At 49.7% G+C, this 72,089-nt stretch overlaps 1 protein-coding gene across 2 annotated transcripts; it reads left to right on the forward strand.

The window, feature by feature from the left end:
- The first annotated feature begins 20,858 nt into the window (after positions 1-20,858).
- On the forward strand, positions 20,859-58,845 carry LOC137570303 (E3 ubiquitin-protein ligase TRIM11-like). 2 transcript variants are annotated; one of them, XM_068278936.1, is made up of 2 exons: positions 20,859-21,135; positions 56,557-58,845. In XM_068278936.1, the coding sequence occupies exon 2, from the start codon at positions 56,563-56,565 to the stop codon at positions 58,114-58,116; it is 1,554 nt and encodes a 517-aa protein (XP_068135037.1). In that variant the 5' UTR covers positions 20,859-21,135; positions 56,557-56,562; the 3' UTR covers positions 58,117-58,845. The 2 variants fall into 2 exon arrangements, with proteins under 2 accessions (XP_068135037.1, XP_068135036.1); XM_068278935.1 differs by having other exon boundaries at positions 56,561-58,845.
- The last annotated feature ends 13,244 nt before the right edge of the window (positions 58,846-72,089 follow it).

Consider the following 72,089-nt stretch of genomic DNA (forward strand, 5'->3'; position numbering starts at 1 on the left):
TTTTCAAAAAGACCTTATAGTTTTTGAGAAAATCGATTTTGAATATTCTTCTTCTGACCGTGGGAAAATTAAACGCCCGCCGACTTTAGCGGTTAATAGCAAAGCCCCTTTAAATGCCAGAAACACCAAAATGTGTAGGGCATGTTAAGAAAAATAGTGGGAACATGAAGAAAAAACATTTGTTCAAAAAGACTTTATAGTTTTTGAGAAAATCGATTTCAAAATCTTCAAAGGAAATGTAACTATTTAAATCGCGTACTGACATTCCCGTGGAAACTTTTTCCGCCGACTTTAGCAGTTAATAGCAAAGTCCCCTTAAGTCCTAGCAACACCAAATTTGCAGGATATGTTAAAAAGATACTGGGAAACAATATTTAAAAAAAAATATGATTTTTTTTTTTTTTTTTAATTAAAATTTTTGGGTTATGTTCAGAGTGTGGGAAAAGTTTTGAAAAAAATGACATGAGGTCCCCCCTCCCGAGCCTCTGTAACCCCTTGTCTCCCATGCAGGCTGGGATAGCCAGAATGCGGAGCCCCGGCCGACTGGGGCTTCGCACCCTGAGCTATACCAGCCCGCATGGTCCATGGTATGGGGGGGCTTCGGGGGGGAGGGGCGGCCAAGCCTTCCCCTCCCCCCGGAGCCCTTGTCCAATCCATGGACAAGGGGCTCTTCCCCACCTCCGGTGCCCCAGGAGGAGGTGGGGGCGACGACTCCCTGGGGGGGGGGGTTCATGGTGGCATCTGGGAGTCCCCTTTAAGAAGGGGAACCCAGATGCCTGCCCCCCTCCCAGGAGAAATGCGTATAGGGCTACTTTGTACCCCTTACCCATTTCCACAAAGGGTTAAATGAAATAAAAACACAACCACGAGAAAAGTCCTTTAATGTTCTAAATTAACCAGAAATACTTACCTGTACCTTTAAGAAAAAAATCCCACGTCAATCAGGTCCCACGACAGTATCCTCCATCTTGCGACCTTCAGTTACATGTTGATTGAAGATCTCCGCCGCCCCGACGCCACACACGCCGCCTCCGCCGCACTCACTGCTCTTAGCTATACTTAGTATAGCTAAGAGCAAAAAGCATCTTTAAATTTTAGCTCCAATGGTCCCCATTGGTTCCTTAACAGACCAATGGGGATCAGGAGGATCCCCATTGGTCGATAAGGAACCAATGGGGAGCCTTGGAGCCAAAATTTAAAGATGCTTTTTGTTCTCAGCTATACTTAGTATAGCTGAGAGTTGCGTCTATGCATCTATATAGACGCATTAGCGCTAGCTGCCGCTGCCCTCCCCGCCTCCCCCCACCTGTCACCCTCACCCATGCTGGCACCCATGGGTGCATTGGGTGCCAGCATGGGTGAGGGTGACAGGTGGGGGGAGGCAGGGAGGGCAGCGGCAGCTAGCGCTAATGCGTCTGTATAGACGCATAGACGCAACTCTCAGCTATACTTAGTATAGCTGAGAGCAGTGCGGCGGAGGCGGCGTGTGTGGCGTCGGGGCGGCGGAGATCTTCAATCAACATGTATCAGAAGATCGCAAGATAGAGGATACTGTCGTGGGACCTGATTGGCGTGGGATTTTTTTCTTAAAGGTACAGGTAAGTATTTCTGGTTAATTTAGAACATTAAAGGACTTTTCTCGTGGTTGTGTTTTTATTTCATTTAACCCTTTATGGAAATGGGTAAGGGGTACTCCTGCACCTCTATACTCATTTCTCCTGGGAGGGGGGTGGGCATCTGGGGGTACCCTTCTTAAAGGGGACTCCCAGATGCCACCATGAACCCCCCCCCCCCCAGGGAGTCGTCGCCCCCGCCTCCACCTGGGGCAAGGGAGGCGGGGAAGAGCCCCTTGTCCATGGATTGGACAAGGGGCTCCGGGGGGGAGGGGGAGGCTTGGCCGCCCCTCCCCCCCGGAGCCCCCCCATACCATGGACCATGCGGGCTGGTATAGCTCAGGGTGCGAAGCCCCAGTCGGCCGGGGCTCCGCATTCTGGCTATCCCAGCCTGCATGGGAGACAAGGGGTTACAGAGGCTCGGGAGGGGGGACCCCACGTCATTTTTTTTTTAAAATTTGCTATCAATTTGTTTTTTTTAATCTTCTGAGTGTGGGAAATAAATTAAAAAAAAAAAACGACGTGGGGTCCCCCCCTCCCGAGCCTCTGTAACCCCTTGTCTCCCATGCAGGCTGGGATAGCCAGAATGCGGAGCCCCGGCCGACTGGGGTTTCGCACCCTGAGCTATACCAGCCCGCATGGTCCATGGTATGGGGGGGCTTCGGGGGGGAGGGGCGGCCAAGCCTTCCCCTCCCCCCGGAGCCCTTGTCCAATCCATGGACAAGGGGCTCTTCCCCACCTCCGGTGCCCCAGGAGGAGGTGGGGGCGACGACTCCCTGGGGGGGGGTTCATGGTGGCATCTGGGAGTCCCCTTTAAGAAGGGGAACCCAGATGCCTGCCCCCCTCCCAGGAGAAATGAGTATAGGGCTACTTTGTACCCCTTACCCATTTCCACAAAGGGTTAAATGAAATAAAAACACAACCACGAGAAAAGTCCTTTAATGTTCTAAATTAACCAGAAATACTTACCTGTACCTTTAAGAAAAAAATCCCACGTCAATTAGGTCCCACGACAGTATCCTCTATCTTGCGACCTTCAGTTACATGTTGATTGAAGATCTCCGCCGCCCCGACGCCACACACGCCGCCTCCGCCGCACTCACTGCTCTCAGCTATACTAAGTATAGCTGAGAGTTGCGTCTATGCATCTATATAGACGCATTAGCGCTAGCTGCCGCTGCCCTCCCTGCCTCCCCCCACCTGTCACCCTCACCCATGCTGGCACCCATGGGTGCATTGGGTGCCAGCATGGGTGAGGGTGACAGGTGGGGGGAGGCAGGGAGGGCAGCGGCAGCTAGCGCTAATGCGTCTGTATAGACGCATAGACGCAACTCTCAGCTATACTTAGTATAGCTGAGAGCAGTGCGGCGGAGGCGGCGTGCGTGGCGTCGGAGATCTTCAATCAACATGTATCAGAAGATCGCAAGATAGAGGATACTGTCGTGGGACCTGATTGGCGTGGGATTTTTTTCTTAAAGGTACAGGTAAGTATTTCTGGTTAATTTAGAACATTAAAGGACTTTTCTCGTGGTTGTGTTTTTATTTCATTTAACCCTTTATGGAAATGGGTAAGGGGTACTCCTGCACCTCTATACTCATTTCTCCTGGGAGGGGGGTGGGCATCTGGGGGTACCCTTCTTAAAGGGGACTCCCAGATGCCACCATGAACCCCCCCCCCCCAGGGAGTCGTCGCCCCCGCCTCCACCTGGGGCAAGGGAGGCGGGGAAGAGCCCCTTGTCCATGGATTGGACAAGGGGCTCCGGGGGGGAGAGGGAGGCTTGGCCGCCTCTCCCCCCCGGAGCCCCCCCCATACCATGGACCATGCGGGCTGGTATAGCTCGCAAAAAAAAAAAGGGGCTCTTCCCCACCTCCGGTGCCCCAGGAGGAGGTGGGGGCGACGACTCCCTGGGGGGGGTTCATGGTGGCATCTGGGAGTCCCCTTTAAGAAGGGGAACCCAGATGCCTGCCCCCCTCCCAGGAGAAATGAGTATAGGGCTACTTTGTACCCCTTACCCATTTCCACAAAGGGTTAAATGAAATAAAAACACAACCACGAGAAAAGTATTTTAATAATCTTAATTAACCACAAATACTTACCTGTACCTTTAAAAAAATGTTCCCACGCCAATATATCCTCGGAAATGATCCAACGAATAACAATATCCTCCTATCTTGCGATCTTCAATTAACTTGATTGAAGATCTCCCACGCCAATTAAAATACTATACCTTACAATGCGTCCTGCGTAGGGACGCATAGCACGGCTCCCGCTGTCCTCCCCGCCTCCTCACCTGGTACCCCCAGATGCCCACCCCCCTCCCAGGAGAAATGAGTATAGAGGTGCAGGAGTACCCCTTACCCATTTCCATAAAGGGTTAAATGAAATAAAAACACAACCACGAGAAAAGTCCTTTAATGTTCTAAATTAACCACAAATACTTACCTGTACCTTTAAGAAAAAATCCCACGCCAATCAGGTCCCACGACAGTATCCTCTATCTTGCGATCTTCTGATACATGTTGATTGAAGATCTCCGCCGCCCCGACGCCACACACGCCGCCTCCGCCGCACTGCTCTCAGCTATACTAAGTATAGCTGAGAGTTGCGTCTATGCGTCTATATAGACGCATTAGCGCTAGCTGCCGCTGCCCTCCCTGCCTCCCCCCACCTGTCACCCTCACCCATGCTGGCACCCAATGCACCCATGGGTGCCAGCATGGGTGAGGGTGACAGGTGGGGGGAGGCGGGGAGGGCAGCGGCAGCTAGCGCTAATGCGTCTATATAGATGCATAGACGCAACTCACAGCTATACTAAGTATAGCTGAGAACAAAAAGCATCTTTAAATTTTGGCTCCAAGGCTCCCCATTGGTTCCCTATCGACCAATGGGGATCCTCCTGATCCTCCTGATCCCCATTGGTCTGTTAAGGAACCAATGGGGACCATTGGAGCTAAAATTTAAAGATGCTTTTTGCTCTTAGCTATACTAAGTATAGCTAAGAGCAGTGAGTGCGGCGGAGGCGGCGTGTGTGGCGTCGGGGCGGCGGAGATCTTCAATCAACATGTAACTGAAGGTCGCAAGATGGAGGATACTGTCGTGGGACCTGATTGACGTGGGATTTTTTTCTTAAAGGTACAGGTAAGTATTTCTGGTTAATTTAGAACATTAAAGGACTTTTCTCGTTGTTGTGTTTTTATTTCATTTAACCCTTTGTGGAAATGGGTAAGGGGTACAAAGTAGCCCTATACTAATTTCTCCTGGGAGGGGGGCAGGCATCTGGGTTCCCCTTCTTAAAGGGGACTCCCAGATGCCACCATGAACCCCCCCCCCAGGGAGTCGTCGCCCCCACCTCCTCCTGGGGCACCGGAGGTGGGGAAGAGCCCCTTGTCCATGGATTGGACAAGGGCTCCGGGGGGGAGGGGAAGGCTTAGCCGCCCCTCCCCCCCGAAGCCCCCCCATACCATGGACCATGCGGGCTGGTATAGCTCAGGGTGCGAAGCCCCAGTCGGCCGGGGCTCCGCATTCTGGCTATCCCAGCCTGCATGGGAGACAAGGGGTTACAGAGGCTCGGGAGGGGGACCCCACGTCATTTTTTTCAAAACTTTTCCCACACTCTGAACATAACCCAAAAATTTTAATTTAAAAAAAAATAAATAACATTTTTCAATTTTTTTTTTTAATATTGTTTCCCAGTATCTTTTTAACATATCCTGCAAATTTGGTGTTGCTAGGACTTAAGGGGACTTTGCTATTAACTGCTAAAGTCGGCGGAAAAAGTTTCCACGGGAATGTCAGTATGCGATTTAAATAGTTACATTTCCTTTGAAGATTTTGAAATCGATTTTCTCAAAAACTATAAGGTCTTTTTGAACAATTTTTTTTCTTCGTGTTCCCACTATTTTTCTTAACATGCCCTACACATTTTGGTGTTTCTGGCATTTAAAGGGGCTTTGCTATTAACCGCTAAAGTCGGCGGGCGTTTAATTTTCCCACGGTCAGAAGAAGAATATTCAAAATCGATTTTCTCAAAAACTATAAGGTCTTTTTGAAAAAAAAAAATTTCCTCTTGTTCGCAATTTTCTTCTTAACATTCCCTGCAAATTTGGTGTTTTTAGCTTTTAAGGGGGCTTTGCTATTAAACATTAAAGCCGGCGGGCAGATATTTTCAAAACGGCAGCAAAGCAGGGGTTAAAACGAAAATTATCGTTTGGGAGCAATACAAATATAAACGATAAATATCGTTTTTAAAGCCGGCACCGTTTTTTAGCTGCCAAAAACGGAAAATAACTAGCGATAGTGGTTCTCTATGGGGCGCCGTTTTTTAACTACGATAACTGGCGCCATTTTTAACGGACCCCGCGGCTCGTAGCCCTGCCCCACCAGGAAGCGCTGCACGGAGGGATTTGAGACGTAAGGGACCCCCTTAGAGCGGCGTTATAGCAGCGGTTTAGCAGGGTCAAACATGCCCCTGCTATTATTAAGAGAATCAGCGAGTTTTATTCTCGCTTCAGATTTTCTTTAAGTAATGATGCTCCCCCTGACCCCCGCACCCACAGTAGCACACATTACAAACCTGCAATTTTAAAAAAGTAAAAAAAACATTCACTGCACTTTACTATACACCTTAAAGTATACCAGAAACGAAGCATAGTTAGTGAACGTTTTAAACACACCTGGGGCATCCTCTAGCCCCATGCGCACTTATTGCTCCCACGTCGCCGTCCTCAGTCTTCTGCTCCAGTACCGGGTCCCGTAACTTCAGCCAGTCGCGGACAGTGTGAGCATGTGCAGTGCGCTCTCTCCAGCGGAGAATAGTACTACGCAGGCACAGCACTACTCTCAGCTGGAGAGAGGGCACTGCCCATGCGTAAAACTGTCTGCGACTGGCTGAAATGATGTGACCTGGTACCGAAGAGGGAGAAGACTGAGGACAGCGGCATGGGAGCAATAAGTGCAGATGGGGCTGGAGGAACATACGGGACCCGGTACTGAAGCTGGAGAAGGCGGAGGACATCAGTGTGGGAGTAATCCGTGTGGATGGGGTTGGAGGAACATACGGGACCCGGTACTGAAGCTGGAGAAGGCGGAGGACATCAGTGTGGGAGTAATCCGTGTGGATGGGGTTGGAGGAAGTTTTAGGACCCATTACTGGAGCAGGAGAAGACTGAGGACGGCGGCATGGTAGTGATCCAGACGGATGGGGCTTGAGGAAGTTATGGGACCCGGTATCGGAGCAAAAGGCTGAGGACGGCGCTGTGGGAACGTTCCCTGCGGATGGGGCTGGAGGAAGTTTTGGGACCCATTACTGGAGGAGGAGAAGACTGAGGACAGCGGCGTGGGAGCGATAAGTGCAGATGGAGCTGGAGGAAGTGACGGAACCTGGTACTGAAGCTGGAGAAGACTGAGGACAGCGGCGTGGGAGCGATAAGTGCAGATGGAGCTGGAGGAAGTGACGGAACCTGGTACTGAAGCTGGAGAAGACTGAGGACAGCGGCGTGGGTGCGATAAGTGCAGATGGAGCTGGAGGAAGTGACGGAACCTGGTACTGAAGCTGGAGAAGACTGAGGACAGCGGCGTGGGTGCGATAAGTGCAGATGGAGCTGGAGGAAGTGATGGAACCTGGTACTGAAGCTGGAGAAGACTGAGGACAGTGGCGTGGGTGCGATAAGTGCAGATGGAGCTGGAGGAAGTGACGGAACCTGGTACTGAAGCTGGAGAAGACTGAGGACAGTGGCGTGGGTGCGATAAGTGCAGATGGAGCTGGAGGAAGTGACGGAACCTGGTACTGAAGCTGGAGAAGACTGAGGACAGCGGCGTGGGTGCGATAAGTGCAGATGGAGCTGGAGGAAGTGACGGAACCTGGTACTGAAGCTGGAGAAGACTGAGGACAGCGGCGTGGGTGCGATAAGTGCAGATGGAGCTGGAGGAAGTGACGGAACCTGGTACTGAAGCTGGAGAAGACTGAGGACAGCGGCGTGGGAGCGATAAGTGCAGATGGAGCTGGAGGAAGTGACGGAACCTGGTACTGAAGCTGGAGAAGACTGAGGACAGCGGCGTGGGTGCGATAAGTGCAGATGGAGCTGGAGGAAGTGACGTAACCTGGTACTGAAGCTGGAGAAGACTGAGGACAGCGGCGTAGGTGCGATAAGTGCAGATGGAGCTGGAGGAAGTGACGTAACCTGGTACTGAAGCTGGAGAAGACTGAGGACAGCGGCGTGGGAGCGATAAGTGCAGATGGAGCTGGAGGAAGTGACGGAACCTGGTACTGAAGCTGGAGAAGACTGAGGACAGCGGCGTGGGTGCGATAAGTGCAGATGGAGCTGGAGGAAGTGACGGAACCTGGTACTGAAGATGGAGAAGACTGAGGACAGCGGCGTGGGAGCGATAAGTGCAGATGGAGCTGGAGGAAGTGACGGAACCTGGTACTGAAGCTGGAGAAGACTGAGGACAGCGGCGTGGGTGCGATAAGTGCAGATGGAGCTGGAGGAAGTGACAGAACCTGGTACTGAAGCTGGAGAAGCCTGAGGACAGCGGCGTGGGAGCGATAAGTGCAGATGGAGCTGGAGGAAGTGACAAAACCTGGTACTGAAGCTGGAGAAGACTGAGGACAGCGGCGTGGGTGCGATAAGTGCAGATGGAGCTGTAGGAAGTGACGGAACCTGGTACTGAAGCTGGAGAAGACTGAGGACAGCGGCGTGGGTGCGATAAGTGCAGATGGAGCTGGAGGAAGTGACGGAACCTGGTACTGAAGATGGAGAAGACTAAGGACAGCGGTGTGGGTGCGATAAGTGCAGATGGAGCTGGAGGAAGTGACGGAACCTGGTACTGAAGCTGGAGAAGACTGAGGACAGCGGCGTGGGTGCGATAAGTGCAGATGGAGCTGGAGGAAGTGACGGAACCTGGTACTGAAGCTGGAGAAGACTGAGGACAGCGGCGTGGGTGCGATAAGTGCAGATGGAGCTGGAGGAAGTGACGGAACCTGGTACTGAAGCTGGAGAAGACTGAGGACAGCGGCGTGGGTGCGATAAGTGCAGATGGAGCTGGAGGAAGTGACGGAACCTGGTACTGAAGCTGGAGAAGACTGAGGACAGCGGCGTGGGTGCGATAAGTGCAGATGCAGCTGGAGGAAGTGACGGAACCTGGTACTGAAGCTGGAGAAGACTGAGGACAGCGGCGTGGGAGCGATAAGTGCAGATGGAGCTGGATAAAGTGACGGGACCTGGTACTGAAGCTGGAGAAAACTGAGGACAGCGGCGTGGGAGTAATCCATGCGAATGGGGCTGGAGGAAGTTACGGGACCCGGTATCGGAGCAAAAGGCTGAGGGCGGCGTGGGAGCAATAAGTGCAGATGGGGCTGGAGGAAGGTATGGGATGGCAATGTGGGAATGATCCCTGCGGATGGGGCAGGAGGAAGCCCCAAACCCTCCACTATGTTTCATCTCTGGTTTCGTTTATATTTAAAAATATAATGAAAATGGGGGAGCGGGCATGTATTAGGTGCAGTTGTGGGCTGAGCCACAGCGGAGGATTTCTTTAAAAAGGAGGGGGACAGAGGAGAAAGAGGGGGGGAGGGGGTGGTGTGCATGAGGACTTATGACACATCACGCAGACACATCAGACAGACACATGCATCACACAGACATCACAGGCAGACATCACACACACACAGACATCAGGACACATCACACACACACAGACATCACAGGCAGACATCACACACACACAGACATCAGGACACATCACACACACACATACATCACAGGCAGACATCACACACACACAGACATCAGGACACATCACACACACACACAGACATCACAGGCAGACATCACACACACACACAGACATCAGGACACATCACACACACACAGACATCACAGGCAGACATCACACACACACAGACATCAGGACACATCACACACACACAGACATCACAGGCAGACATCACACACACACAGACATCAGGACACATCACACACAGACATCACAGGCAGACATCACACACACACAGACATCAGGACACATCACACACACACAGACATCACAGGCAGACATCACACACACACAGACATCACAGGCACATGCATCACACAGACACAGACATCAGGACACATCACACACACACACACAGACATCACAGGCAGACATCACACACACACAGACATCAGGACACATCACACACACACAGACATCACAGGCAGACATCACACACACACAGACATCAGGACACATCACACACACACAGACATCACAGGCAGACATCACACACACACAGACATCAGGACACATCACACACACACAGACATCACAGGCAGACATCACACACACACAGACATCACAGGCAGACATCACACACACACAGACATCAGGACACATCACACACACACAGACATCACAGGCAGACATCACACACACACAGACATCACAGGCAGACATCACACACACACAGACATCACAGGCAGACATCACACACACACAGACATCAGGACACATCACACACACACAGACATCACAGGCAGACATCACACACACACAGACATCAGGACACATCACACACACACAGACATCACAGGCAGACATCACACACACACAGACATCACAGGCAGACATCACACACACACAGACATCAGGACACATCACACACACACAGACATCACAGGCAGACATCACACACACACAGACATCAGGACACATCACGCACATACAGACATCACAGGCAGACATCACACACACACAGACATCAGGACACATCACACACACACAGACATCACAGGCAGACATCACACACACACAGACATCACAGGCAGACATCACACACACACAGACATCACAGGCAGACATCACACACACACAGACATCAGGACACATCACACACACACAGACATCACAGGCAGACATCACACACACACAGACATCAGGACACATCACACACACACAGACATCACAGGCAGACATCACACACACACAGACATCACAGGCAGACATCACACACACACAGACATCAGGACACATCACACACACACAGACATCACAGGCAGACATCACACACACACAGACATCAGGACACATCACACAGACACAGACATCACAGGCAGACATCACACACACACAGACATCAGGACACATCACACACACACAGACATCACAGGCAGACATCACACACACACAGACATCAGGACACATCACACACAGACATCACAGGCAGACATCACACACACACAGACATCAGGACACATCACACACACACAGACATCACAGGCAGACATCACACACACAGACATCACAGGCACATGCATCACACAGACACAGACATCAGGACACATCACACACACACACACAGACATCACAGGCAGACATCACACACACACAGACATCAGGACACATCACACACACACAGACATCACAGGCAGACATCACACACACACAGACATCAGGACACATCACACACACACAGACATCACAGGCAGACATCACACACACACAGACATCAGGACACATCACACACACACAGACATCACAGGCAGACATCACACACACACAGACATCACAGGCAGACATCACACACACACAGACATCAGGACACATCACACACACACAGACATCACAGGCAGACATCACACACACACAGACATCACAGGCAGACATCACACACACACAGACATCACAGGCAGACATCACACACACACAGACATCAGGACACATCACACACACACAGACATCACAGGCAGACATCACACACACACAGACATCAGGACACATCACACACAGACAGACATCACAGGCAGACATCACACATACACAGACATCACAGGCAGACATCACACACACACAGACATCAGGACACATCACACACACACAGACATCACAGGCAGACATCACACACACACAGACATCAGGACACATCACACACACACAGACATCACAGGCAGACATCACACACACACAGACATCAGGACACATCACACACACACAGACATCACAGGCAGACATCACACACACACAGACATCACAGGCAGACATCACACACACACAGACATCACAGGCAGACATCACACACACACAGACATCAGGACACATCACACACACACAGACATCACAGGCAGACATCACACACACACAGACATCAGGACACATCACACACACACAGACATCACAGGCAGACATCACACACACACAGACATCACAGGCAGACATCACACACACACAGACATCAGGACACATCACACACACACAGACATCACAGGCAGACATCACACACACACAGACATCAGGACACATCACACACACACAGACATCACAGGCAGATATCACACACACTCAGACATCAGGACACATCACACAGACACAGACATCACAGGCAGACATCACACACACACAGACATCAGGACACATCACACACACACACAGACATCACAGGCAGACATCACACACACACAGACATCAGGACACATCACACACACACAGACATCACAGGCAGACATCACACACACACAGACATCAGGACACATCACACACACACAGACATCACAGGCAGACATCACACACACACAGACATCAGGACACATCACACACACACAGACATCACAGGCAGACATCACACACAGACATCAGGACACATCACACACACACAGACATCACAGGCAGACATCACACACACACAGACATCAGGACACATCACACACACACAGACATCAGGACACATCACACACACACAGACATCACAGGCAGACATCACACACACACAGACATCAGGACACATCACACACACACAGACATCACAGGCAGACATCACACACACACAGACATCAGGACACATCACACACACAGAGACATCACAGGCAGACATCACACACACACAGACATCAGGACACATCACACACACACAGACATCACAGGCAGACATCACACACACACAGACATCAGGACACATCACACACACACAGACATCAGGACACATCACACACACACAGACATCACAGGCAGACATCACACACACACAGACATCAGGACACATCACACACACACAGACATCACAGGCAGACATCACACACACACAGACATCAGGACACATCACACAGACACACACACTGCATTCATACAAGCAGAGCACCTCTCGTACAGCAGCACTGCGTTCTGCAGCCTGTCGCTGCTACAGCTTCCCCAGGTGTATCATCTATCTATCAGTCTCTCTCTCTCCTTCTTCGGGGCAGAGCTCATTTTGGGGGGAGGGGTGCTGGCCATTCCTCTGAACACTGAACTGTATCAGTGTGTTAAGCTCAGCTCAGTGCTGCAGTCGGGGGAGGCAGGGGGCTGTGTACATCCAGCAGAAGGGAGAACAGGCTGTAAACTTTACTCGTAGTTTATGCATTATGATTACATGAACCTATTGTCTCCCCCTCTGCTCTTGTGGTTCAGTCCACAAAAAAAAACAAAAAAAAAAAAAACGGGCAGATACATTGCCGGAAAAACAATTTTTCCGGCAGCGGCTTTGTAATTAAAATTCCGGCTGGGCCGGGGAGATAACGGCCAGGTGGCAACACTAGTGCCAGCAGACATAGTACAACTTTATATATGTCCAAATGAAGTGGGGTACTTGTACTTTATTCAAATCGGCAGTACTAGTAGATAGTAGCAGTAGTAGAACTTCAACTAACGGAGTGACAGCAGAGTAGCACACACTGCCACACTAACTGTCTGTCTATCTGTCACAGTGTTACAGCACTGCAATTAAAGTAACCTAACTCAATACAAATTAACTATATATAACTGGTAGTGGTAGACTAGTTATAGTCAGTGGCGTACCTAGGGCATTTGACACCCGGTGCTGGGTATTATAAGACACCCCCCCCCCCCCAAAAAAAAAGTAAAGGGGCAAAAAATGGGTGGCGCTATAGTCGCGGCAAAAAAATGGGTGTGGCCATGACCGGATGAGGGCGGAGCTAACTGTAATTTGACGTGAACCCGGGTGAAAATACACGTAATGTGTGCAGATTTGCCCAGAGAATACGTTCAATCATGTCTGCAGATTTGCCCAGAGAATACGTTCAATCATGTCGGCAGATTTGCCCAGAAAATACATGCAATCATGTCGGCAGATTTGCCCAGAAAATACATGCAATCATGTCGGCAGATTTGCCCAGAAAATACATGCAATCATGTCGGCAGATTTGCCCAGAGAATACGTTCAATCATATCGGCAGATTTGCCCAGAGAATACGTTCAATCATGTCGGCAGATTTGCCCAGAGAATACGTTCAATCATGTCGGCAGATTTGCCCAGAGAATACGTTCAATCATGTCGGCAGATTTGCCCAGAGAATACGTTCAATCGTGTCAGCACATTTGCCCAGAGAATACATTCAATCATGTCGGCAGATTTGCCCAGAGAATACGTTCAATCATGTCGGCAGATTTGCCCAGAAAATACATGCAATCATGTCGGCAGATTTGCCCAGAAAATACATGCAATCATGTCGGCAGATTTGCCCAGAGAATACGTTCAATCATGTCGGCAGATTTGCCCAGAAAATACATGCAATCATGTCGGCAGATTTGCCCAGAGAATACGTTCAATCATATCGGCAGATTTGCCCAGAGAATACGTTCAATCATGTCGGCAGATTTGCCCAGAGAATACGTTCAATCATGTCGGCAGATTTGCCCAGAGAATACGTTCAATCATGTCGGCAGATTTGCCCAGAGAATACGTTCAATCGTGTCGGCACATTTGCCCAGAGAATACATTCAATCATGTCGGCAGATTTGCCCAGAGAATACGTTCAATCATGTCGGCAGATTTGCCCAGAAAATACATGCAATCATGTCGGCAGATTTGCCCAGAAAATACATGCAATCATGTCGGCAGATTTGCCCAGAGAATACGTTCAATCATGTCGGCAGATTTGCCCAGAAAATACATGCAATCGTGTGGCAGACCTGTCCAGAAAACACTTCAATCGTGTAGCAGACCTGGCCAGAACATAAATGCTACCCCTGGCTGCTAATATAAATTAAAAAGAAAAAAAAAACATTTACTCACCTGCAGCAGAGCTCCTGTTCCGGCCTCCGTCCAGTGCGCAGCTCCCACGATCCTCTGCAGCCAGCAACTCCCAAAGTCTCCAGAGCAGGGCTTCGGACATTTCACTATAGCCCTGCTCTGCCGCTGCGGTGAACTGATACAGCGTCTATTAGATGCCGAAAGTCAGTTCACGCTGGGGGGTGCTTGGAGAATTTTAAGGGGTGCTTCAGCACCCAAAGCACCCCCCCCATGCCGCCACTGCCCCCAGTATAGGTAGCTACCAGTTGCCCTCAGTATAGGTAGCTAGTTGCCCCCAGTGAAGGTAGTATAGTTGCCCCAATATAGCTAGTATAGTTGCCCCCAGGATAGGCAGCATAGCTGCTGCCACCAATGTAGGTAGTGTTGCTGCCCCCCAGTGTAGTTTGTATAGTGGCCCCCGTACAGCTGCCCTCCAGTATAGCTAGTATAGTGGCCCCCATAGTTGCCCCAGTATAGCTAGTATAGTGGCCCACAGTTTAGATAGTATAGTTGCCTCCATTGTAGCTGGTATGGTGCCCCCCCCCCCAGTATAGGTAATATAGTGGCCCCCATAGATGCCCCCAGTGTAGCTAGTATAGTGCCCCCCCCCCCCGCTTAGCTGCCTCCAGTATAGTGGCCCCCAGCTAGTATAGTGGCCCCCAGTTTAGGTAGTATAGTGCTCTTTCCCCCCCCCCCCCCCGTGTAGCTAGAAGGAGGGGTGACAGCAGGGATAGCGGCGGGGAGGGGGAAATATCCCCCCTCCCTCACCTGGGTCCCCTCCTTCTGCCTCTCTTCTCCCCCCAATGATTGGAGGCGCAGAAGAGGCACGTGACGGTGACGCAGCGTTCCAGGCTGATACGCGGAAGTAACGTGAGTATACTCCGCGCTCGCCTGCTCGCTGCCCACTGCCACCGGCCCGCTGCCTGCATTTTTGGGGGGAGAAGAGAGGCAGAAGGAGGGGACCCAGGTGAGGGAGGGGGGGGATATTTCCCCCTCCCCGCCGCTATCCCTGCTGTCACCCCTCCTCTTAGCGCTGCTCTTCCCCTCCTTAGTCAGGTGTAGGGGGGTCGTGGCGACGGGATCAGTGAATAATGGCGCCCAGCGCCTATGCATAAAAATGGTGCCGCATTAAAAAGATACGCTTATCGCTATTTATCGTTAGTACTGCATAATAATGGTACACACTAACGTTATTTATCAATAGTGGCACACACTAACGTTATTTATCAATAGTGGCACACTAACGTTATTTATCAATAGTGGCACACACTAACATTATTTATCAATAGTGGCACACACTAACGTTATTTATCAATAGTGGCACACACTAACGTTATTTATTAATAGCGCCCTACATAAGCCAAACTGCAGACGTCATTTAACTGCAAAATGGTGAATGGATTTAATGTAACACTGTCAAGGTTAGGGTTAGGCACCACCGGGGGGGGGGGGGGGGGTCTTAGGGTTAGGCACCACTGGGGGGATGGTTAGGGTTAGGCACCACCAAGGGGGTGGTTAGGGTTAGGCACCACTGGGGGGGGGGTCTTAGGGTTAGGCACCACAGGGGGGATGGTTAGGGTTAGGCACCACCAAGGGGGTGGTTAGGGTTAGGTACAGGGAGGGTTCTGTGTGAGAGTAGGGTTTGGTATAGTTACAGTACAATATACACCCCCAGGGGGGTGGTTAGGGTTAGGCACCACCAGGGGGGTGGTTAGGGTTAGGCACCAAAAGGGGGGTAGTTAGGGTTAGGCACCACCAGGGGGGTGGTTAGGGTTAGGCACCACCAGGGGGGTGGTTAGGGTTAGGCACCACCGGGGGGGTTTAGGGGTTAGGGATAGGTACAGAGAGAGGGTTCTGTGTGTTAACGCTAAATAACGATAAGGCTTTAACGCTAAATAACAATATGGCTTTAACGTTAAATAGCGATAAGCAGCAAACGAATTAGCGGCAACACTGTGCGCCATTATTCACAGGCGCCATTTTCAGATGGATGCCGTGGCGACACCCCCCTGGCTGACTGGTACCCAGTGCGCCCCGCCCCCCTGCGCCCTTAGGTAGGAACGCTACTGGTTGTAGTAGTACTAGTAGAACTTCAACTGACGGAGTGATAGGAGCACACACTAACTGTCTATCTGTCTCACACTGACTGACTAACAGCAGCACCGCAGTAACTATCTGTAGTAAATGAAGCTAACACTGTAGTAGTACTCTCTCTAACAACTAACTACACAAAATATAAGACTAGTAGTAGTACAGTAATCTAATCCCTAATAACCTACAAGCCAGAGCCGGGACAACGTCCTTCAGCACCCAAGGCTGAGACACCAAAGTGCGTCCCTCCATCCCTCCCACCCCAGCCGTCACACACTGATTGCTATTAGACTAAGGTCGCATTCACAGTGGGATGTTATGGTCGTGTGTTATAAAGTCAGTGCAACGTTAAAGTCGCGTTAAAAAATGTGGCATTGTGGTAATTCACTGCTTGCAGTGTGTTACATCTAAACGCAGACACGTTGCGACTTTAATGTTGCATTAAAACGCAACGTCCTACTGTGAATACAGCCTAAGAGGCGCCCAACACCTTAATCTCTAGTTATCTGGCTTGCACTCATTACCTTGTATCCCCCTCCTTTGCTTCTCTTTACTTCAAACACAATAGGGCAATGATAGCTGGGTGAGTAGTGCGCCCCCTCCTACACTGCGCCCTGAGGCTGGAGCCTCTCTCGCCTTTGCCTCAGCCTGGCCCTGCTACAAGCTATACTATAGCTAAGGCTGGCAGCAGGCCTAGCCTGTGCACACAGCAGGCCCTAACCTAGCCTAGCAGCTGCAGCACTTAATCTGACTGTCACACTGACTAAGGTCTCTTTTCCACTAACTGTTTACAGGCAGTGAAATGCCTCTCAAACTCTCACAACTGCTTGCTGTTGCCTGGTAACTGCTTGCTGCTGCCTGGTAACTGCTCACTGCTGCCTGGCAACTGCTTGCTGAGCACACAGCTCAACAGTTCGTGGAAAAGAGGCCTTAAATCAAAATACAAGCTAGCTAACTAAAAAACAATAAAATACTGGGGATGTACAGGTGTTTAGCAGCAAAAACGCTAGGTTTAACTCAGTAACACAGCATTTGCTTTGCCAACAGCACTGGAGATGTCTCTCAGTGAGAAGTCACAAGCAGGGACAAGATTCTCATCATGGCGCCCGCCGTATATACAGGAGGGGCTGACCAGGGTTCCCCTGTGATTGGTTGCTAGGGCTTCGGCTGGGAGCCCCTCTGATTGGCTCAATGACGTCATAGACGTTATCTCCGTGGTTACGCTATCCGGATTCTGGTACCCGAACTAGGTATCAGGACTGATTTACGGATACCTAATAGGTATCTGAGTTAGCTCAGATAGTGCATTCTGGATTTATCCAGGTATCTGGAATCCATATCCAAGTTCGGATACCAGAAAAAAGTTCGGATATCTGGATAGTTCAGGTTATTGGAATCTGGATGAGCATCACTGCCTGGTAACTGCTCACTGCTGCCTTATAACTGCTTACTGTTTCCTGGTAACTGCTCACTGCTACCTGGTAACTGCTCACTGCTGCCTGACAACTGCTCACTGCTGCCTGATAACTGCTCACTGCTGCCTGATAACTGCTCACTGCTGCCTGATAACTGCTCGCTGCTGCCTGACAACTGCTCACTGCTGCCTGATAACTGCTCGCTGCTGCCTGACAACTGCTCACTGCTGCCTGGTAACTGCTCACTGCTGCCTTATAACTGCTTACTGTTTCCTGGTAACTGCTCACTGCTACCTGGTAACTGCTCACTGCTGCCTGACAACTGCTCACTGCTGCCTGACAACTGCTCACTGCTGCCTGGTAACTGCTCACTGCTGCCTTATAACTGCTTACTGTTTCCTGGTAACTGCTCACTGCTACCTGGTAACTGCTCACTGCTGCCTGATAACTGCTCACTGCTGCCTGATAACTGCTCACTGCTGCCTGGTAACTGCTCACTGCTACCTGGTAACTGCTTGCTGAGCACACAATTCAACTGCCCATGGAAAACAGGCCTGGAACCCACTACAAAGCGCTATCGCTAATCTCGATCGCTAGCGTTTGTAATGAGCATTTTGGTAAGCAATTTCATGAGTGTTTTATGGCAATTTTGGTAGCAATTTTAAAAAGTGTAAGCGTATTGCCAGCGATTGTGTAGCGATTTGTGATTAGTGTTTTTCATTCCGATTGGTCCTTTCAATTAATTTTAACTTCGATTATAGTGTTCAGTCATTAAAAAAAAAAAAAGCGCTAGCAAAATCGCTCTTCTTGAGCACTTATGCCAGTGTTTTTATACTTTACATTGCAGAAACACTTGTGCTCAAAAATGCTGCATGTCCTGCGTTGGCAATTTGCTAATCGCAATCGTTCCAGTGGAATTTGACCCATCCATTACCATTCGCTGAGCGTTTAGGGAAATCGCTAGCGTTTTCAATCACTTCCTAAACACTCAAAAAAAATATCAGTCTAGTGGGTTCCAGCCCTAAGGCCCGGTTCACATTAGCGTTCGCTATCAGGATTTTCCGGATCTGATCCGGACCGCATAGTGTACAAACGGAACGTACGTTCCGCATAGCAATGTAAAGTCTATGCGGACGTTCACACGCATCCGTTCCGTACGTACTGGAGCCGGATCGGATCCGGACTCCGGACTCTTTTCCAACATGCGCTATTTTTTGGGTCCGGATCTCCGGCCCACGCACCCGGACCGGAGCCGGACCTGAGCCTGACAGCACCATCCGAAACACAGAATCCAATGGGAAACGGAAGGCACAGAACACACTGCCTACAAACACCTGACGTTCTACCCCACTTCCTATGCGTATCCAAGTGGCCATTTCGGATGGGGACACATGGGCCAAGCATGTCTGGAGTGGAGCAGCAGTGACAGACGTGCTGGAGCTGTTTGGCAGAATGTCGGAGGTGGAGGTGAGGCCTACAGAGGAGGAACCTGATTCTACAGGTGCACCAGGTGCACCTTCTGCTGACCCCAACATTTTTTTATTTATATTTAACTATTTTTTGCCCACGGATCCGGATGGCAGCCTGATGCATGCCTGATACAAACGGACCGGATCCGGATCGGAACCGTACGGTTCTGATGAGGATCAGGTCAGGATCCGATCAGGATCCGATCAGGATCCGGTCCGTTTACCTGCCAAAACGCAAGTGTGAACGGGGCCTAACTCAGTTCCTCCCCCATCCCCTCCTGATGTAGAGATCATCATCATAAGGCCTCCTTTCCACAAACTGTTGAGCTGAGTGCTCAGCAAGCAGCTGCCAGGCAGCAGTCAGCAGCTGCCAGGCAGCAGTCAGCAGTTACCAGGCAGCAGTGAGCAGTTGTGAGCGTTTGAGAGGCATTTCACTGCCTGTAAACAGTTCGTGGAAAAGAGGCCTAAAGGCTCATACACACATCAGACCATAGTCTTTGGAAAATGAAAGATCACAGACCAATGTTACCACCCTTCATGTAGTATGAGAGCCATACTCTACACAGTCTATTCTATGGAGCTGAACTCCCCATCAGACAGAAATCTTTGCAAGATGCTGCACACAGAGACCGCTGTACACATGCAACAGGTCAGTATCTGCAAAAGATCTGTTCCTGCAAAATGCATTAATAGTCTATGAGATCTGCAGATCATCATACACACCTTGTTTAACAGACTGCATCTGCATATCAGACAATCATCTGCAGATCTGAAAATCCATCCTGGTGGATCAGATCTGCAGGTGAATGTCTGTTAAACAAGGTGTGTATGATGATCTGCAGATATCATAGACTATGAATGCATTTTGCAGGAACAGATCTTTTGCAGATACTGATCTGTTGCATGTGTACAGCGGTCTCTGTGTGCAGCATCTTGCAAAGATTTCTGTCTGATGGGGAGTTCAGCTCCATAGAATAGACTGTGTAGAGTATGGCTCTCATACTACATGAAGGGGGGTAAGATTGGTCTGTGATCTTTCATTTTCCAAAGACTTTTATCTCAAGTGTGTATGAAGCATTACTCTCTGCATAACAAGATACCTCCCTACCCCCCCCCCCCTCCTGATTTAATTTATCATCATCATCATCACTCTGCATAACAAGCCTGCAGAAGTTTCAGTTTCCATTTCCCGGCTGCTGAGCATGTTGCCCCTCCCAGAGTCTCTCCCCTGATAGCAGCACAAGGCTCAGGTGAGCACAGCTCTGTTCCTGCATCTGTAGCCAGAGGAAGACCTTTATCAGCAGAGACCCCTCTAGTGTGCTGCTGACCCTGTGTGATCCCATCCTGTGCCAACTCCAGCATATACCCCTGACCCTGCATACAGCAAACTGTACAGAGATTATACAGGATCTACAGAGAGACAGCCAAACCTGGTGCTCACACAGTCATAGAACTGACATCCTCCAAGCATCAACCTCTCATTACTACACCAGAATCAAACATCTGCACGGTAAGTAGCAACATCTATGTGGTGTGGCCGGGGGTCTCCAGCAGAGCAGAGAGGTGACAGAGGGGATCAGCAGCTGTGTGGTGTGGCCGGGGGTCTCCAGCAGAGCAGAGGGGTGACAGAGGGGATCAGCAGCTGTGTGGTGTGGCCGGGGGTCTCCAGCAGAGCAGAGGGGTGACAGAGGGGATCAGCAGCTGTGTGGTGTGGCCGGGGGTCTCCAGCAGAGCAGAGGGGTGACAGGAGATCAGCAGCTGTGTGGTGTGGCCGGGGGTCTCCAGCAGAGCAGAGGTGTGACAGAGGGGATCAGCAGCTGTGTGGTGTGGCCGGGAGTCTCCAGCAGAGCAGAGAGGTGACAGAGGGGATCAGCAGCTGTGTGGTGTGGCCGGGGGTCTCCAGCAGAGCAGAGAGGTGACAGAGGGGATCAGCAGCTGTGTGGTGTGGCCGGGGGTCTCCAGCAGAGCAGAGGGGTGACAGGAGATCAGCAGCTGTGTGGTGTGGCCGGGGGTCTCCAGCAGAGCAGAGGTGTGACAGAGGGGATCAGCAGCTGTGTGGTGTGGCCGGGAGTCTCCAGCAGAGCAGACAGGTGACAGAGGGGATCAGCAGCTGTGTGGTGTGGCCAGGCGTCTCCAGCAGAGCAGAGGGGTGACAGAGGGGATCAGCAGCTGTGTGGTGTGGCCGGGGGTCACCAGCAGAGCAGAGGGGATTACAGATGGGATCAGCAGCTGTGTGGTGTGGCCGGGGGTCTCCAGCAGAGCAGAGGGGTGACAGAGGGATCAGCAGCTGTGTGGTGTGGCCGGGGGTCTCCAGCAGAGCAGAGGGGTGACAGAGGGGATCAGCAGCTGTGTGGTGTGGCCGGGGGTCTCCAGCAGAGCAGAGGGGTGACAGAGGGGATCAGCAGCTGTGTGGTGTGCCCAGGGGTCTCCAGCAGAGCAGAGAGGTGACAGAGGGGATCAGCAGCTGTGTGGTGTGGCCGGGAGTCTCCAGCAGAGCAGAGGGGTGACAGAGGGGATCAGCAGCTGTGCGGTGTGGCCGGGAGTCTCCAGCAGAGCAGGGGTGACAGAGGAGATCAGCAGCTGTGTGGTGTGGCCAGGGGTCTCCAGCAGAGAGGTGACAGAGGGGATCAGCAGCTGTGAGGTGTGGCCGGGGGTCCCCAGCAGAGCAGAGGGGTGACAGAGGGGATCAGCAGCTGTGTGGTGTGGCCGGGGGTCTCCAGCAGAGCAGAGGGGTGACAGAGGGGATCAGCAGCTGTGTGGTGTGGCCGGGAGTCTCCAGCAGAGCAGAGAGGTGACAGAGGGGATCAGCAGCTGTGTGGTGTGGCCGGGGGTCTCCAGCAGAGCAGAGGGGTGACAGAGGGGATCAGCAGCTGTGTGGTGTGGCCGGGAGTCTCCAGCAGAGCAGAGAGGTGACAGAGGGGATCAGCAGCTGTGTGGTGTGGCCGGGGGTCTCCAGCAGAGCAGAGAGGTGACAGAGGGGATCAGCAGCTGTGTGGTGTGGCCGGGGGTCTCCAGCAGAGCAGAGAGGTGACAGAGGGGATCAGCAGCTGTGTGGTGGGGCCAGGGGTCTCCAGCAGAGCAGAGGGGTGACAGAGGGGATCAGCAGCTGTGTGGTGTGGCCGGGGGTCTCCAGCAGAGAGGTGACAGAGGGGATCAGCAGCTGTGTCGTGTGGCTGGGTGTTTCCAGCAGAGAGGTGACAGAGGGGATCAGCAGCTGTGTGGTGTGGCCAGGGGTCTCCAGCAGAGAGGTGACAGAGGGGATCAGCAGCTGTGTGGTGTGGCCGGGGGTCTCCAGCAGAGCAGAGGGGTGACAGAGGGGATCAGCAGCTGTGTGGTGTGGCCGGGGGTCTCCAGCAGAGCAGAGGGGTGACAGAGGGGATCAGCAGCTGTGTGGTGTGGCCGGGGGTCTCCAGCAGAGCAGAGAGGTGAAAGAAGGGATCAGCAGCTGTGTGGTATGGCCGGGGGTCTTCAGCAGAGCAGAGGGGTGACAGAGGGGATCAGCAGCTGTGTGGTGTGGCCGGGGGTCACCAGCAGAGCAGAGGGGATTACAGATGGGAATAGCAGCTGTGTGGTGTGGCCGGGGGTCTCCAGCAGAGCAGAGGGGTGACAGAGGGATCAGCAGCTGTGTGGTGTTGGCCGGGGGTCTCCAGCAGAGCAGAGGGGTGACAGAGGGGATCAGCAGCTGTGTGGTGTGGCTGGGGGTCTCCAGCAGAGCAGAGGGGTGACAGAGGGGATCAGCAGCTGTGTGGTGTGCCCGGGGGTCTCCAGCAGAGCAGAGGGGTGACAGAGGGGATCAGCAGCTGTGTGGTGTGGCCGGGAGTCTCCAGCAGAGCAGAGGGGTGACAGAGGGGATCAGCAGCTGTGCGGTGTGGCCGGGAGTCTCCAGCAGAGCAGGGGTGACAGAGGAGATCAGCAGCTGTGAGGTGTGGCCGGGGGTCCCCAGCAGAGCAGAGGGGTGACAGAGGGGATCAGCAGCTGTGTGGTGTGGCCGGGGGTCTCCAGCAGAGCAGAGGGGTGACAGAGGGGATCAGCAGCTGTGTGGTGTGGCCGGGAGTCTCCAGCAGAGCAGAGAGGTGACAGAGGGGATCAGCAGCTGTGTGGTGTGGCCGGGGGTCTCCAGCAGAGCAGAGAAGTGACAGAGGGGATCAGCAGCTGTGTGGTGTGGCCGGGAGTCTCCAGCAGAGCAGAGAGGTGACAGAGGGGATCAGCAGCTGTGTGGTGTGGCCGGGGGTCTCCAGCAGAGCAGAGAGGTGACAGAGGGGATCAGCAGCTGTGTGGTGTGGCCGGGGGTCTCCAGCAGAGCAGAGAGGTGACAGAGGGGATCAGCAGCTGTGTGGTGTGGCCGGGGGTCTCCAGCAGAGCAGAGGGGTGACAGAGGGGATCAGCAGCTGTGTGGTGTGGCCGGGAGTCTCCAGCAGAGCAGAGAGGTGACAGAGGGGATCAGCAGCTGTGTGGTGTGGCCCGGGGTCTCCAGCAGAGCAGAGAGGTGACAGAGGGGATCAGCAGCTGTGTGGTGTGGCCAGGGGTCTCCAGCAGAGCAGAGGGGTGACAGAGGGGATCAGCAGCTGTGTGGTGTGGCCGGGGGTCTCCAGCAGAGAGGTGACAGAGGGGATCAGCAGCTGTGTCGTGTGGCTGGGTGTTTCCAGCAGAGAGGTGACAGAGGGGATCAGCAGCTGTGTGGTGTGGCCAGGGGTCTCCAGCAGAGAGGTGACAGAGGGGATCAGCAGCTGTGTGGTGTGGCCGGGGGTCTCCAGCAGAGCAGAGGGGTGACAGAGGGGATCAGCAGCTGTGTGGTGTGGCCGGGGGTCTCCAGCAGAGCAGAGGGGTGACAGAGGGGATCAGCAGCTGTGTGGTGTGGCCGGGGGTCTCCAGCAGAGCAGAGAGGTGAAAGAAGGGATCAGCAGCTGTGTGGTATGGCCGGGGGTCTCCAGCAGAGCAGAGGGGTGACAGAGGGGATCAGCAGCTGTGTGGTGTGGCCGGGGGTCTCCAGCAGAGCAGAGAGGTGACAGAGGGGATCAGCAGCTGTGTGGTGTGGCCGGGGGGGGGGGGTCTCCAGCAGAGCAGAGGGGTGACAGAGGGGATCAGCAGCTGTGTGGTGTGGCTGGGGGTCTCCAGCAGAGCAGAGGGGTGACAGAGGGGATCAGCAGCTGTGTGGTGTGGCCGGGAGTCTCCAGCAGAGCAGAGAGGTGACAGAGGGGATCAGCAGCTGTGTGGTGTGGCCGGGGGTCTCCAGCAGAGCAGAGAGGTGACAGAGGGGATCAGCAGCTGTGTGGTGTGGCCGGGAGTCTCCAGCAGAGCAGAGAGGTGACAGAGGGGATCAGCAGCTGTGTGGTGTGGCCGGGGGTCTCCAGCAGAGCAGAGAGGTGACAGAGGGGATCAGCAGCTGTGTGGTGTGGCCGGGGGTCTCCAGCAGAGCAGAGAGGTGACAGAGGGGATCAGCAGCTGTGTGGTGTGGCCGGGGGTCTCCAGCAGAACAGAGGGGTGACAGAGGGGATCAGCAGCTGTGTGGTGTGGCCGGGAGTCTCCAGCAGAGCAGAGAGGTGACAGAGGGGATCAGCAGCTGTGTGGTGTGGCCGGGGGTCTCCAGCAGAGCAGAGAGGTGACAGAGGGGATCAGCAGCTGTGTGGTGTGGCCGGGATTCTCCAGCAGAGCAGAGAGGTGACAGAGGGGATCAGCAGCTGTGTGGTGTGGCCGGGGGTCTCCAGCAGAGCAGAGGGGTGACAGAGGGGATCAGCAGCTGTGTGGTGTGGCCGGGGGTCTCCAGCAGAGAGGTGACAGAGGGGATCAGCAGCTGTGTCGTGTGGCTGGGTGTTTCCAGCAGAGAGGTGACAGAGGGGATCAGCAGCTGTGTGGTGTGGCCGGGGGTCTCCAGCAGAGCAGAGAGGTGAAAGAAGGGATCAGCAGCTGTGTGGTATGGCCGGGGGTCTCCAGCAGAGCAGAGGGGTGACAGAGGGGATCAGCAGCTGTGTGGTGTGGCCGGGGGTCTCCAGCAGAGCAGAGAGGTGACAGAGGGGATCAGCAGCTGTGTGGTGTGGCCGGGGGGGGGGGGTCTCCAGCAGAGCAGAGGGGTGACAGAGGGGATCAGCAGCTGTGTGGTGTGGCTGGGGGTCTCCAGCAGAGCAGAGGGGTGACAGAGGGGATCAGCAGCTGTGTGGTGTGTCCAGGGGCCTCCAGAAGAGCAGAGAGGTGACAGAAGGGATCAGCAGAGCAGGGGTGACAGAGGGGATCAGCAGCTTTGTGGTGTGGCCAGGGGCCTCCAGCAGAGCAGAGAGGTGACAGAAGGGATCAGCAGAGCAGGGTGACAGAGGGGATCAACAGCTGTGTGGTGTGGCCGGGGTCTCCAGCAGAGCAGAGGGATTACAGAGGGGATCAGCAGCTGTGTGGTGTGGCCTGGGGTCTCCAGCAGTACAGAGGAGTGACAGAGGGGATCAGCAGCTGTGTGGTGTGGCCGGGGGTCTCCAGCAGAACAGAGAGATGACAGAGGGGATCAGCAGCTGTGTGTTATGCCTGGGGATTAGGGATGATCGGAACCAGCAAATTCCGTTCCGCCGGAATTCATGGATTCCGTCAGTGTTAAATTCCGTCGCTATGAAAATTTGTATGAAATTCCGCGCGATTCCGGGAGGTGGAGGAGGAGGAGCTCGTCTGCACTCCACAGCGCCATTTGCTGGTGCATTGCACCTCGCCTGGGTTCACCTAATTATACGCTTGTGGAGGGTTTTCGTTGTGTCAGTGCGCATCTTGTGCGCTGACCACGAAAACTATTCCCCAAACGTTACAGAATGACCAGCCAAACCAAAATTCCCAGGGTAGAGGGAACGTTCGATTTGCTTCAGATGTCATTGCCTAAGACAAAAGCATATGTGGATCCTATTATAGGTAGGATCATACATTACATTAAAGCAGTTAAAAAAATCTGTGCATGTTCCTGATCCCAGCCCATATGAAGATTACCTTGATACTGGGTTGTCGAACCTCCATTTGCTCTGTAGAAGTTGGGAGCTTTAATGGAAGAATTTGACTTTGATTGGAAGGCCTTTTGCGATTTTTACATCGCAAGAGCGAAGATGTTCTGAATGATTGTCTCGATTCTATGTACATTTTGATTGATTCTGATGAGTGTGACGAGTGTTTGGTGGATCCGGTGATTTGTGTATGGCAAACTATTTTGGATGAATTGCACACATACCAACCAATTACTTCCAATAAAGAGACACCATTGTCACATGATTATTCCTGTCTTTCTAGGGTAAAGCAAGTGAGTTTAAGCACTGTGTGACCTGAAATGAATGGGTGTGCCTCGTTTGTGGACACCTTTGAGAATTCTGATAGATCCTCTTCTGGTTGTTTGGAGTTTGAATCTGTGCGATTTGATGCCTGTTTTTCTCATAATCCTGTTATGGAGAAAGCTCCTGAACCATGCAGCCTCAAGAGTAACCCTTTTAACACCTTGCAGTCCGCTCCACAGATTGCGGAGGCTTGCACTTCGGAGGCGTCAGCATCGCAACCTAAAGCGATCGTGGTTTCGCAAATTTTGGGTTCTGTCTCCTCGGATTTGACATCGTTAGCCGAGTCTAAGAGTGAGACAGCACTTTGGTTTTGTGAACCTGATACTGAAGCATCTTTGCTCTGTCCAGAGAAGGTTTCTCTGAGCCTGCCCTGTACCATGAATAAAAACATGATGTCCACTGATTTTCTGCCCGGTCCTGGTTTTGGTCTTGTCATGTCGGACTCTGAGGTTGGCAGTTCCCCGACATGTCCTGAGGTTTCTCCTGTGCTGATGTACCCCGATGTGCTCTGTGACCCAGAAAGCCCAAGTGTGCCTCGGTTACCAGCATGCTCAGATGCTTCCTCGGTGGAGACATGCTCTGATATTGCCTGCCTGCTTGCATACCCAGAAGTGGTCCCTGAAAGTCCTGATCTTGATGGGTGTCCTGGTAATTCTGAATCCAGAATAATCATAGGTTCCATAGGGGTCCTTGGTAGTTCTCCATGTGAGCCTGGTGAGCGTTCTGGCCGCTTGGGATCTCTGCGGAGCTTCAAAGGGTTCTGAGAGATTCCAGGAGAAATTTTGCTTGGTACCCTGGATAGGATCAACAGTGGCTTTTGTGTTGAAAGGGACACTTCGAACAGGTATTGTGGCAGGTTTGGTATTTTCGGACGCTCCCTGGAAGGTGGTGGGTATTGTCTGGAGGGTGTCGATGGCTTCTTCTCTGGCATTCACAGTCCTGATGGGTGTTATACTGAGACTTGTAGTACTGATGGGCATGTTTCTGTGGCTTCTGCTTGCGATATGGTCGGTTTCGGGTGGACTGACTCTGGAATTGGGCCTTGTTGGGCTGTCCCGACCTTCATGAGTCTTCAGTTAGTTTTGTGGAAATACCAGTTTTGAGAGACGTCTGGAATCCGTCCCTAGAGGGGGGGGGGGGGGTACTGTAATGATCCGCTCAGCTGGCTGCAAAGGCAGACAGCTGGTTGACCATTCCTCTAGTCTGTGGGCTGCAGGTCTCTGGAAGAGAGACCTGTCTTTCCTTTGCAAGTTTCTGATCTGCTCTGCTGCTGAGGAATTTGCATACATTGGTTATGCAAATCGCCTAGCTGCCTCCTTGAAGGCTGGCAGTGTAAAAGCCCATGTTTTCCCAGAATCCTTTGCTGGTCATCCTTTCATGGTTTGTTACTGAGAAACACTTCTTCAGTGTCAGCCTTCCCTATTGATTTTGTTAAAGTTATCTTAGAGTAATTCTTGGGACTGCACTAGGCAGCTTCCCTAGTGCAGTTAGGTTGCTTATCTATTTTGTCTGTATTGCCTCTCTGCTGCGATTGTCCTGTCGCCAACGGTGGTCGTCAGGAAATCGTTCTGTCTGTCTGGGGTGCTAACCAGAGCAGCGGTTGCTACTGGTAGCCCCTTCTGTTCATCTGTCTTGCTTGGATCGCACTAGCCTCTAGCGGTAGCGGCTGTGGATCCTTCTGATCTGCTTTCTTGTCCCTGTACCCGGATCGCACTCGCTCTGACGGAAAGAGCAGTGGATCTTCCCTTTCTCCCATCGTCCTCCAGGATGGCTGCTGCTGAGACATTGCTTGTCCCCTCCCCAAACGGAAACACCTGTAAGAGTAATCAATTTAAAAGAACCCGCCCTTATATAAGGACTCCTCCTCCCTCACCAACTCAGTTTTTGTTTGTTTCCCATCACCTGAGGATACACCTGTAGACATTTGTTGTTTTAAGGCAAAGGTTGGCCTGGGGCGCCTATGTTGTTAGGCAGGGGTTTTTCCTGGATGGCGGTGGAAACTGTGAGTAGGATGCCCCAGTTTTAACCTGTGTGCGGTGGGGGCAGAATGTTACCTGGCTGCAGGTTGTCCAAAAGGATCGCCGCCATTACCGCCCTTCTTGCTGCGTCCATGTGTTACAGAGCAGCTAGAGATGTCAGAAGTTATGACATAGGATCTCCTGGTCCCGCAGGTGTCACTTCTGCTAGCCGCTGTTTGGCCAATGAAGACAGGAAGTGGGGCGGTGTCTTCTGAAGCCAAGAGAAGCGCGGATTCCACGCTCTCTACACGTGGGACGCCAGCGACGCTGCCATGAAGCAGAAGCAGTCCTCCGCAACAACAGCCTCTGATGCCCGACCGAGACTTTCTCTCTCGGAGGAATTGGCACAGGTACATATATGAAAAAACAATTGCTACCTATAAATACCTCTAGCAAAATGTTTTTTCTGAGCAGTGACTCTTCTTTCACGGTTTTGCAAAACTTGCACAGCAACAGCCTGAGAGATAGAGATGCCAAAAGTGTAACATTAGATTACATGATAAGAAATGGAACTGCTCCTCACGTTCTCCACTATGCTGGAAAGATGGGATCACATACAATAGGCATCCCAGCCTGTTCCAGCAGCAAAGGTGAGTGCACTGATGGTGCATTTTTTGCAGGAATATACACTCCTATGGTTGAGATTGCAGTGTGATTTCCCCTGTGTTTTACCTTTTCCCTTTCCCTCTATAACCTAGCAAGCTAAAAGTGCATGCAAAGCAGAGGAGGTATCGGACAGGGTTGGAGAAACTAATATCTTAGAAATGTTGCTACTGCAACATTGGGCTTCCCCAGCAATATAACAAGGATTTGTCAAGCCTGCACGAAATCTGTGGTAAAGGTAGTGATTGACAATTTACGTAAACAGCTAATGGAAACTTTCGGGGTAATAAGGAATCCCTGAGCAGTTTCAGGGAGTTATTGTTTTCCCAATTTGATTGTTAGGTTTGAAGTAAACCTATGCTAGCTGTAGAGACTGATGATTGTTTGCAGGAATATGCACTTACATGATTGATTGTTAGGCCCGGTTCACATTAGCGGTGGCCGTCCGGAATCGCCGTGCCGGAGCCGGACCGCTTTCAGAACGGACGGAACGGACGCACGGCATGGCAATGAAAGCCTATGCGTCCGTTCTGCCGGACCGGATCCGGGCCGGATCCGGACTCCGGCGTCCGTTCCAACATGCGCTATTTTTTGGTCCGGCTCCTCCGGCAGCCGTATCCGGAGCGGAGCCGGACTGCACCATCCGGCCAATACAAAGCAATGAGAGCCGGAGAGCGCACAACACACTGGCTACAAAAACCGGACGTTCTACCCCACTTCCTATGCATTTTGGATGGGGACCACATGGGCCCAGCGAAGAGTGGGGCAGCAGCGATTTCATGCTGGATCTCTTTTTGCCAGCAACATGTCTGATATGTCTGAAGGAGGCGAACAACAGAGAGAATTCCCAGGTTTACGAGTAAAAAATGCCTGGATCCATGGTCCCAACTGCAGTCTCTGTATCCACGGATGGTCTCCACACGTCCACCTGTCTCCAACAATGACCCCAGACCCTTCTGCTGACCTCCCAGACCCCAGGTAATTAAAAGGATGTTATCTCCTTAAGAAACCGGATCCGGACCGCAACCGTGTTCACACCGCACGGAAACCGGATGCAAACGGACCGGATCCGGACTGGAACCGTACGGATCAGGTCCGGTCCGGATACGGTGCGGTCCGGACATCCGGTGCGGTTTTTACTAAACCGCAAGTGTGAACGGGGCCTTAGTGTTTTCCCTTGTATGGTTTATACTTTCCCTTATCCTCTGTGTCCATGCAATGTAAGGCCCCGTTCACACTTGCGGTTTTGCAAAAACCGCACCGGATGTCCTGACCGCACCGGAGCCGGATCGGACCTGACCCGTACGGTTCCAGTCCGGATCCGGTCCGGATCCGGTCCGGTTGCATACGGTTTCTGTGCGGTATGAACACGGTTGCGGTCCGGATCCGGATTCTTAAAGAGATAACAACCTGTATAAATACCTGGGGTTCTGGGAGGTCAGCAGAAGCTCTGGGGTCATTGTTGGAGACAGCTGGACGTGTGGAGACCATCCTTGGATACAGAGACAGCAGTTGGGACCATGGATCCAGTCATTTTTTACGCTTATTACCTGGGAATTCTCTCCTTCCTGTTGTTTACCTACTACTATGTGGGGAGAAGGCGTGCTCCTCGCAGGAGATGGTGGGTGCACCCTCTACTAGCCAGGAGGCAGAGGAAGGGAGAGTTCCAGGCCCTCTACCGGGACCTCAGACTCCACCCACAGAAGTTCTACAGCTACACTCGGATGTCTATTCCCCTGTAAGTATCTAGGCCTAAATACACCAACCCCCACCATCCCTAAACACCCCACCCTCACCCCCACAACACCTCATCCCTGTATACCTAGCTAAACACACCACCCTGACCCCCACACCCCTGTATACCTAGCTATACACTACACCCCCACCCTCCACAACACTCCCAAACCTCTGTAAACACACCTCCCCCATCCTCCACCCAACACCTTGTCCCACAACATACTTTACAGCTTCTTCCTTTCCATCTCCTGACAGGTTTGATACCCTTTTGGAGATGGTGAAGGATGACCTTAGGAAGAAGGATACCACGTTCAGGAGAGCAGTCACACCACAAGAACAACTACTCATCACACTGAGGTATGTAAAAACAAATTTTTTTATTGCAAAAACAACCACTTTCCAACATGGAAACATTCTTCCAACATGGAAGACAAAAAATAACATATCTATGGTATAGCCCGGTCAGTTTTAAGGAACACCAACCACCAACTTTGTGCTGGAAGAGTTGCAGGGCATAGCTGCCCAAGTGTCTTTCGGGGACACCAGTCCCTAATATTAAAGTGCTTCAAAAACCTAACCACTGGCACAGGACCCTCTGAGCCATGGATGAAGGACACAGGTCAGTGAAAAGGCTAGGCCTCTCACTGACCAGTGTAGGTGTCCTTCATCCATGGCTCCAAGGGTCTTGTGCAAGTGATTAGGAACAAGAACAAAGTGAGGAGCAAGAGGAACCGATGGCAGAGGAGCAGGACTACAGGTAGTGTCTTTCGGGGACACCAGGCCCTAAATTTTTAGTGCTTCTAAAACCTAACCACTGGCACAGGACCCTCTGAGCCATGGATGAAGGACACAGGTCAGTGAAAAGGCTAGGCCTCTCACCGACCAGTCAAGGTGTCCTTCATCCATGGTTCAAAGGGTCTTGTGCAAGTGGTTAGGAACAAGAACAAAGTGAGGAGCAAGAGGAACCGATGGCACAGGTGCAGGACTACAGGTGCAGTGCAACAGGCACAAGGTTGTGACCCAGGTAGTGTCTTTCGGGGACACCAGGCCCTAAAATTGAAGTGCTTTAAAAACCTAACCACTGGCACATGACCCTCTGAGCCATGGATGAAGGACACAGGTCAGTGAAAAGGCTAGGCCTCTCACCGACCAGTGTAGGTGTCCTTCATCCATGGTTTCAAGGGTCTTGTGCAAGTGATTAGGAACAAGAACAAAGTGAGGAGCAAGAGGAACCGATGGCAGAGGAGCAGGACTACAGGTAGTGTCTTTCGGGGACACCAGGCCCTACATTTTTAGTGCTTCTAAAACCTAACCACTGGCACAGGACCCTCTGAGCCATGGATGAAGGACACAGGTCAGTGAAAAGGCTAGGCCTCTCACCGACCAGTCAAGGTGTCCTTCACCCATGGCTCCAAGGGTCTTGTGCAAGTGATTAGGAACAACAAAGTAAGGAACAAGAGGAATCAAAGGCACAGGTGCAGGACTACAGGTGCAGTGCAACAGGCACAAGGTTGTGACCCAGGTAGTGTCTTTCGGGGACACCAGGCCCTAAAATTGAAGTGCTTTAAAAACCTAACCACTGGCACATGACCCTCTGAGCCATGGATGAAGGACACAGGTCAGTGAAAAGGCTAGGCCTCTCACCGACCAGTGTAGGTGTCTTTCACCCATGGCTCCAAGGGTCTTGTGCAAGTGGTTAGGGACAACAACAAAGTAAGGAGCAAGAGGAACCAAAGGCACAGGTGCAGGACTACAGGTGCAGTGCAACAGGCACAAGGTTGTGACCCAGGTAGTGTCTTTCGGGGACACCAGGACCTAAAGTTCAAGTCCAGCAAAAACAAAAGTTCCCTTACATGGTCATCTGAACACCTCTGAACCTTGGTTGAAGGAGATGGGGCAGGGAAAAGGTTGGGCTAAAAAGCCCTGGGATGGTATCCTTCCTCCGAGGATCGGAGGTATTCAGAGGAGCATGTCCAGGAACAATTTGACTTTTTTTTTTCAAATTGGATCGGCACCACTACTAGAAAAGGTGGGAGTTGCTGCCTGGAAATCTGGACTCTCTTGGGTGCTGGTCGTGGATGAGCTGGACCCTGACAGCGGTGGCCCATATTGACTGCCTCTGTAGCCGGTGTACATCTGTGATGATTGCCAGGTGGGCACCGCTGTTGGTTGTGGGGGTCTAAAAATTGGTGGTTGCAATAATGGCGTGTCCATGTGTTGTTTGATCACCTCCAGCAAAGTGGAATGGCACGCCATCATGTTTTGGGAAGGCACCTTTTCCAAATATGGTATTAGAGACATCACAGTGTGAAAACACAGGTGTGCCTGCAATTTCAGTAGTTCCTTGCTTTGTTGATGCATTTGCTGCATCATGTTCTGCAGCTGGCCCACCGACTGATGATGCTGCGCACGCAGTTGGTCGATTTCTCCTCTGTGCATCTCATGCATCATTTTAAGCTCGTCCCTGTAGTGCCCATGTACAGCGTCGAGCTCACATTGCAGTGAAGTGATGTGGGACTTGTACTGCTCCATGATATGGCCCCTGTCCTCATCTTGCAACTGCCGGGTTATGAGAGTTTGGTGGCTCTGAAGAATCCCGAGAAGTCCGGAGACAGCCCCGGACATCTCGGACTCTGTCTCTCTCCTTGTTGGGGGGAGGGTACCTCGATGCCTCACTGGTGGGGTGGTCCTCACTGGTGGTGTGGCAGCATCTTCCCGTCCTCTGGCCTGTGTCGGGGTTGCCCTGCGCGCTGGTTGTGCTGCAGTCTCTCGGTGCTCCTCACTTTGTTCTTGTTCTCCTGGAGCTTCCATAGCGGTCGATTGTGGAGGTGCAGCTTCTTCCACACTCGGTCCTGCAACCTCAACATCCAAGCTCTCTTCTACCAAGTCATCATCAAAGGAGAGAGCTGGGATAGCTAAGGACTCCCTCCTCCTACTCCTCTCCTCGGGGAAATAGGTTACATCGGCGACGTCATCATCCACCAAGCTCTCCTCACTGCTGAACCGTGCCTCCTGGGTCGGTTCCTCTTGCTCCAAATTGTCTTCAGTCCTGTAGATAAAAACAATATTTATTGGTGTGCCAAACAGCATGTGGTGTCAATTCACAGAGCTAGCAAACACTAGCCAACACTTTATCAACCGTTTCTACCAAACATTTGATAAAGCTTGTGAGAAAAGTTCGCTAGCCATGGGAATTGAGGCCAGTTTATAGCAATACATGGCCGAAGTCATGGTAGTTGTCTGCTAAAATGAGCTCTCAGTTCCTGCCCACAGTAGTGGTACTTACAGTCTAGGTTCCAGGCTTGCATTGATGAAAGACAATTGCTTGGCAAATTGGTAGTCTTTTTGTCGCTTTCCCCCGCCACTGCCACTTCGTTCTGCAAGTTTTTTCTTCCGTAGCCATTTCACGTATGCATCACGTATATTGCGCCACCTTGTCTTGAACCTTTCTCCTGTAACGACATGAAAAATTGATTTCGATTATTTCTCTTGTAGGTACATCGCAACTGGACAAACATATACATCGCTACATGTCACATTTCGTATTGGGAAGAGCACGGTGGCAGGCATCGTCGTGAGGACTTCGAGGATCCTTTGGACGCGACTGAGGGCCACATACATGCCTGTGCCAGACACCACGAAATGGGAGGAGATCGCCCAGGGCTTCTGGACCGAGTGCAAGTTTCCTAATTGTGTTGGCGCACTGGATGGGAAACACATCCGGCTTCAGAAACCCGTGGGGAGTGGCAGCCATTATTTCAACTATAAAAAATACTTTAGCATTGTTCTAATGGCAGTGGCAGATGCGGACTACAAGTTTGTGTACGTGGACGTGGGGTCGTACGGTAGTTCCAATGACTCTGGAATTTTCCAGCGTACGACCCTTTGCCGGCTGATGGAGGAAGGCAGACTGCGTCTCCCCCGTGACAGACCCTGGCCTGGGACAAGGGCACCGGCCTACCCCTATGTGTTTGTGGGGGACGAGGCCTTCGCCCTGTCCGACCATGTAATGCGTCCGTACCCAGACAGGGGACTTGATGCCAGCCAGCTACACTTCAATGCTCGGTTGAGCCGTGCAAGGAGAATGGTGGAGTGCACATTTGGGATCCTGGTGTCAAAGTGGAGGGTGTTCCACACGCCCATGCTGCTGAAACCGGGCAACGCAGTTGTCGTGGTGAAGGCAGCATGCATCCTCCACAACTTTGTGCGGCAGGAGGAAAGAGAGACTCCGGAACCCCCGAATGTGCTTCCACTAATGCCCCTGCGGAGGTATGCAACCAGGCCAAGGGTAGTGTCACTGCGGAACAGGGACCAACTGAGACTTTATTTTACCACACCACCAGGACGAGGGTGAATGTTTGGTTTTTAATATGTTTTGTTGAAATGTGTTTATTTTGGAGTTTCAAGTTTTTAAGTGATTTTAAATGTCTTAATTTTTTACAATAAATTGATGTTTAATAATTGGTCATTGTGTATGTTTTATGTGCACAGGTGGGGTACATCGCAGGTGGGTGGGAGACATCACAGGTGGGTGGGAGACATCACAGGTGGGTGGGAGACATCACAGGTTGGGTACAGGTGGGTGGGATACATCACAGGTTAGGTACAGGTGGGTGGGATACATCACAGGTGGGGTACAGGTGGGTGGGATACATCACAGGTGGGTGGGATACATCACAGGTGGGGTACAGGTGGGTGGGATACATCACAGGTGGGTGGGATACATCACAGGTGGGGTACAGGTGGGTGGGATACATCACAGGTGGGTGGGAGACATCACAGGTGGGGTACAGGTGGGTTGGATACATCACAGGTGGGTGGGATACATCACAGGTGGGGTACAGGTGGGTGGTATACATCACAGGTGGGTGGGATACATCACAGGTGGGTGGGATACATCACAGGTGGGGTACAGGTGGGTGGGATACATCACAGGTGGGTGGGATACATCACAGGTGGGGTACAGGTGGGTGGGATACATCACAGGTGGGTGGGATACATCACAGGTGGGGTACAGGTGGGTGGTGAACAGGTGGGTGGGCAACACGTGGGTGACACAAATCCATAGCAAAAGTGGAATACATCACAAGCTAACCACAAGCCCCCCCAAAAACTTCTAGTCAACATACCCTCTGTGCCTTGCTGTCTCTTGCTCAAGTGCTCAAAGTCCTCCACATACAGCTTGGCAATTTTTTTCCACAGGCCTCTGCATTTTTTGATGTTGCTGTGGTCCGCATCCCCCTTGTCCCACAGGGCTGGTACCTGCTGCACCTGTAGGATGAGGTCTTCTGATGTGTAGGGCCTCACCCCCTCGTTATCAGACATATCGTCAGACATGTTGCTGCCAAAGAGCTCCAGCATGAAGTCACTGCTGCTCCACTCTGTGAACGCTGGTGCCATGTGGTCCCCATCCAAAATGGCCACCATACCATAGAGTCAGCATAGGAAGTGTGGTATAACATCCGGTTTTTATAGCCAGTGTGTTGTGCGCTCTCCGGTTCTCATTGGTTTCCATTGGCCGGATGCAACATTCCGGCTCCGGTCCGGATACGTCAGCCGGACCAGCCGGACCAAAAAATAGCGCATGTTGGAACGGACGCCGGAGTCCGGATCCGGTCCGGCTCCGGTCCGGACGAAACGGACGCATGTGAACGGTCGCATAGACTTTCATTGCTATGCCGTGCGTCCGTTTCATCCGGTCCGCATGCGGTCCGGCTCCGGCACGGCGATTCCGGATAGCAACCGCTAATGTGAACCGGGCCTAACAGTGGGTGCAAAGCATGAGTGAAGGTGAATTGTTGCCATTGCGGCAGTATGTTTCCCCAGGGTTATAGTAAGATTGGTCAAGCCTGAACTGGAGCGATGGTGATTGACAATCTATGTAAATGAGAAATAGAACTTTTCAGGAAGTGAATCTCTGGGTAGTTTCAAGGAGTTCCTTTTTTCAGATCTGGTTTGCATTTGTATTGGTTTCAGATCTGTTTTGCATTTGCATTGGTTCAGATCTGTTTTGCATTTGCATTGGTGTCAGATCTGTTTTGCGTTGGTGTCAGATCTGTTTTGCATTTGCATTGGTTCAGATCTGTTTTGCATTTGCATTGGTGTCAGATCTGTTTTGCATTGGTGTCAGATCTGTTTTGCATTTGCATTGGTTCAGATCTGTTTTGCATTTGCATTGGTGTCAGATCTGTTTTGCATTGGTTTCAGATCTGTTTTGCATTTGCATTGGTGTCAGATCTGTTTTGCATTGGTGTCAGATCTGTTTTGCATTGGTTTCAGATCTGTTTTGCATTTGCATTGGTGTCAGATCTGTTTTGCATTTGCATTTGGTGTCAGATCTGTTTTGCATTGGTGTCAGATCTGTTTTGCATTAGTGTCAGATCTGTTTTGCATTTGCATTGGTGTCAGATCTGTTTTGCATTTGCATTGGTGTCAGATCTGTTTTGCATTTGCATTGGTGTCAGATCTGTTTTGCATTGGTGTCAGATCTGTTTTGCATTGGTGTCAGATCTGTTTTGCATTAGTGTCAGATCTGTTTTGCATTAGTGTCAGATCTGTTTTGCATTTGCATTGGTGTCAGATCTGTTTTGCATTTGCATTGGTGTCAGATCTGTTTTGCATTTGCATTGGTGTCAGATCTGTTTTGCATTTGCATTGGTGTCAGATCTGTTTTGCATTGGTGTCAGATCTGTTTTGCATTGGTGTCAGATCTGTTTTGCATTAGTGTCAGATCTGTTTTGCATTGGTGTCAGATCTGTTTTGCATTGGTGTCAGATCTGTTTTGCATTGGTTCAGATCTGTTTTGCATTTGCATTGGTTCAGATCTGTTTTGCATTGGCATTGGTTCAGATCTGTTTTGCGTTGGCATTGGTTCAGATCTGTTTTGCATTGGCATTGGTTCAGATCTGTTTTGCGTTGGCATTGGTTCAGATCTGTTTTGCATTGGCATTGGTGTCAGATCTGTTTTGCATTTTCATTGGTTCAGATCTGTTTTGCTTTTGCATTTGTGTCAGATCTGTTTTGCAATTCCATTGGTTCAGATCTGTTTTGCATTGGTCAGATCTGTTTGGCATTGGTTCAGATCAGTTTTGCATTTGCATTGGGGTCAGACCTGTTTTGCATTTGCATTGGTTCAGATCTGTTTTTGCTTTTGCATTGGTGTCAGATCGGTTTGGCTTTTGCATTGGTGTCAGATCTGGTTTGCATTTGCATTGGTGTCAGAGCTGGTTTGCATTTGCATTGGTGTCAGATCTGGTTTGCATTTGCATTGGTGTCAGATCTGGTTTACATTTGCATTGGTTCAGATCTGGTTTGCATTTGCATTGGTTCAGATCTGGTTTGCATTTGCATTGGTTCAGATCTGGTTTGCATTTGCATTGGTTCAGATCTGGTTTGCATTTGCATTGGTTCAGATCTGGTTTGCATTTGCATTGGTTCAGATCTGGTTTGCATTTGCATTGGTTCAGATCTGGTTTGCATTTGCATTGGTCCAGATCTGGTTTGCATTTGCATTGGTCCAGATCTGGTTTGCATTTGCATTGGTTCAGATCTTGTTTGCATTGGTTCAGATCTGGTATGCATTGGTTCAGATCTGTTTGGCATTTGCATTGGTTCAGATCTGTTTGGCATTTGCATTGGTTCAGATCTGTTTGGCATTTGAATTGGTGTCAGATCTGTTTAGCTTTGGATCCATTTTTCATTTGTTCTAGATCTGTTTTGCTTTTGAATTTGTTTCAGATCTGTTTTGCATTTGCTTTTGGTTCTAGACCTGTTTAGCATCTGTATTGGTTTCAGATCGGTTTCGCTTATGCTTTGGTCTCAGATCGGTTTCGCTTATGCGTTGGTCTCAGATCTGTTTCGCTTATGCGTTGGTCTCAGATCTGTTTCGCTTATGCGTTGGTCTCAGATCTGTTTCGCTTATGCGTTGGTCTCAGATCTGTTTCGCTTATGCGTTGGTCTCAGATCTGTTTCGCTTATGCGTTGGTCTCAGATCTGTTTCGCTTATGTGTTGGTCTCAGATCTGTTTCGCTTATGCGTTGGTCTCAGATCTGTTTCGCTTATGCGTTGGTCTCAGATCTGTTTCGCTTATGCGTTGGTCTCAGATCTGTTTCGCTTATGCGTTGGTCTCAGATCTGTTTCGCTTATGCGTTGGTCTCAGATCTGTTTCGCTTATGCGTTGGTCTCAGATCTGTTTTGCATTTTTCAGATCTGTTTTGCTTTGGCGTTTGTCTGATATGTTTGCCTTGGCGTTTTGGGTTCAGATCTGTTTACCTTTTGATATGAAGGTGGAGGATTTCTGCTCTCTCCACCCATCGGTGTCAGGGAACAGATTGGATGAGTTATTAGTGGACTGGCTGAGCGGTCTCCTCTACACATTTCCACCATTCAACTTCATTCCCAAGGTCCTGAGAAAGATGGAGGTTGAAGGGCAACAGTGATATTCATAGGTCCCTGGTGGCTGAGAAGGGCATGGTTCCCTATCTGTTGTCTCTAGTCCTGAAAGGCCCATGGCATCTGGGAAAAGACAAGACCTGTTAGTTCAGGGGTCAAATGTTCATCCTAATCTCCAAATGTAAAAGTTGATAGCCTGGGTATTGAGGAAAGAATCCTGGTAAGACTGGTTTTCTAGAGAGGTGGCATCTACTTTAGTTAACTGCAGAAAGATTTCCACAACGAGGAAATATGCAAAAATTTGGAACGCATATTCTTCCTGGAAGAAAAGGAGTAATATACAGACGGTGTTTCTTCATACACAATTGTCCAAGAAGATTTGTCGTTAAAAAGTCTTATTTTCAGTAATGAAATTCCAACCAATGCCAGGAAAATTAATTCCCCCTTTGGGATTTATCTTTAGTTCTAAATTTCTTGACTCCTGATAAAGTTGAACCTATTGCTCAGACCCCTTTAAAGAATCTAACATTAAAGGTAGCAATAACATCAGCTAGAAGAATTGGGGATATTCAGGCATTATCCGTTAACGACCTTTTTATATGGTTATTCATTCAGAATTGTGTTCAGACCTGACCTAGCCTATCTTCCAAAGATATCTTCAGCTTTTCATCGTTCACAGGAGATTGTTTTACCGTCTTCTTCTCCCAAGCCGCAGGATGTTAGAGGAGCAGTGAAACGGATTAATGTGAGAGAGCTATCATAGTTTATTCAGAAAGGACAGCTCAGTGGAGAAGATCTAGCTGTTTATTTGTATCATATATGGGAGCCTCAAAAGGATTGCAGGCATGGAGAAAAAAAAAACAAACACTATAGCTAGATGGATTAAGGAGCTAATTGGTTGGGCTTACAGGGAATCGCAGGAAGTATTCCATACTAGAATTACGACACATTCTACTCTATCCTTGGCAGCCTCTTGGGCAGAGAGGTTGTGAGCAAGCCTGGAACAGATATGTAAAGCAGCTACCTGGTCGTCACACACAACTTTTGTGAAACACTACAGAGTTGAACTACTGTTAAGCTAGGATCAGAGTTTTTTTGGAAGAAAGTATTACAAGCCATCATCCCTCCCTAAGGAAAATTTCTCGCTGGTCTCAGCAGCAGCCATCCTGGAGGACGATGGGAGAAAGTCCCAGCTGCTTACCGGTAGCCGTGTTTCGGCGAGTCCTCCAGGATGGCTGCCGAGTTCCCATCCCTATTGTAATATAGTTGCTAAGTTTGATTTATGTTAAAGGTGATGTACTCTTAATAACTGATTTGGTGAGGGAGGAGGAGTCCTTATATAAGTGCGGGTTCTTTTAAATTGATTACTCTTACAGGTGTTTCCGTTTGGGGAGGGGACAAGCAATGTCTCAGCAGCAGCCATCCTGGAGGACTCACCGAAACACGGCTACCGGTAAGCAGCTGGGACTATCCTGTTCCTGTACCCGGATCACACTCGCTGTGGTGGAAAGAGCAGTGGATCTTTCCTCTCATATTCCTGTTTTCCGTCTGTCTTGTCAGATACGAACGCTTGCTGTAGGCTCGGTGAGGTAACCGTTTAGCAAGCGTTCACGTTCTCTTTTTTCGTGTTTCTGTCATTGGTCAGTCAGGGTGGCGTGCTTGTCTCTGTTGCGCTTTTCGTGCGGAGACCGCGCCGTAAACGCATTCGCTGTTGCAAATGAGTGCGGTGTTCGCGTTTAGCTAGCGTTTTTTGTTTTATCGTCTTATTATTTGCTGTTCCTTTGCTACTCTTGTGTTTTGTTCTGTTCTGTCTGTCACTTTTGGCAATCGCATCTCCTGCGATTGCATTCTTGCTTTTGTTTCTGCTGATGTGTGTTCACGGTCGCTGGGTGGAGACTAGATTGGTGGGCACACATTTATCCTGTTTCTTTGCTTGTTCTCTTTATGGGCTGTTCAGCCCTGTATTGCTTTAGATCTGTACAATTCCGATCTGACATCTGTGGCCGTGCAGAGGCGGTGCTCGTCTGCACTCCACAGCGCCATCTGCCAGTGGGAATTGCCCTCTGCTGGTGCATTGCCCCTCACCTGGGTTCACCTAATTATACGCTTGTGGAAGGTTTTCGTTGTGTCAGTGCGCATCTTGTGCGCTGACCACAAAAACAATTCCCCAAACGTTACACTTTGATTCTGTTATATCAGTTTGCAAAGGCCTGATGAAGGGCAATCTATGCCTAAAAATTGCCACAAAAAATGTTCTTCAAGCCAAGGGGGGCACATTTTTACATTTGGGGGCAGCGGCAGTGCGAACGTGTGGGGCTCAGCCGATTCCCAGAGAAGACAAATTTATCTCTAATCAGATTCAATTAGAGATAAATTTGTCTCTTTGCTGAATCAGGTATATTGTCAGGTCTATGGCCACCTTCACTCTGTCTGTGCATGCTTTGCCCACCCTCCTCCCAGTCTTCTGACCCTCCCACCCAGGCCCGCAGTAGAAAGTTCATTGTCTCAGCATGAGAAATATTGGCCAATCAGAGAGGTGAAAACAGGAGGGAAAGAGGTTTCAGCCAATAAGGCTACATTAGTTAAGTCTGAGGGGAAAGTAAAATAGAAAAAAAAAAAAAACCAGCACGCCCTGCAACTTCTTTCGTGCTTCAGATGTACCAAATAAGGGGAAACTGGGGAATGATCTTCTATGCAGGGCTGCTCAAATCCGACCCGGGAGACATCCGGATAGGTGCTATCCGGATATCTCCCAGGAAAGCTGTGCGGGGGGGGGGTCAATCTTACCACAATGACGTCTTCTTTGGGTCCGTACGCGTCACCTCCCACCATGCGATCCAAGCGCCGCATGTGCTGGTCACGTAACTACAAACACTTACTTCCTCCTTACGGGTTGAAGGAGGAAGTGTTTGTGCTTTCCTGGGAGATATCCGGATAGCAACTATCCGGATGTCTCCCGGGTCGGATTTGAGCAGCCCTACTTCTTTGGAGAAAAGTAATAGTGATTTTAACATTTGGAATGCCTGGTTAGCATTAGAGATGGCTCAAACCTCAGATTTTGGGTTCATGAACCGCGAACGTGAACTTCCGCAAAAGTTGACGAAACGGCAATTTCGGCGAACCGCAATAGACCTCAATGGGCAGGTGAACTTGAAAAACTACGTACACTCTTTCTGGGCACAAAAGTGATCGAAAAGATGTTTTAGGGGGTCTTATGCTGGGCATACACGGTTTGTTTATGCACCGGTATCGAGCCAGTGGCTTGATGTCACCGCGGATTGATTCCCGCTCGTCCCCGCTGGCTCTTCTTATCAGCGCTTCATTTTTTTCTATTGTCCGCCCGCGGGGATCGAGTGCGGTATCGATCCACTGCAGTGATCGGACAGGTTGGATCTTATCAATTTAGCCATCAGGGGCTCGATTAATAAGAACTATCTAACCGTGTATGCAGGGCCGGATTAACCTACTAAGCACCTCAAGCAGCTGCTTGGGGCCCCAGTCAGAGTTTAAGGGGCCCCATCAGCACCTAATCCGGCCCTTCACTGTTCGTCCTCACACTCAGCAGCCCATGCAAAGTTTACCTGCAGCTGCCCGCTTTCCTATGCAGAGACATAGCGGGCAGCTAAAAGAAAGCTGGAGGGACTTGGGAGCCGGGTAGAGTGATCAGCTGATCAGATCAGCTGTTTAGCAGGCAACAGACGCACGGAGGTCTCAGTGACAGCAAGTCAGAATCCCCATGAGAGCAGGGCAAGACCTCCGTGCACAATGCACTGGGGGGGAGGAGAAGGAATGAAGTAGCAGCTGATTTTAAACTTTCTTCACTTCAGACGCAACTGCAAAACAAGGGAAAGACGGGAGGGCTCAACAAATGGCCAGACAGACAGAGGGCCCGGCTCACACTGCAGTTCCCGCCCCTCCCCCTGCTCCTAACATCAGCTCACTGCGTGGGGATGGAGAGTAGAGAGAGACTCCACGGGCCACGCAACAGGCAGCTGCAGAATAGGATGCCTGCTGTGAGTGCTGTCACTGTGCATGTTTGTGAGTATAGTTTGTCCTGAGCTGAAAGTTGTGCTTTCATTTCCCCACTGTCTGCAGCTGACATTGATTTGTTTCAATCCATCCTGATTCCCCCCCCCCCACCCACGTTGTTGACCCTCTGCCCTTATGGCTAGCACCTCCATTTTTGCCTTTTATCTGATTTACTTCATCCTGATCACTACCTCACATTTGACTAGTGTTGTGCACTGTGAGTAGCTACAAGTAGGTAGCTACTTGTAATTAGTGTTGGGCGAACAGTGTTCGCCACTGTTCGGGTTCTGCAGAACATCACCCTGTTTGGGTGATGTTCGAGTTCGGCCGAACACCTGATGGTGCTCGGCCAAACCGTTCGGCCACATGGCCGAACTAAGAGCGCATGGCCGAACGTTCCCCGAACGTTCGGCTAGCGCTGTGACGGGTCACGTGGTTCGGGCCCGAACGCGCTCTGATTGGCCGAACGGTCACGTGGTTCGGGTAAATAAATACCCGAACCACGTCATATCTCCGCCATTTGTCTGTGGGTTTAGCTTTGGGTAGGCAGGCAGGGTAGTTCGCTCTCCAGCCACGCTAGCCAGGGTCCCCCCCAGTCATTGTGTGTCGCTGCTGGGAACAGTAGTACACCGCTCGCTCAGCCACACTATATATATATATATATATATATAGCATTGTTTACTGCCACTGTGTACCTCGCTCAGCCACGCTATATATAGCATTGTGTTTTCTGACACTCTGTGTACACGGCTTAGCCTGGCTATATAGCATTGTGTGTACTGCCACTGTGCACCTCGCTCAGCCACGCTATATATAGCATTGTGTTTTCTGACACTCTGTGTACACGGCTTAGCCTGACTATATAGCATTGTGTGTACTGCCACTGTGCACCTCGCTCAGCCACGCTATATATAGCATTGTGTTTTCTGACACTCTGTGTACACGGCTTAGCCTGACTATATAGCATTGTGTGTACTGCCACTGTGCACCTCGCTCAGCCACGCTATATATAGCATTGTGTTTACTGCCACTCTGTGTACACCGCTCAGCCAGACTATATACCATTGTTTACTGCCACTCTGTGTACACCGCTCAGCCAGACTATATACCATTGTTTACTGACACCCTGTGTACACGGCTCAGCCTGACTATATAGCATTGTGTGTACTGCCACTGTGCACCTCGCTCAGCCACGCTATATATAGCATTGTGTTTTCTGACACTCTGTGTACACGGCTTAGCCTGACTATATAGCATTGTGTGTACTGCCACTGTGCACCTCGCTCAGCCACGCTATATATAGCATTGTGTTTTCTGACACTCTGTGTACACGACTTAGCCTGACTATATAGCATTGTGTGTACTGCCACTGTGCACCTCGCTCAGCCACGCTATATATAGCATTGTGTTTTCTGACACTCTGTGTACACGGCTTAGCCTGACTATATAGCATTGTGTGTACTGCCACTGTGCACCTCGCTCAGCCACGCTATATATAGCATTGTGTTTACTGCCACTCTGTGTACACCGCTCAGCCAGACTATATACCATTGTTTACTGACACTCTGTGTACACGGCTCAGCCTGACTATATACCATTGTTTACTGACACTCTGTGTACACGGCTCAGCCTGACTATATAGCATTGTGTGTACTGCCACTCTGTGTACACGGCTCAGCCAGACTATATATAATTGTGTGTACTGCCACTCTGTGTACACCGCTCAGCCAGACTATATAGCATTGTGTGTACTGCCACTCTGTGTACACCGCTCAGCCAGACTATATAGCATTGTGTGTACTGCCACTCTGTGTACACCGCTCAGCCAGACTATATAGCATTGTGTGTACTGCCACTCTGTGTACACCGCTCAGCCAGACTATATAGCATTGTGTGTACTGCCACTCTGTGTACACCGCTCAGCCAGACTATATAGCATTGTGTGTACTGCCACTCTGTGTACACCGCTCAGCCAGACTATATACCATTGTTTACTGACACTCTGTGTACACCGCTCAGCCAGACTATATACCATTGTTTACTGACACTGTGTGTACACCACTCAGCCAGACTATATAGCATTGTGTGTACTGCCACTGTGTACCTCGCTCAGCCACGCTATATATAGCATTGTTTACTGACACTCTGTGTACACCGCTCAGCCAGACTATATAGCATTGTGTTTACTGCCACTCTGTGTCTGCTGGGCCTGGGAACAGTAGTACACCGCTCACCTGCCACTGTATAGCATTGTGCTCTGTGTCGCTGCTGGGAATAGTGGTACTGTATAGCATTTCTGTACTGCCACTGTACTGCTGCCAGTCAGCGTGTACTGTAAGGATAAGTGAAATGAGGAAGAAATCCGGTGAAAGAGGAAGGGGCAAGGGAAGAGGTGTTTCCCCTGACGGTTCACGTACAGGCCACAGGGGAGCACCCAAGAAAACCCACTCAATACCGCCCATGTTGTCCAGGACAACAACCCTCACAGATCCAAAAGAACAGGACCAGATAATTACTTGGATGACCTCTCAAGCGTCCAGCAGTGGGTTAAGCAGCACCAGCACATCACGCACGAGGTCCGAGTCCTCAGCCAGTTACAAGGAGCCAGTGGGCACAAAGCTGACACAACCGGCAGCGACACCACGCACACAACTGCCAGATAACCAGTCCGATGAATTACCTCAGGACACAATGGGGTATTCGCAGGAGCTATTCCCAGCCCAACAAACTTCCACCTTTCAAAGGTCAATGGAGGAACAGCCAGAAATGTTGTGCCCGGATTCACAACCATTAACTGTGGGAAATGCACCGCGCACTGAAATACAAGGCGAGTCCGAGGAGGACTCGGAAACCCAAATCCCAGAGCAAGTTGGGCAGGAGGGGTTGCAATTGCAGGAGGTCGGCCGAGAAGATCTGGAAGACGACGTTGGAGTGAGCTGCGCAGAGGTTGTTTTGGGGAGCTCTACTCCACGGCGGTTGCCCCCCACAATGACATATGACGAGTTTGAGGAGATGGAAGAGGAGGGTATGGACAATGTGGACATAGACCCAGATTTTGTTTGTGAACGAGAACATCGCCGTCGTAGCAGCAGCACAGATGAGTCTGTTGAAGAACCCACTGCTGCACGAGTTCGCCTTGTGCCACAAGGTAGGCGGCGCGCAATTTCAGGCACCACAAGCGTGGAAGTTCAAGTGAGAGGCAAAAGAGGAGCAAACAGAAATCGCCAGCAAGGAGGCAGGTGCTCCAAAGTCTGGGCTTTCTTTGAAGACTGCACTGAGGATGTTACCATGGCGATTTGCAAGGTGTGCAAGACCCGCCTGAGCAGGGGGAAAAGTATTAACAACCTCTCCACCACCAGCATGAGCCGCCACATGCTATCCAAACATCCCACTCTGTGGGCAAACGCGGCAGGACAGGGTACCAGCAACACTGCCTCCCTTGGGGTCACCAGACTCACCACCAGACCCGCCTCAGCAGCAGCAGTAGCCCAGCCATTGCGTGGTTCACAACATTCACAAACATCAGACGACGCTGACACTGTCACTTTCCGGAGTAGTGCTCTTGAGGTCTCCCAGTGTTCATCAAACACAACAACCAACAGCCCTTCCGTGTGCAGCGCTACGGTTCAGTTGTCTGTGTCGGAGATGTTTGAGCGCAAGAGGAAATTGCCAGCAAATGACCCCCGGGCCGTGGCAGTAACAGCCAGCATAGCCAAGCTTCTGGCCTGCGAAATGCTGCCATATCGAGTGGTGGAGACAAACCGCTTCAAGGGCATGATGTCAGTGGCCATCCCACGTTACGTGGTTCCCAGCCGCTACCACTTTGCGCGCTCTGCAGTGCCTGAGTTGCATGAGCACGTGGTCAGCAAAATAACCCGAAGCTTAAAGAATGCCGTTGCCTGCAAGGTTCACCTCACCACTGACACTTGGACGAGTGCGTTTGGACAGGGTCGATACATCTCCCTTACTGCGCACTGGGTGAACCTTGTGGAGCCTGGCAGCGATTCCTCACCTGCTACGGCGCGGGTGTTGCCCACGCCGCAAACAGCTGCACCGCCGTCCCTCCCACTGGATAACAACAGCAGCACCTACCTCTCTGACTCCTTCTCCTCCAACGCATCTCAAAGCTGTACCTCATCCGGAAATGCTAACCCAGCAGCAGTAGGATCATGGAAGCAGTGCAGCACAGCTGTTGGCATGCGTCAGCAAGCGTTGCTGAAGCTGATCTGCCTTGGGGATAAGCAGCACACAGGGGAGGAAATTTGGAAGGGAATAAAGGAACAGACGGATTTGTGGCTGGCACCGCTGGACCTGAAACCGGGCATGGTTGTGTGTGATAATGGGAGTAATCTCATTCGCGCTTTAAGGTTGGCTAAGCTGACACACATCCCTTGCCTGGCGCACGTGATGAACCTAGTAGTTCAGCGGTTCCTGAGGACATACCCAGGCGTGGCCGATCTTCTGTTGAAGGTGTGTCGAGTGGCCAAACATTGTAGAAATTCCAGTACTGCTTCGGGGGCACTCGCCAAGATGCAGGAGCGCTTCAATCTCCCCCACCATCGCTTGCTGTGTGATGTCCCTACGCGCTGGAATTCTACGCTGCACATGCTAGCCCGCTTTTGTGAGCAGAAGAGTGCAGTGGTCCAGTACATGACGGCGCAGAACCGAGGCGCATCCGGACAGCTGCCAAGCTTCTGTGGATCCGATTGGGCCAACATGTTGGACCTCTGCCAAGTCCTCCAAAATTTTGAGCAATCCACGTTGCTTGTGAGCAGTGACAACTCTTCAGTCAGCATTACCATACCACTGCTGTGTTTACTGAAGAGGTCAATGTTGAAAATCAAGGAAACAGCTGTCATGATGCAACTGGGGGAATCTGAAGGAGAAAACGATCAGCGTGATGGTACCAACATCAGGCCATCCGCCTCAGGGAACGCTGGCCCCAGCAGCTATGACGAAGAAGAGGAGGAGGAACAGCTGGAGTTGGAGCAGGAATTTCATGCCACCACTGACGAGGGCCAGAGCGGTGCACGTTGGACTTCCACAATTCAACGCGAATGGTCAGCAGAAGCAGACCAGGAGGAAGGTGACGACTATGATGCATCACAACAACTATCACAACGCTCACAAGAGGATGATGAGGATTCTGGTAGGACTCTTGCACACATGGCTCAATTCATGCTAGACTGCATTGAACGCGACCCACGCATTGTGCGCATTCTGGACAACACCAATTACTGGGTTTATACCCTTCTGGATCCACGGTACAAACACAATGTTCCAAAACTGCTTGAAGAAAGAGTCAGACAGGTCAAAATGGAAGAATACCAGCAGGCCCTTGTGGAGACTTTAGAGAGGAGATTGACATCCTCCCCCTCCTCTAGCCAGTTGTACGCCGACAGACTGACTTCCGCAAACCCAGGACGACCAGGAGGGCAGCAAACAACGCAAGCCGCAGCTAGTGCCCGAAAGGGAATGGTATCGGCAGTGTCCTTGGAGTGGGAAAATTTTCTGACACCCATGCAGCAGCAGCCCACTGAACAGCAAGCGTGCAGATCCACCTCCAACACCGATCGCCTGGAGAAGATGGTCAAGGACTACATGTCAGATGACGTAGCTGTGTCGAACAATCCATCTGCACCCTTCAACTATTGGGTATCGAAGCTAGACACCTGGCACGAACTGGCAATGTACGCAATAGAGGTGCTGGCTTGCCCGGCAGCCAGCGTTATGTCGGAACGCTGTTTCAGTGCTGCCGGAGGCATCGTCACAGATCGGCGTATCCGCCTCTCCACAGAAAATGCAGACCGTCTGACTCAAATTAAAATGAATCAATCCTGGATTGGAAACGACTACGCAACACTCCCGGACCCCAACCAAGTAACATGACCAATGAACATCTGGGATGGTGTAGCGTTTCCGGTCCCTGTTTATTGAACCTCTCATCTGTATTACATTTATGACTGCATGGCGGCAAAAAGCATTGCTGCTATATCCGCACGCTTTTTGTCCTCATGCAAGGCCTGGGTTGTTGTGTCTCAAAAAGCATGGCCTTCTCCTCCTGCGCCTGCTCCTGTTCCATCACGTGTGCTGCTGCTGCTGCTGGGTTAGCGTTGCCGGTCTCTGTTTATGGAACCTCTTATCTTTATTACATTTATGACTGCATGGCGGTACAAAGCATGCTATCCGCACGCTTCTTGTCCTCATGCAAGGCCTGGGTTGTTGTGTCTCACAAAGCGTGGCCTTCTCCTCCTGCGCCTCCTCCTGTTCCATCACGTCTGCTGCTGCTGGGTTAGCGTTGCCGCATGGTCCCTGTTTATTGAACCACTTATCTTTATTACATTTATGACTGCATGGCGGTACAAAGCATGCTATCCGCACGCCTCTTGTCCTCATGCAAGGCCTGGGTTGTGTCTCACAAAGCGTGGCCTTCTCCTCCTGCGCCTCCTCCTGTTCCATCACGTCTGCTGCTGCTGGGTTAGCGTTGCCGCGTTGCCCCTGTTTATTGAACCACTTATCTTTATTACATTTATGACTGCGTGGCGGTACCTCATGCAAGGCCTGGGTTGTTGTGTCTCACAAAGCGTGGCCTTCTCCTCCTGCGCCTCCTCCTGTTCCATCACGTCTGCTGCTGCTGGGTTAGCGTTGCCGCGTGGTCCCTGTTTATTGAACCACTTATCTTTATTACATTTATGACTGCATGGCGGTACAAAGCATGCTATCCGCACGCTTCTTGTCCTCATGCAAGGCCTGGGTTGTTGTGTCTCACAAAGCGTGGCCTTCTCTAGAGATGAGCCGAAATTTTCGAAATTTCGAACTGCTTTTATTACGAATGCGAAATTTAACATTACGACCCAAATTCGTAATTTCGTAATTAATTTTCAAATCGTAATTTACAATTTCGTAATCGAAATTTCACTCCCGTAATGACGAATTTCGTGTCTCCAAACGAAATTTTACTTTTTCAGGTTTGTAAGGGTTTCTATCCCTCTAGATGCCTAAAATGAATAGCACAGCCAGCCAGTCCTCCTCCTTCTCTCTTTCTCTCTCTCTCCAGAGATCTGTAGTATTTCAAAACCATACTCACATTCATGACATGTCCAGGGATCAAACCCAGGCCAACCACATGGAAGACAACTATGCTCACCACCATACCACCAAACACACACTAAATAGACTGCTAACCTAAATCTTACTTGTAGACAGTCATATGAGACACATGCTGGGTGCAGGGCTTTGTGATTGGACCATGGACCATGCGATAGAGTGAGGTGCAAAAATGAAATCATGCCTAGCAGAGGATGGTTTCACAATGCTAAATGCTAGGCTGGCTGTGGTGCAATTGGTTAGTGCGTCTGGCTGGTAACAGCAAGGTTACAGGTTCGATTCCATCCAGGCATGTCTTTTCCTTTTGCGTTCAACAGTTGTCCAAACAGAGCCAACAGAGCCCCAGATAGCCATGTAGAGTTAGGTCACAGCTAGCCTGGCTGTGGTGCAATCGGTTAGTGTGTCTGGCTGGTAACAGCAAGGTTACAGGTTCGATTCCATCCAGGCATGTCTTTTCCTTTTGAGTTCAACAGTTGTCCAAACACCGAGCACAAAGTTTTGCATGCGTAAAGTTTTACGCACGCAAAATACCCCATGGGGTTCAATGGCGCAGCGCGCGCACGCAAAAGGAAAAGACATGCCTGGATGGAATCAAACCTGTAACCTTGCTGTTACCAGCCAGACACACTAACCAATTGCACCACAGCCAGGCTAGCTGTGACCTAACTCTACATGGCTATCTGGGGCTCTGTTGGCTCTGTTTGGACAACTGTTGAACGCAAAAGGAAAAGACATGCCTGGATGGAATCGAACCTGTAACCTTGCTGTTACCAGCCAGACACACTAACCAATTGCACCACAGCCAGGCTAGCTGTGACCTAACTCTACATGGCTATCTGGGGCTCTGTTGGCTCTGTTTGGACAACTGTTGAACGCAAAAGGAAAAGACATGCCTGGATGGAATTGAACCTGTAACCTTGCTGTTACCAGCCAGACACACTAACCAATTGCACCACAGCCAGCCTAGCATTTAGCACTGTGAAACCATCCTCTGCTAGGCATGATTTCATTTTTGCACCTCACTCTATCGCATGGTCCAATCACAAAGCCCTGCACCCAGCATGTGTCTCATATGACTGTCTACAAGTAAGATTTAGGTTAGCAGTCTATTTAGTGTGTGTTTGGTGGTATGGTGGTGAGCATAGCTGTCTTCCATGTGGTTGGCCTGGGTTTGATCCCTGGACATGTCATGAATGTGAGTATGGTTTTGAAATACTACAAATCTCTGGAGAGAGAGAGAGAGAGAGAGAGAGAGAGAGAGAGAGAGAGAGAGAGAGAGAGAGAGAGAGAAGGAGGAGGTTGGTTATTCATTTTAGGCATCTAGAGGGATAGAAACCTTTGCAAACTTTAAAATACTAAATTTCGTAATCGTAATTACGAAAATTTGCGTAATTTGCGAAAATTACGAAATTTCGATTACTGCTAAAATCGTAATTGTAGTAATTTCGCGAAATTTCGGAAATTCGTAATTAGGTCATTACGCTCATCCCTAGCCTTCTCCTCCTGCGCCTCCTCCTGTTCCATCACGTCTGCTGCTGCTGGGTTAGCGTTGCCGCGTGGTCCCTGTTTATTGAACCACTTATCTTTATTACATTTATGACTGCATGGCGGTACAAAGCATGCTATCCGCACGCTTCTTGTCCTCATGCAAGGCCTGGGTTGTTGTGTCTCACAAAGCGTGGCCTTCTCCTCCTGCGCCACCCTCCTCCTGTTCCATCACGTGTGCTGCTGCTGGGTTAGCGTTACCGGTCCCTTTTCCTGGAACCTCTTATATGTATTACATTTATGACTGCATGCCGACAAAAAACATGTTACCTGTGCAAAGAAAACAGACATTTCCCGCATTTAAAAGACAGTTTTCCCTTTGAAACTTTAAAATGGATTTTCTCAAAAACTATAGTGTGTGTGTGTGTGTGTGTGTGTGTGTGTGTGTGTGTGTGTGTGTGTGTGTGCCCCCTTAAATGCCAGAAATACCAAATTTGCATGGGAATATTTAGAAGAACAGTGGGAACAATAGGGGAAAAAATCAAAAAGATCTTATACTTTTTGAGAAAATCAGTTTTAAAATTTCAATGGAAAATAGTATACATTAAAATGTGTAAATGACAGTTCTTAGAGAAACAATTCCCGCCGACTTTAGCAGTTAATAGCAAAGGCCCCTTACATCCTAGCAACACCAAATCTGCAGGATACGTTAAGATAGCAGGAAACAGTATTTAAAAAAATAATTACATTTTTTATGTGCTAAGTGTGGGAAATCTGAAAAAAAAAGTGGGGTCCCCCCCTTCCAAGCCTCTTTAACCCCTTGTCACCCATGCAGGCTGGGATAGCCAGAATGTGGAGCCCCAGCTGACTGGGGCTTCGCACCCCAAGCTATACCAGCCCGCATGGGCCATGGTATAGGGGGCTCTGGGGGGAGGGGTGGCCAAGCCTTCCCCCTCTCCCCCCAAGCCCTTGTCCAATCCATGGACTAGGGGCTCTTCCCCCACCTCTGGTGCCCCAGGAGGAGGTGGGGGCGACGACTCCCTAGGGGGGTTCATGGTGCCATCTGGGAGTCCCCTTTAAGAAGGCCCTAGATGCCCACCCCCTCCCAGGAGAAATAAGTACTCATTTCCATAAAGGGTTAAATGAAAAAAACACAACTACAAGAAAGGTCCTTTAATGTTCTTAATTAACCAGAAATACTGCCGCCAGCTCCCGCTGTCCTTCCTGCCTCCAGGTGGAGAGGACAGCGGGAGCCGGCGGAGGTATTAGCATTCACATAGGATACTAAGTATAGCTGAGAGCAAAAAGCATCTTTACATTTCCCTCCAAGCCTCCCCATTTTTTCCTTAACAGACCAACGGGGATCCTATCCTCCTGATCCCCATTAGTCTGAAGGAACCAATGGGGAGCCTGGGAAGGGAAATTAAGATTATTTTGCTCAGCTCTACTTTGAATAGCTAAGAGCTGTGGGGGGGCTGGCGGAGATCTTCAATCAACTTAAGATTGCAAGACTAGAGGATATTGCCATGGGACATTTCCGAGGGTATTGGCGTGGGAACATTTTTTTATAGGTACAAGTTAGTATTTCTACTTAATTAAGAATATTAAAGGACTTTTTTCAAAGTTTTTTTTCATGTAACCCTTTATGGAAATGTCCAAAGGTAGGTTCGCTCACCAGCTTTTCAGATAAGCCAAGGTAGTTTTATTCCATCATAATGTGTCAACACTATGCATGACAATTGTTTCGGGGCCACGCAGGGTCCCCTTCCTCAGATATGTGCAGACAGATCTGCACATTATGATGGAATAAAACTACCTTGGCTTATCTGAAAAGCTGGTGTGCGAACCTACCTTTGGACTTTCGGAACTTTATCTGATGTTGCTTTGCATCAAAGGTTCAGCACCCACATACAGTACGGAAAGGTGTGCCGCTCCTGACTCTACAATTGCATTGACTTTATGGAAATGGGTAAGGGGTACTTTGTACCCCTATACTCATTTCTCCTGGGAGGGGGGGTGGGCATCTGGGGTCCCCCTTAAGGGGGACTCCCAGATGCTACTATGAAACCCCCCCCCCAGGGAGTTGTCGCCCTCACCTTCTCCTGGGGCACCGGAGGTGGGAAGGAGCCCCTTGTCCATGGATTGAACAAGGGCTTGGGGGGAGAGAGGAAGGCTTGGCTGGAGCCCCCCCCATACCACGGACCATGCGATCCATGGCCGGGGCTCCGCACTCTGGCTATCCCAGCCTGCATGGGTGACAAGGGGTTAAAGAGGCTCGGGATGGGGGGACCATGTCATTTTTTTCAGATATCCCACACTCAGGAGATCTTTAAAATTGATTTTTTTTCCCAAAAACTATAAGGTCTTTTTGAAAAAATGTTTTTCCTCTTTTAGTCCATGTCCCTCTCTACATACCCTGCAAATGTGGTGTTTCTACTATGTAAGGGGGCTTTGCTATTAGCCGCTAAATCCGGCAGGCGTTTAATTTTCCCACGGTCAGAAGGAGAATTTTAAAATCAATTTTTCTCAAAAACTATAAGGTCTTTTTGAAAAAAGTTTTCCTCTTATACCCACTGTCCCTATTTACATACCCTGCAAATGTGGTGTTTATAGCATGTAATGGGGCTTAGCTATTAACCGTTAAATTTGGCGCCATTAAAGTCTATGGGAAAAATGTGAACGCAAACTTTTTTTGAAAAAAAAAAAATCCCGTTTTGCTGCGAATGCGAACCGCTGAGGTTTGTGCGAACAAGTTCACCAGCAAACCGCTTGGGCCGTCTCTAGTTAGCATCCTTATTACTTGTTTACCAGGTGAATATAAAGAATTGATTTTTTCATTTTATGCCTGATGGTAACTTTACATAATGGTAACATTTATGTCCTTTTTCTGATGTCCTGACTGTTCTGGGGCTCTTCAAAGAAATAATGTCTCTAAAATACCTTGTGCAAAAAATGTGACCCTGCTGCTGCCTGGCAACTGCTCACTGCTGCCTGGTAACTGCTCACTGCTGCCTGGTAACTGCTCACTGCTGCCTGGTAACTGCTTGCTGAGCACACAGTTCAACTGGCCGTGGTTGCTGAGTACGCAGTTCCACGGCCAGTTGAACTGTGTGGTCAGCAAGCAGTTACCAGGCAGCAGTTAGCAGTTGCCAGGCAGCAGCAAGCCGTTGTGAGAGTTAGAGAGGCATTTCACTGTCTATCAACTGGAAGAGGCCTTAATCACCTGCTAAATGACCTGCCAACTATCAAATGATACATATGTGGTATCAATTTAACCATGGTAAGTTGTAAAATAGATTTTAAAGAGAGTCTGACTCTGAAGCAACATTAAAAACAGCTTTTTAGCTTATATTCTACATGGGCATGTTTGCTCCAGCTAAAACGCTGCTATCCCGTGGCTGAACGAGGGGTCTTTACCCCCCAAATCCCCTCCATTGTTCCCGAACAGCGCTTCCTGTTGAGGCCGCAGCCCTGCCTCTCAGCGCGTCTATCAGCGCTGATTGCCGCCTCTCCCCGCCCCTCTCAGCCTTCCTTCACTGAGAGGGGCAGGGGAGAGATGGAGATACGCCGCTGATAGATGCACATGGAGGCAGAGCTACAGTCATTAGCTCTGCCTCCAGGAAGAGCAAAATCTGTGACCAAGTTGGTCATGGATTTTGCAGAGGGGGATTTGGGTGGGTAAAGACCCCTCGTTATGCCGCGGGATAGCGGCGTTTTAGCTTGGGCAAACATGCCCATGTAGAATATAAGCTAAAAAGCTGTTTTTAAAGTCACTTCAGAGTCTCTTTAAGGTTGAGGCCTATGTCTTGTGAGATCCTTCATTGATAAAACTGGATGTAACTGGTGATTATTAATATTTACACGTGTGTGTGTGTGTGTGTGTGTGTGTGTGTGTGTGTGTGTGTGTGTGTGTGTGTACAGGAGTTGATTCACAAAGCCGTGCTAACGGCGTTTAGCGTACGCGTAAAAGTTTGTGCGCGCTAATGCGCCACACAAGATTTTTTTAAATGTATGCATTGCCATAGACTTAGCCTTATGGTAAATCAGGCCCTGCGCACGTCACTGCACAAATTGACAGTAATGTAGGTATGCCCTTGTGTTGGGGATGTTGGGGATGCAGTGATGTCACTTTCGTCGCATCGCATCGGTATGAAAGGCCCCATAGACTTTCATTAGTGTAGCATTGGCCTGCGGTGAAACCAAGGCAATACAACACACCAGTGTGAAAAGGATTCTGATGTTTCCTGAGTGTAATTTTTTTTTTTTTTGCAGTCAGAGATGGCATCTGCTGATCTGAAGAAGGGGTTGGATTGTTCCATTTGTCTGAACATTTATACGGATCCGGTAACCCTGAGATGTGGTCACAGCTTCTGCCGGCTCTGCATTGAGCGTGTTCTGAATTCACAGGAGGTGTCTGGAAGGTATTCCTGCCCAGAATGTAGAGAGGAGTTTGAAGAGCAGCCAAGATTACAGAAAAACATAGCGCTGCATAACATTGTGGAGAACCTGCTGGGTGCTCAGCCTGAGGAGGAGGAGACCCGAGTCTTCTGCACTTACTGTGTTGATGATTCTATTCCTGCTGTTAAATCGTGTCTGCTGTGTGAAGCTTCTCTGTGTGACAAACATCTGAAAGTCCACAGCAAGTCACCAGAACACGTCTTATGTGACCCTACCACTTCCTTGGGGAACAGGAAATGCTCCGTCCATAAGAAACTCCTGGAGTATTACTGCACTGAGGACTCTGCCTGTATCTGTGCATCCTGCTCAGCTGGGGAACATCAAGGACACCAGGTGGAGACTGTGGCTGAGGCCTCTGAGAAGAGGAAGACTAAACTAGGAGATTTTATGACAGAAGTCATTAAAGAGAAACAGGAAGCTGAGAAAACAGTTCAAAGTCTGCAGGAGCACAGGAGAAAAGTAAAAGAAGATGCAGCTGGTGTAACAAAGAAAGTCACCACCATCTTCAGAGACCTCAGGAGAAGGTTGGACACCCTGGAGAGGAGAGTTCTGGGTGACATTTCCTGGCAGTCAGAGGGGGTGTCACATACATGTGACTTTGACATCCAGCAGCTGGAGATGAAGGTGGAGGAGCTGTCCAGGAAGATCCATCAGATAGAGGAGCTGTGTAACATGACTGACCCACTGACTGTCCTGCAGGAGTCAGACACAGGTGACTTGTGTGACACGGAGGAGGGACACTTTGAGGATATACAACTCCATGGTAGAGGGAATCTGGATGTGGCTGGCATCTCGCATATATTATACACAGGGTTATCTGCAATCATGAGGGGATTGAATGGAGAGATGTATATACCAAAACCAGAATCTCTATCATTGAATGTAAAGACTGCTAATTCTTATCTACATATATCAGATGACAAGAAAATAGCGTCCATATCACCACTTAACCATCAAAAACTAATATCAGAAAAAATTGGGCCATGTCCTGAGGTTTTTAGCTGCCAAGCCTTCTCCTCAGGGCAACATTACTGGGAAGTGGATGTTGGAGGATCAGATGACTGGAGAGTCGGGATGTGTTACCCCAAAAATACAGGTGTTTTTTACTTTGACAGAGAGAGCTGGTATTTGAGGAGATCTGGTAAAGAATATAGAGTGATAGAACAAGGAGAGAGGAAATTACCTCACAGTGTCTCAGCTAGCAGAATCAGGATCTATCTGGATTATGAAGCCGGGGTGATCTCATTCTATGAGTTGGAAATCCCGATCCGACATCTCCACACCTTCACTGCCAAATTTACTCATCCCCTCCATGGTGTGTTATATGTAGGGAAGGGTCGTTTGCAAATATTTGAGGAAGTTCAGAGAATGTGAAAAAGAGAAAACTAGTTACGCTTTAACAAACTCCGACCATTCCTGCAGTGACCATCAGCAAATAGCAAGAGATGCTGCTTTGTCACCATTTACTTTATATGGAACTGTCATATGTCATATGTAACTGTCAGGCCAGTTTCACACTAGCAACCAGAATTTTGGATGTGGTGTGATTGGATGATCGCACCACACTGCTAAAAACATGCTTTGGAGATACCTGCACTAATGCCCAGTAATGAGCCTTCATGTAATTCTTTGGCAGCGATTTCAAATCTTAAAGAGACTCTGAAGTCTTGTTTTTCACCACTTTTCTTCATATACTCCTGTTCTGCATGAATGCCCTAATAGATTTACCGCATCCCTGCGGCAGATGGGTGATTTATTGCTGTTTTTACAGCCCTGCAAACCTCGAGCATCTCTTCCTGGAGGGGCAGAGCTTTCAGCTGTAGCTCTGCCTCTCCGCAGTCAATCTCTGCTGATCGCCGCCTCTCCCCTTCCCTCTCAGTCTTCCTTTCACTGAGAGGGGCAGGGAGGAGGCGGAGATTGATTGTGGAGAGGCTGAGTTACAGCTCAAAGCTCAGCCTCTCCAGGAAGAGAAGCCCTGCGTGTCAGGGCAGCATAATCTACCACCAGCAATGTCTGAGAACTTTGCAGGTCAATTAAACAGCAATAAATAACCCATCTGCAGCGGGAATGCGGCGATTCAAGGGGGGCATTCATGCTGAAGAGGAATTTATGAAGAAAAGCTTTAAAAAATGAGACTTCAGAGTCTCTTTAAGTGAGTCTCTCTAGCATCACTTCCTGTGGTGGAAATACGTATTGCGAGCAAGTGTATCAACAAAACTTGCTACCGCGCATGTGCACCACAACACGAACATGAGCAATTTTAGAATACCTGCAGCTCCATTGACTTACATGACATCCAGTCACTGCACGTTGTTGCGGAAGTTGACCCACAACGCGCTGATGCTTTCATGTCACATGCAATACTTCCATCACAGTGTATCAGGTCGGAAATGTTCCATAGACTTCCATTGCTTTAGCATCACTCTGCAGTGAAAACGCAAAACAATTAAAACCTGCTAGTGTGAAAGGGGCCTCATATGTAACTGTCAGTGGCAAAACCATCTTGCACGGAACCTTCTGTAAAACGTCCTACATTCCCCTACAAGAAGAGAGAGAAAAGAGGATCGCAGACAAAAAAAAAAAAAAAAAATCACAGAATCTTTCAGTGATAGAGTTGGGCGTCCAACTCAGGATTTCCTAGATGGCCCCGCAGCAGCAGCCGCAGCCAGTCAGTGTCATTATGTGAGTAATCATCCCCCTCCTGTTCCCTCTTACATGGGGCTTGATTCACAAAATAGTGCTAACCTAGTTATCACGCCTAAAAGCTTTCCACGTGCAAACTAGGGTGCGAAGTAGTTTACATGTCCAAAGCTCTTACTGATCACGTGTTAACTTGGTGTGCCCCAAACATCACACCGGTGTGCGCAAAACACGTCACACTGTCCTCGTGCAAAGTACGCTTATCAAGCTATCGTATTTTGCATGCGGACGGTGCGACGTTTTGTGCACACCGATGCAACGTTTCATGTGCAGCACTAACTTTTGCAAATGCTTGCAAGAACCCATTTTCACATCCTAAGTGCCTTTTCACCAGGCATGGGCGCAAATTCGTGTTCGGGTGATCCGGATAGTTGCTATCTGGATTTCACCCAGTAATGGTGGGCGGGGGGGTTCAAGCTTACCTGTCTGACGTCTTCTTCGGTCCGTCCCTTGGTGTCTCCCACAATGCGCTCCAAGTGGCGGTCACATGACTACAAACACTTCCTCCTTCCGGGTTGAAGGAGGAAGTGTTTGTACTCACGTGACGCGCCACATTGTGGGAGGTGCCGAGGGGCGGACCTAAGAAGACGTCAGACAGGTTAGCTTTACCCCCCCTGCACATCGTTACTGGGTGAAATCCGGATAGCAACTATCCGAATCTCCTGAACACAAATTTGTGCCCATGCCTGCTTTTCACTGGCGTTCTAACACTTAGCACCCTTTAGTGAATCAAGGCCATGGGCTGTAAAGAGAAGGCTGATATCCTTGGGATGTTAACAATATTGTGCCTGTGACGTACTTAGGTGTTAAAGTGTGCTTTGCTGGAATCTAAGGCTGATTACAGTGAAAGGAATGGCAGTGTGATTTGACCTTCACCCTCTGTGACCCTGCTGTGTGCAGTAGCATGATAACACAGCATTTTCCTGACAATACATTCCTCAGGTGGAACCTGTATACAGGGGTGGGGGGGTGGGGGGGGGTCTGCCTGTGCTTTCACTGTATCAGAGTGCTTGAGGCTGACAGCTTGATTACAGTGCGCACATGTTCATCAGAACAAGTAAAATGCTTACTGGAATGTGGGTACATGTGTATGCCATGTGCCACTCTGCAGAATATGTCCAGAATGATTCTGTTTATATCACTATACTTACAAGGCTCTGTTCAGATCATCTAACGCGGATGGTCGTGCGTTCGGAACGCAACGCATGCCATCCTCTTTTGTATGCATTGCGTGGCTTATCCCATTCACTAAAGTGAATGGGTCAGCCACGCATTTTGGGAAAAAAAGCGTGCAGCATGCGTTCGTGCACCGCACTGGTCCAGAACGCATGCAGTGTGAACATCAGACAGTGCAGTCTATGCACTGTCTGATGCCGTGCGTGTCGGCCTCCTGCAAGCGTTGTTGAAATCGGAACGGCAACGCATGCATTCTCTCTCCCTCTATCTCTCCACCCTATCACTCAACACTCCCCCTTTCCATCTCCCTCTCACTATCTGGGTATTCTCATCTCCTCTTGTGCTCAAGTGAAATGTAGTTACAAAATAGTCCTATGTATAATACTTACATGTGGTGTTGTTTATATATTTATATTTTTTGTAAATCTGATGCAGTGTAATATGTCTGCACTTTTATAACTACCTCGTACCCATGTCCACCCCAAAGGCCAAAAACATTGCTATCCCTTTTTGAAAAAGACCCTTTATCCAAAAAAGGAATCTCAATCTGGTACAGTCATCTAACACACCACTACCAAGAAGGGCTACTTAAAGAGAGTCTGAAGCGAGAATAAATCTCACTTCAACTCTTATATATAGCAGGGGCATGTGTGCCCCTGCTAAACCGCCGCTATCGCACCGCTGAACGGGGGTCCCTTACCCCCCCAAATCCTCTCTAGAAGTCCCGGGGATCACTTCCTGATTGAGGCAGGGCTAACCGCCGCAGCTCTGCCCCACGCGCGTCTGTCAGCGCGTATCTCCGCCTCTCCCCGCCCCTCTCAGTCTTCCTTCGCTGAGAGGGGCAGGGGAGAGGCGGCAATGCGCCGCTGATAGACGCGCTGAGAGGCAGGGCTGCAGCCGTTAGTCCTGCATCAAGAGCAGCAAAATCTACGACTAAGTTGGTCGTAGATTTTGCAAGGGGGAATTTGGGGGGTAAGGGGCGGCGGTTTAGCAGGGGTACACGTGCCCCTGCTATATATAAGCTCTGAAGCGAGATTTATTCTCGCTTCAGAGTCTCTTTAAACACATCCAGTTTTGGGCCTCAGAAATGAGCACCAACATAACAAGTGAACAATGGCATAAAGCAACTCAAAATCTATCCAAACTCTCCAAGTGTACTACTCATTGGGAAACACTGCACAGAATATTTTTAAATTGGTACTACACATCTGTAAAACTTTCCAAGTTTAGCAAAAACACTTTGAAATATCACTGATGTCTGACCTGTGAGATATTGTTCACACAGGTTCAGATGTGGAGATATAGACTGGGCTTATTGTATATGAGACACATATGCAAGTAGAGGAGATTCTGGCTCACTTTGAAATATTGGCGTTATTATATAGGACTAGTTCACGGTGACTGGGTTCTGTGCACTTTTTGGTAATGTAGTATAGATCTGGTGCTTATGGTTTTTTATACAATTTTTGCAGATTGCGATGATACACTAGTTGTGAACCGACATTTGGTAAGATACGAATATATCTATAATTGTTATCAAGTGCCTGTATCCTGATATACACATAGACCATGGCTGGTATGTAACGAATTGTACAATTTATATCACGTGTATTTTTTAACAGATATGTGTGTATACTGTATGCCTCTGAGGAAGCGGTTTTTGACCGTGAAACACGTGTCAGGCAGTCCTTTTGTATGATGTGGAATCCTGAATTGGTTCTTTTGCATATTTGTCCACAATCTTGAAGAAATTTGGAAAAAGGAAGAATAAAAGACTTGTTGTTTATTTAAAGCCCCGTATTTTGGTGTGGAATGTATATAGCACTTTGAAATATTGCTGGAGAAACTGTGGAGAAATAGGCTCCCTCTACCACATCGTATGGCAGTGATGGCTAACCTTGGCACTCCAGCTGTGCCATGCCTCTGCTTCCCCAAGTTATGCTTAGGGCTGTCAGAGTATTGCAATGCCTCATGGGACTTGTAGTTCCACCACAGCTGGAGTGCCAAGGTTAGCCATCACTGTCCTATGGCAATGCCCCAAAATTGCCCCAGTTTGGTTGCACATTTTTGTAGAAATCTCCAATGCTATCGGTTGGGCGTTGAATCCCTCCCCCCGATTAGCACTTCTCCATATTGATCTATTAGTACAACAAGGAAAATGTGTGCATCAACCAAGTTAAAACCTGATAAATCTGGCTTTGCTAATTTGGCCTAATTGGCTTAATCACGAGACATTGCTCATGCAAATATGCATTTGCTTTCACATGCCATAATATGCAGGGTCTAAAACTAATACCGCAAAACGGTTGCCTTGCGGGAATTAGTTCATGCTACATTAGCATTATCCAGGAGAGCTACGGGGAGGCTTCCCAATGCCCCCATACAACCGGGGGGCCGTGGGCCCTCTCACCGTTCGGAAACCACACAGCAGCACTCTGGTTGGGGGGGAGGCTGAGGGATGCAGGCGATCAGCCCCCCCCCCCCCCCCTCCCCCAGCGTGGCCAGCATCGGGAAGAGAAGCCCGCATATTGATCTATCTAATATCCCACACGATCATAGACTTTGTCACACATTTACTTTGCGCTACTAGGCAAGCCATAGTTTCCAACTGGAAAGGCCCCATACCTCCCACGATACCTGCTATCTTAAACCAAACGCATCTCAACCTTGATATGGAATACAGACTAAGAGGTATTCATATAAGAGAGGGAAACTCACATATTCAATAACTGGCTTACTATTAGCTTGGTTAATAAATTACATCCCTTACATTAATAAGTATCCCTACGGATATAATCCCTCAGAAAAACAGAAATGTTGGGAATAAGCAATCAAATAGTCAACAAACATTCCAAATCATCAGGTTTGGTGAGCGAGTAGTCTTGTTTGTTTATATTTAGACATATATAGATCTACGATAAAGATTCATTTTTAGTATCTGTATTGAATTTTAGTAGCAACAACTATCAACACAAATCTCTTGTACTATACTTAATTGTTTCTTTTACTATTACACAACACCATGCTTAAATGTCTGTACATTTTATTTGAAAAATTCAATAAAAATTTGAAGTTTTAAAAAATATGTCTACGCTTTGGGTTTGATTTTTGAAGTACACCTATAATGAAATAAACAGCCCCTGGGGGTACGTACCTGGGGAGGGAAAGGCCTCTGGATCCTAATGAGACTTCCCCATTCTTCTCACCCTCCAGGATCCAGTGCTGGCCCTCTTGATCAGCAGCAGATGGCAATATTTATGAGCACCAGCTTCCCCCTCGGGCTCTGGCGGATACAGTCATGCACGATTGGGTCCGTTCTACTGCGCGGTCATCTCTGTGTAGTAGGGTGGACTTCTGCCAGAGCACTGCGCGGTCATCTCTGTGTAGTAGGGTGGACTTCTGCCAGAGCACTGCGCGGTCATCTCTGTGTAGTAGGGTGGACTTCTGCCAGAGCACTGCGCGGTCATCTCTGTGTAGTAGGGTGGACTTCTGCCAGAGCACTGCGCGGTCATCTCTGTGTAGTAGGGTGGACTTCTGCCAGAGCACTGCACAGTCATCTCTGTGTAGTAGGGTGAACTTCTGCCAGAGCACTGCGTGGGCATTTCTGTGTAGTAGGGTGGACTTCTGCCAGAGCACTGCGCGGTCATCTCTGTGTAGTAGGGTGGACTTCTGCCAGAGCACTGCGCGGTCATCTCTGTGTACTAGGGTGGACTTCTGCCAGAGCACTGCACGATCATCTCTGTGTACTAGGGTGGACTTCTGCCAGAGCACTGCGCGGTCATCTCTGTGTACTAGGGTGGACTTCTGCCAGAGCACTGCGCGGTCATATCTGTGTACTAGGGTGGACTTCTGCCAGAGCACTGCGCGGTCATCTCTGTGTACTAGGGTGGACTTCTGCCAGAGCACTGCGCGGTCATCTCTGTGTAGTAGGGTGGACTTCTGCCAGAGCACTGCGCGGTCATCTCTGTGTAGTAGGGTGGACTTCTGCCAGAGCACTGCGCGGTCATCTCTGTGTAGTAGGGTGGACTTCTGCCAGAGCACTGCACGGTCATCTCTGTGTAGTAGGGTGGACTTCTGCCAGAGCACTGGGCGGTCATCTCTGTGTAGTAGGGTGGACTTCTGCCAGAGCACTGCGCGGGCATCTCTGTGTAGTAGGGTGGACTTCTGCCAGAGCACTGCGCGGGCATCTCTGTGTAGTAGGGTGGACTTCTGCCAGAGCACTGCGCGGGCATCTCTGTGTAGTAGGGTGGACTTCTGCCAGAGCACTGCGCGGTCATCTCTGTGTAGTAGGGTGGACTTCTGCCAGAGCACTGCGCGGGCATCTCTGTGTAATAGGGTGGACTTCTGCCAGAGCACTGCGCGGTCATCTCTGTGTAGTAGGGTGTACTTCTGCCAGAGCACTGCGCGGGCATCTCTGTGTAGTAGGGTGGACTTCTGACAGAGCCCAGGGGGGAAGCTGTTGGAGGGCCCCAACGCTGGAGCAGAGCTGCACAGGAGGACAGGGGAAGCCTCAGTAAGATCCAGAGGCTTCCGCCCCCCCCCCCCCCCCCCCAAGGTAAGTACCCCCTGGGGGCTGTTTTTTTTTTTTTTCATTACAGGTTTACTTTATGGCATAATAGGAGGAACAACAACTACTTGCAATTTTTTACTTTTACATTCTTTCATGGGGAGGACTCTTAATGCTTAATGCTCAACTACACGAGGCGATGTGACTTATCAATCGAGCCGCTGATGCGGCTCGATAAGTTCCGTCAGGTCGGATTTCACCACCGCCGATTCCCTGCTTGTTCCCCACGAGGGGACAATGGCAGGGAATCGAGCAGAAGATAATCGGCGCTGGCGGGGACGAGCAGGGGATTGAATCCGACACACACGCGGGCAAGCGAGGATGTGGCGGGTACGCGCGGGGATGCGGAAGAGGCGATTAGGCCTGGTTCACATTAGCGTATTTGTAACGGTTGGGTGCAAACAGTGAGAGAATAGAAATATACAGACTAGTCCTTCACCAGAGGGGCTGGCAAAGTACTAGTAGTGTAAGTGACTGTATAGACTTGATCAGACCTTTCCAGAGGAGCTGGAAAGGTGCTATCAGTCACTAATGGAGCAATAAGAAACTATCTCCCCAGAGAAGCTGGTGAGACAATAGTACCTCACCAGCGGCGAGGGCCCACTGGTGAGTAGAGAGGTCAGACAGGCTAGGTTCGGCAACAGAGAGATAAGTATCAGAACAGAATCGTGAGACAGAAGAGTAGTCAGTAATCAGGCAGTAAACAGTCATTTTGAGACATTTGGTTTCCAGACTACTCACGGTTTTGGGCCCGTAAAATGCCAGGGCAGTATAGGAACCCCACAAGTGACCCCTTTTTAGAAAAAAGACACCCCAAGGTATTCTGTTAGGTGTACGACGAGTTCATAGAAGATTTTATTTTTTGTCAAAAGTTAGCGGAAATTGATTTTTATAGTTTTTTCACAAAGTGTCATTTTTCACTAACATGTGACAAAAAATAAAATCTTCTATGAACTCACCATACACCTAACGGAATACCTTGGGGTGTCTTCTTTCTAAAACGGGGTCACTTGTGGGGTTCCTTTACTGCCCTGGCATTTTAGGGGCCCTAAACCATGAGGAATAGTCTAGAAAACAAATTGTAATGATCTGCTCAGCTGCCTGTGCAGGCAGGCAGCTTTTTGACCATTGTTTAGGTTTGCATGCTGCAGGACTCTGGAAAGGAGACCTTCTGTCAGTTTTGCAGCTTGTGCTTGCTGAGGAATTTGCATACGTTGTCATACAAATTGCCTGGCCACATTCATTGGAGGCGTGTACTATAAGTACTATGTGTTTCCCACAATGCTTGGCTGGTCATAAGGATTCCTTCCTGTGAAACACTCCTGGAGGAGTGTCAGCCTTACTCTTTGTTTTGAAGATCAGCTTAGAGTAATTCCTGGAAACTGTGCTAGGCAGGTTTCCCTAGTGCAGTTAGGATTGTTTATCTGTTTTGTTTGTCTGTTGCGATTGTCCTGTCCCAGCGGTGGCCGACAGGAAATCGTTCTGATCTCTGTTCTTGGAGTATAGCTGGAGCAGCGGTTGCTACCAGCTATCTCATCTGTTCTGTCTGCTTGGATCGCACTCGCCTTGCGCTAGTGCTGTGGATCCTTCTGTCTCTCTGGATCGCACTAGTCTCTTTGCGCTAGTGCTGTCGATCCTTCTGTTCTGTCTACCTGGATCGCACTTGCCTTTCGCTAGTGCTGTGGATCCTTCTGTTCTGCCTCTCTGGATCGCACTAGTCTCTTTTCGCTAGTGCTGTGGATCCTGTCTCTCGCTTGTTCCTGTTTTCGTGTGTCTGTCTTGTCTGCTACGAACGCTTGCTGGAGGCTCGGTGAGGTAACCGTTAAGCAAGCGCTCGCGTCCTCTGTTTTACATTTGTCTGTCGTTGGTTAGTTAGGCGTGCTTGTCCCTGTTGTGCTTATCACGTGGGGACCGCGCACGAACGCGTGCACTGTTGCGAATGAGTGCGGGGTACGCGTTCAGTTAGCGTTTTTTTATCTTCCTTGTCTTCTTATAGTATGATTTGCTGTGCCTTTGCTACTCTCGTGCTCTGCCTTGCTGTAGCCTTGTGTCACGTCTGGCGATCGCACCTCTTGCGATCGCGTTCCTACTTCATATCTGCTGTGGTGTGTGCACCGTCGCGGGTTAGCGACTAGTTTGGTACACACACATACAATCTGTCCCTGTGCTCATTCTCAATCGCCTCTCTTGCTATTGCGTTCTGCGCTTCGTACAATTCCTGTCTGGCATTTGTGGAGGTACAGAGGATTGGTTCCTCTGCACTCCCCAGCCCCATCTGCCGACAGGAATTTCCCTCTACGGGTGCGTAGCACCTTTTGCTGGGTTCCTGCAATTATACGCTTGTGGAGGATTTCCGCCGTGTCAGCGCACGCGTTGTGCGCTGATCACAGAGAAAGTTCCACAACGGTTACAGTATGACCAGCCCAACCCAAAACCCCACTGTAGAGGGAATTTCTGATTTTGTACGATTTTGTGGAGTTTGGGTCCTGTGTCTTTAAGAGCTTTAAAAGGCTAAACTCAGAGACCAAGGCGGAATTTCTTTCTGAATGTGTGAGGTTTTGCCTGAATCCCACCTTTCAGATTACTGATCCGTCCACGTCGGCTCTTCAGTTTGCCTATGTGCTCTTAAAAGGCGATTTGTTCACCTGGGCATATGATGTGCTAAAAACCAATTCTTGGAATGATAATCTGTATCAGTTTCTTGCAGTGATATTCTCTCACTGGTTTAAACTGCCTGGCTTACCACCTGCTCTGATTGATTGTGTAGCTGCTGATAAGTCAGCTGATCTTTCCCTTCCATGCAAAACCTTTCAGTATGATAATCAGTTCAATGTGTCAGTTGTTACTTCAGGTTTTAAAAAGCAGCCATCCAAAGCCTCTAAGTCTAAACGTAAAAGATCTAGGAAGGCTTCCCAGCGGAAAGATCCGTTGCCCATAGCAACCACAAATAAAGAGGTTATTTCTGTCAAGTCTGAAATGTGCAAAACCATTCAGTATAAAAATGATGTTCTGTCTCCGGGTTTTTTGCCTCAATCCAAAGCTTATGTGGATCCTACTATAGGTAGGATCGCACACTATATTAAAGCAGTTAAAAAATCTGTTCTTGTTCCTGAACTTCACCCATATGGAGATTATCTGGATACTGGCCTGTTTGAACCCCCATTTGCTTCCTGGGATGTTGGGGCCTTGCTGGAGGAATTCGATTTTGATTGGAAAGCCTTTTGCGATTTTTACATCGCAAAAAGCGAGGATGTCTTGAATGATTGTCTCGATTCTATGTACCTTTTGATTGATTCCAATGAATGTGACGAGGGTGATGTGGATCTGGTGATTTATGTGTGGCAGACTATTTTGGATGAGTTGCACACACACACCAACCAATTGATTCCAATAAAGAGACATCGCTGTCGGATGATTGTTCCTGCCTTTCTGGGGTAAAGCATGAGAGTCTTGACTTTGTGCAATCTGAAATGAATGAGTGTGCCGCTGTGGTTGATTCCTGTGCGAATCCTGAAGGATTCTCTCCTGACAGTGTGCAGTTTGAATCTGTGCGATCTGATGCCTGTTTCTCGGATGTTCCTGCAGATTGTGATCGGCATGAGTCTGCCGGTTTCCTCAAGGATGTGTGGGATCCTTTTCATTTAGAAACAGATCTTTGAGATCTTCCGTCTGTGACCCTGCTATGGGGAAAATTTCTCGACTGTGCAGCGTCAAAAGTAAAATTAATATGCCTAATAAAGTTTGTCCTGTTGATGTCGCTATTTCTTCTGCAAATGAGTCTCTGTCTCACCCTGTTCACACCTGTAAGGGCCCGTTGCCTGGGGACAGTTGCTCCAGCGTTTCGGTCCTAGATGCCTTGCAGGCTGCTCCGCAGATCGCGGAGGTTTGCGCTATGGAAGCGTCAGTTTCACAACCTAAAGTGAATTTTGATTCGCAGGTTTTGCGTTCTGATTCCTCGGATTCGACATTGTTAGCCGAATCTAAGAGTGAGACAGCGCTTCGGTTTTGCGAATCTGATGCTGAACCTTCTTTGCCTTGTTCAGAGACGCTTTCTCTGAACCTGCCCTGTACCATGAATGAAAACATGTTTTCCTTTCGCACTGACGTTTGTGAGCCCCTTTCTTGCTCTGAGGGAAGTGCTGATTCTGCACCCTGTACTCTGGATGAGTCAATGTGGCCTTGCTTAGAATCCCCTGCAGTGTCCCTAGAGGCTCGTATAGGTATTGCCACTATACTCACCTGTTTTTCTGCAGTTTTGGAGTTGCAAGCTAGTTTGACTGCTACGCAGAATTCTGGGTGCAGCAAGATTAAAGTTAGGGAGTCAGTGTGTGGTCCAGTGAATATTCCTGTACGTTCCACTCATGATGATGAAATTCAGTCTCAGTTTATGGTGGAACCTTCCCTGGGACATCTGCCCTGTTCACAAAATAAAGTTCCAGTTTTGCCCTGTAACATGGATAGTACAGAATCCTTCTTAGAAAACTTGAAAAATTATGTTCCTGAGGTCTTGTTTGATGTTCTGGAGGTCTCAGAGTTCCTCCCAAAGGGTGCAGAACTTGTAGGAGATGTCTCCTGCCCCCCAAGTCCTTCTGAGGTGTTCCGTAGGCATTGCTGCCTTGCTGGCTACCTTTTCAGCTCTGGTAGAGCTTCACTCATATGTAGTCAATGATGATATTGCAGTCACAGAAATTTCTGAATTTGAGTCCAAGTCTTCTTTTGAAAGTCCAGTGCTTGAGGCCATTGCTCGTGATGATTCTCTGCCCGGTCCTGGTTTTGGTTTCCTCGTGTCGGACTCTGAGGTTGGCAGTTCCCCAACATGTCCTGAGGTTTCTCCTGTGCTGGTGTACCCCAATGTGCTCTGTGACCCAGAAAGCCCAAGTGTGCCTCGGTTACCAGCATACTCAGATGCTTCCTCAGTGGAGACATGCTCTGATATAGCCTGCCTGGTCGCATACCGAGAAGTGGTCCCGGAAAGTCCTGATCTTGATGGGTGTCTGGGTAATTCTGAATCCAGAATAATCATTGGTTCCATAGGGGTTCTTGGTAGTTCTCCATGTGAGCCTGGTGAGCGTTCTGGCCTCTTGGGATCTCTGCAGAGCTCCAAAGGGTTTTGGGAGATTCCGGGAGAGATTTTGCTTGGTCCCCTGGATAGGATCAACAGTGGCTTTTATCTTGAAAGAGACACTTCGAACAGGTATTGTGGCAGGTATGGTGTCTTCGGACGCTTCTTGGAAGGTGGTGGGTATGGTCTGGAGGGTGTCGAGGGCTTCTCCTCTGGCATTCGCAGTCCTGATGGGTGTTGCACTGAGACTTGTAGTACTGATGGGCATGTTTTGGTGGCTTCTGCTTGCGCTAGTGCTGTGGATCCTTCTGTTCTGCCTCTCTGGATCGCACTAGTCTCTTTTCGCTAGTGCTGTGGATCCTGTCTCTCGCTTGTTCCTGTTTTCGTGTGTCTGTCTTGTCTGCTACGAACGCTTGCTGGAGGCTCGGTGAGGTAACCGTTAAGCAAGCGCTCGCGTCCTCTGTTTTACGTTTGTCTGTCGTTGGTTAGTTAGGCGTGCTTGTCCCTGTTGTGCTTATCACGTGGGGACCGCGCACGAACGCGTGCACTGTTGCGAATGAGTGCGGGGTACGCGTTGAGTTAGTGTTTGTTGTTTTCCTTGTCTTCTTATTGTATGATTTGCTGTGCCTTTGCTACTCTCGTGCTCTGCCTTGCTGTAGCCTTGTGTCACGTCTTGCGATCGCACCTCTCACGATCGCGTTCCTACTTCATATCTGCTGTGGTGTGCGCACCGTCGCGGGTTGGCGACTAGTTTGGTACACACACACACAATCTGTCTCTGTGCTCATTCTCAATCGCCTCTCTTACGATTGCGTTCTGTGCTTCGTACAATTCCTGTCTGGCATTTGTGGAGGTACAAAGGGATTGGTTCCTCTGCACTCCCCAGCGCCATCTGCCGACAGGAATTTCCCTCTATGGGTGCGTAGCACCTTTTGCTGGGTTCCTGCAATTATACGCTTGTGGAGGATTTCCGCCATGTCAGCGCACGCGTTGTGCGCTGATCACGGAGAAAGTTCCACAACCGTTACACAAATGCCTCAAAATGATCTGTGAATAGAATGTTGGGCCCCTTAGCGCACCTACGCTGCAAAAAAGTGTCACACATGTCACATCGCCATACTCAGGAGAAGTAGTATAATGTGTTTTGGGGTGTATTTTTACACATACCCATGCTGGGTGGGAGAAATCTCTCTGTAAATGGACAATTGTGTGTAAAAAAAATGTCATTTACAGAGATATTTCTCCCACTCAGCATGGGTATGTGTAAAAATACACCACAAAACACATTATACTACTTCTCCTGAGTACAGCGGTACCACATGTGTGGCACTTTTTTACAATCTAAGTGCGCTAAGGGGCCCAAAGTCCAATGAGCACCTTTAGGCTTTACAGGGGTGCTTACAATTTAGCACCCCCCAAAATGCCAGGACAGTAAACGCACCCCACAAATGACCCCATTTTGGAAAGTAGACCCTTCAAGGTATTCAGAGAGGAGCATAGTGAGTCCGTGGCAGATTTCATTTTTTTTTTGTCGCAAGTTAGAAGAAATGGAAACTTTTTTTTTTTTGTCACAAAGTGTTATTTTCCGCTAACTTGTGACAAAAAATAAAATCTTCTATGAACTCACCATGCCTCTCAGTGAATACTTTGGGATTGTCTTCTTTCCAAAATGGGGTCATATGGGTGGTATTTATACTATCCTGGAATTTTAGCACCTCATGAAACATGACAGGTGGTCAGAAAAGTCAGTGATGCTTCAAAATGGGAAAATTCACTTTTGGCACCATAGTTTGTAAATGCTATAACTTTTACCCAATCCAATAAATATATACTGAATGGGTT

This window comes from Hyperolius riggenbachi, chromosome 4 (assembly GCF_040937935.1).
Source record: "Hyperolius riggenbachi isolate aHypRig1 chromosome 4, aHypRig1.pri, whole genome shotgun sequence".
NCBI classification, from domain to species: Eukaryota; Metazoa; Chordata; class Amphibia; order Anura; family Hyperoliidae; genus Hyperolius; species Hyperolius riggenbachi.

Excerpts from the sequence above, each read along its gene's own strand:
- LOC137570303 (XM_068278936.1), top strand. The coding sequence starts at position 56,563 with ATGGCATCTGCTGATCTGAAGAAGGGGTTGGATTGTTCCATTTGTCTG.